Raw genomic sequence first — 68095 nt, forward strand, 5'->3', positions numbered from 1 at the left:
CGTCAATGGTGTGAACCTCCACATTAAGGCCGTGTTTAGTTTCCCATTTTTGGAATTTTGAAAGGGGAAGGAAATGGCACTTAAATACAATCACAGAGCCTATTTTCAGGAGAAAAGCAGCTGGTATTTTCTTTCTTAACAAAGTGTTGTTACAATAACCCAACAATCCCACTCCTGCACTAACCGTGTCCGTGTCCCCCATTTCGCAACTGATACCGGTGCTCAGACAGAAAGCTGGCTTGCAACTAACTTAACCGTCTCCTCCTCCCCTTCCTACAAATAGGCAGCTCTGCTCGGGAGACCACACCCACAAGGCCACAACCACTAACCAACGAGTCCACTTGGGGGCCGCCGAGCCGCCGATCGAGCGAGCCATGGCGCCAAAGACCGCCGCCGGCCGCTCGCGCGTCCTCGCCGCGCTCCACCTGCTGCTCCTCGCGCCGGGCCTCGCCGCGGCGTTCAACTACGCCGACGCGCTCGCCAAGTCCATCATCTTCTTCGAGGGCCAGCGCTCCGGCAAGCTGCCGCCGGGCAACCGCATGGCGTGGCGCGGCGACTCCGGCCTCAAGGACGGCGCCCAGCACAATGTACGTTCTGCGATAAAGCTCGTCTCCTTCTTTCTTGCTTGCGTCTCCGATCAATGTCGGTCGGCGTTCGATTTGTGTGTGTGTGTGTGTGTGTGTGACGATTTTATCCCCTCCTCCTCGGCTCCTCCTAAAACAAAAATGAAAAAAAAAGGTTGATCTGGTGGGCGGGTACTACGACGCCGGCGACAACGTCAAGTTCGGCCTGCCCATGGCGTTCACCACCACCATGCTGGCATGGAGCGTGGCGGACATGGGCAAGTTCATGGGCGGCGAACTTCCGCACGCCCGCTCCGCCGTGCGCTGGGGCGCCGACTACCTCCTCAAGGCCGCCACGTCCACCCCCGGCACGCTCTACGTCCAGGTGGGCGACCCCAACCAGGACCACCGGTGCTGGGAGCGGCCCGAGGACATGGACACCCCGCGCAGCGTCTACGCCGTCACCGCGGACCGCCCGGGCTCCGACGTCGCCGCCGAGACGGCCGCCGCGCTCGCCGCCTCCGCCGTGGCCTTCCGCCGCGCGGACCCGGCCTACTCCTCCCGCCTCCTCGGCGCCGCCGAGCGCGCGTTCGAGCTCGCCGACCGGCACCGCGGGTCCTACAGCGACGGCGCGCTGAGCCCCGCGGTGTGCCCCTTCTACTGCTCCTACTCGGGCTACCAGGACGAGCTCCTCTGGGCGGCGGCGTGGCTCCACCGCGCCTCCGGCAACGCGTCGTTCCTGTCCTACGTGCGCGCCAACGGGATGCAGCTCGGCGCCGGCGACGACGACTTCTCCTTCAGCTGGGACGACAAGCGCGCCGGAACCAAGGTGCTGCTCGCCAGGGGGTTCCTCCGGCGGCGCCTCCCGGGGATGCAGCTCTACAAGGCCCACTCCGACAGCTACATCTGCTCGCTGGTGCCGGGGACCGGCAGCTTCCAGGCGTCGCAGTTCACCCCCGGCGGGCTCATCTACCGGGGGGAGGGCGGCAGCAACATGCAGTACGTGACGACGGCGACGTTCCTGCTGGTGGCGTACGCGCGGTACCTGCGGTCCGCCGGCGCCGCCGCGGCGTGCGGCGGACTGGAGGTGGCGCCGGCGGAGCTCGCGGCGGTGGCGCGGCGGCAGGTGGACTACATCCTGGGGAAGAACCCGGCGGGGACGTCGTACATGGTGGGGTTCGGCGGGCGGTTCCCGCGGCGGCTGCACCACCGCGGCGCGTCGATGCCGTCGGTGCGCGCGCACCCGGCGCGGATCGGCTGCGACGAGGGGTTCCGGTACCTGCACGGGGGCGCGCCGGACGCCAACGTGCTGGTGGGCGCCGTCGTGGGCGGGCCCGACGCGCGCGACGGCTTCGTCGACGACCGCGACGGCTATGGCCAGACCGAGCCGGCCACCTACATCAACGCGCCGCTCGTCGGAGCGCTCGCCTACTTCGCCGGCACCGCCAAGTACTGACGCCGTGCCGTGTGCTGTTCGCCAGGCGTCGTGTTGTGTCCGTGTCCTTGTCTCAGTGAGTCGTGACAGCGTGGGAGCGCCATGGTCGAGCTCCCCCGTCAGTAGTTGTACGGGTCTCTAGTGTGGTGTACGTGTATTTCGCAGATTGTGCTCGGTTCGTGCTTGTGGAATGGATTTCGCCGTTTGGGGGTGAACTTGCGCCCGTACCACCTATTTATTGTGCAGCGTCTCGTATACGGTCGAACTGGCCTTGGGACACTATCAGCACGACGATACGGGTGTCTTCTCCTTGCATGTTTGGGTTAGTTAGAGCATCTCCAGCTGGGTCTTTAAATTTAGGTCCTTAAACTTGCATTTGCAGACCGACCTGTATAAAATAGAGGTCCAAATTGAGACCCAACTCCAGCCCCTGCCACGCCCGGCCACCTCCGCACGCTCGCCGTCGCCGTCGCCTGCCGGTGGCCACGCGAGCTCCTCGTCCGCCCGTAGCTCGCGGGACCTCGCGCGCCAGCCGCCGGAATTCCTTGGCATGGTGACCCGTGAACAAGCGGCGCCGATGCCAGCTTCGCCCCGCCCGCTTGCGGCTGCGGCCGCCGCTGCGCTCCGCCCCCGCACAGTGGGTGGCCGAGCGCCGGAGCTCCGCGGCAAGCAGGCGAACCTCTGTTGGCAGTTTGGCACTAATCAGGCTGATTAGCCTTCTCACGAACTACCAATTGTGAATTGCATTTTTTACTTTTTTTTTATGAACTGATGATGAGCTACAATCATCCGATTGTAATAGCAGAATAGCACTTGCTGCCACCTTGTAAAGAAATGGAATGATCAAACTTGGGCAAAGATTACTTGACAACTGCCACCTTAATACAATCTATTTGAATTGATGGAAGGAAAGTAGAAATTTTGCATTTGAATTAATTATGTGAGCTGAGCTGAGGCACAACTTATTGAACTTTGAGGATCAGTATCTTGCATTTGATTGATCGTATGCTGAACTGAAACCTCACCTGTCAGCTGATTGGCAGCACTATGCCACAAAATATTTCGCACATTGCAAGTACTAGTCCTAGTCCTGCACTACCATGATGAACCTAGGCTGCTGTTCGAAAGTAACAACAGTTTAGTTAGTCTTTGGATGGCCATTTTTCAAGAAATTTCTCTGAATCAGCATGCATGTGAACATTACCTGAAAACTGTCTTTATTAAATAAATGCAGTATCTTCAGGTTCAGTGTTTCCCTGAAACTGGAACTAGAGTGTTTCCCTGAAAAACATTTATCTACTTCTACTTCCCTGAAAAACCTGCAGAGCACAAGACAATTCAGTTGTTTCAGTTGGTGACACACCAAGCTTCTACCTGAATGCAGAAACTGGAGACCCTCACTTCCTTGACTTCAGTTAGCAGAGCAGTTGCAGACAAGTGACAAATCTGTAGTACACGCCTGCACACCCACACAAATGTACTCTGCAATCTATTCTGAAAGTAAGCAAAGAAGCAGCCTGACAGGCATTTACAATTGGCAATGGGCTATATGCTATGGGTTCTGACTCTGACTTCATATTTGTTAAGAAAATATTTATCTCTCAAGTGCATTCAGATTATGACAAATCATTACTTAAAAGAATTTACTTGCACAACTCCCTGGCCCCTCCAACATACCACAAGGTTCTAACAAGATGCTCAGTTCATACCTGATTCTATATTTCTCAAGATTCAAAATACAAAAGAGGGAAATGCTCTGCCTACATAATGCAGTGAACCTGATACTCAAATCAACCATTGCAGGTGGCTGATACATAGTTCAGGCAAACTGAACCAATAGGCACAAGCCACATCAACTAAAATCAATTGTCAAGAACCAGCATGTACAGTTCGACAGGCATTACAGTTATCACCATCAAGTCTGAACCTGTCAAGAACCTGGTATTTTCAGAACTGATAATTTGAATTTTACCATCAGGTCCAAAGGCAATTGACTATTGACATCAAAAGATACTTGCAGAAAAGATACCACTTTGAACTATTGAATTTCACCATCAGAAAAGATACTTGCAGAAAATTCAGATACAACTCCATTTTTGACTATTGACATATGACAGAAATGAAAAACTGGGAACAGAGCCTCCTATTGCTTCAGCCTAGTAGCATATGGCACTAGCACCTGCACCTTGACTCAAGCACTAGTAGCATCACCTACACTAGCAGTGTCACCTACACTAGCACTCGCTGCCTTAGCGAACTGAGCTCTCTTGGCCATCAGGTAAGCTTTTTGATGCTCGTCCATGTTGCTCATGTCACAGAACTAGAAACTCCTTGATGTGCTGATGGAATTGAATCTTGATGTCAGTCTGAACACTCCATTCATTGGCTTGGTACTGCTACCAGTGGTTATCCATGTGACCGTTTTGTGATTTTTCTTGAATAAACACCCCCCCCCCCCTCTCCAATGCCTGTCCATTTGATAATCAGGAACAGCCAGAAGTTATACCGAGATGGATGTGGACTAAAGGAACTTCTCTAGACCATAAATCAAGTTCTGCAAATAATCCAAGTGAAATGTCTTGTTAGAAAACCAAAGATAGTGAAGTGCAACTATCTCATGACTCTTAAATCATTGATAACACAGGAAGTGTGTTGCAAAGTTACCTTCAACCGTACCACCTTTCTTATTGCCCGGATTAATCCTGGCATTAGGCATTGAACATTTGTGACATCATGCCGTAATGTGTAAATCTGAAAATGTTGAGTGATGTGGTCAGTTCAGTGTATTTCAGTCGAACCATAGCACTATGCACTAGAGCTTATAGTACCTTTCCTGGGCCTGAGAAATTGATTGATGTGCTGGAAACAAGACCTGGAAGAACCATACTGCAATGCACTATGACAGGTTATAACAACCTGCAGGACCAAACATCCAGGTTTCCTGTTTGAGGAAGCTTTAACCTGCACATACTAATTCCACCCTTAGAATCAAGGACACCTAGCAGGAGCAATGCACATATGACAGGGCCAAAGCACAACCTTTGAACCTGCACATACTAATTCCATTTTTTGACTAATTCACTAGTCAGGTTTCAGTTCAGATACAACTCCATTCAAATAGATAGCAACTCATTCAGATACAATTCCATTTTTGACTATTGACATATGACAGTTTCAATTTTTGACAAATGAAAAACTAAGAACAGAGCCTCCTATTGCTTCAGCCTAGGCACTTTTTCCTCCAATTTTGCCTTGCTTCTTATACCTGCAAGGCACACTGAATCACTGTTAAATGTCAGCAAACTGAACACTAGTACATGTTCATGAACCCACCTGGTGGAACTGGATTATTGTCCCTGCATCACAGTACCAATAGGACCAAAATTTAAGTGCTAACTTCCAACAATTAATATGGACTGGATTATCTTTGCAATGGCAATCAATATGCAGAGCAGAACAAAATAGTAGTTCTTCTGTCAAAAATAGTTAGTGAATCAATTTTATTTACTAATTAAAACAGTAGTACTGCCTTTCTTTGACAGATCCCTGTAATTTCAGGGATTGGCTTCCCTGAAATTACAGTTTCATACCAATTACCTAAACTCTGCTTTTGTCATCTCGATATGCACTCAAAGGAACTGATCCAAGAAATGGCACAAGTTTACAAGAACTGATCCAAGAATTGACGAGAAAAGAACACATAAGACCAGGAACACAACTAAGATCGACCAGCAAGAAGGTGACGTCGGGCTGGGGGGCGCGCAGCAAGAGAGCACCGTCGCGCGGAGGAAGCGCCGTCGCGTGGACCGGAGGGAGGGCAGGTGGCACGAGAGGAAGAGGGAGTGCGCGGGAGGAAGACGAAGACTGTGGCGAAGGAGTAGGAGCGTACCTGTACGCCCGTGGAAGAAGGGGCCGGAGGGGCGGAGCGGGGGCGGCCCCCGGGCGGTGGAGTTCGACGAGCCGGGCTGCCGGCATGGGAGCGGGCGGCGAGACGGGCGCCCGCGCGTCGCGTGGGTTTCCGGCCGCCGTGCGCGGGCTACCCCCGGCCCCGTGTCCTGGCGCATGCCCGGTGTCGTGCCCCTGCTGGGAGGCGGGGTGGAGGCATGCGGGCCGAGGGCGGCGGGGTGGCGGCCGGCGCGCCGGCGGCGCGGGGCAGGGAGGCGTCAGGGTGAGAGGCAGGCATGACGGGCCGATGGGAGGGCAGATCGGGCCCTCCTAGGCCTGCTACTGTAGATTAAGAGCTCATGTAAAATGAGAGTCTATTTGGAAACCCTAGTTGAAATTCCTACTAAACTTCTAAAAAATAGAGTAGAGGTCCAAATAAGAACTGGAGTTGCTCTTACCCAACTTTGTTTATCCTCACCTAGCATTTTTCAATTCTTGATCCTCCGTGGTAGCGAATTTTAAACTTCAGAGTTAAAAAGATTTTCTCAAACTTTTTTTCATAATCTCTGCTCACTAGGATATGACTACTTTCAAAGCAAAATAATCACCACCATCCAATCTTCCAACCATTAGATATTATAAGAATTTCCAACACCTTTGCACAACTTGAATGGAAAACTTGATAGAAGAAATTTCAAAGGTTAAAATTGGGCTTTGGCTCCAATTTAAAACATTTCATCCATAAATCCTTGTCAACATAACTTTTTTTTTGCGAGGACCTTGTCGTACAATCACACAAAGCAGAACTCGGCCCTACATCCACTCCCAACTGCAGATCTATGTATTCGTGTGAAAATATTAATTAGTTGCAGATAAAACAAGATACTGGCTAAATTCAGCCACAATTCTTGTGAAATAAGTCCAGCATCGCTCCAACAGTATACCAACAGAATACAGATGCTTGTTCTATCAGTTTATCCCGACAGGTTTATCAAGACAGGAAAACATGCATTCTAAGCCAAGAAAACTCCAACCGGGAGTCCATAGATACTCAGTTCACCGCTACAGGTGCCCGAAGGCAGAAAGTGATACAAAGCTAAAGCAAAGCTTACGAGTCACATCCATTGCATCACAGAAATAAGTTAACCAAAAAAACAGATGATGGTACAAGCCCCATGCCATTGCAGGCCTTATACTGGAACAAGAACGCAGGCTCCTATCTCACGGGTTAACAAATCCATCACACACTGCGATGAAGTCGAGCACCCAAGGGAAAAGCTAGTAAGGGCGATATCGCCGGCTGTGGCTCCCTTCACCGCCTCTTCCACCATCCCTACGGTCACCACCCCTCCGAGGTGGGGGTGGAGGCGGCATTCCACCAGGCTGTTGCCTGTCCGACCGACAAAAGAAAATACTGTCAGGAACTGTAGAAGTGCATCCACACGTATAAACAGCTCTGGCATGGTTGTGGAGGAATGGTCTTACAGGACATAGCCAAGACGGCCGTCGGGAAGCACCATTGGTACCATCCTCATTCCCGCCGGTGCTGGCCCTCTACCATATATCATTGGCTGTAAATAAGATCTTGTTAATAAAACAAAATCAAACATTGCAGTCTTGCAGATGTGAAATATATGTAATCTGAATGGTTAGGTTGGCACCTGGTTGTATGCAGGACCACCACCACCATATGCACCATATGGATCTCCCATGTAGCCGCCACCATAAGGAGGAAGAGGATAACTAGGCCCTCCTCCAGGCCTGTGTGAATGATCAGGTTTCTTATCTGCCAAAGGTTTGGCCATGGATACTTCCAGTACTTGACCTGCATTTTAAGTGAGCAAAGGGTATTATGTTACAGTAAGGCATTCCAGCAACCAAGAACTTTAAGTCTCTAACTAATAGACATCCCTAAGGATATTTAAACTGCTACTCTTACTATAAACAGGTACGCCGAATGCACCGAAAGATAACATGAAATCAGTACAACAGAAACAGATATGACTTTCATTCAAGTATTCAACTTCAAACAACTTTGCGAGTGTCTCACAGGTGAACACTAAATTTCATAATGGATGATAACAGGGACACAGGTTTACCATCAATTTCATATTTTTCACTTCCTCTAACCGCCTTGAGTGCACTTGATCTTTCAGCAAAATGAACAAATCCAAAATCCCTCTTATGCCCAGCCTTGGCAGGTGGCAGAACGATTTTTGTGACCTCTCCATGCTTATCAAACAGTTCCTTAATCTTCTCTTTCGAAACATTCTCAGGTAGGTTCTTCACATATATAGTCTTCACCTGCATATAAAAAAAATGCAATTTTAGTAAATATTCAAGGTCCCTGCCAAACGAAAGGAATTTGGATGTAAATTTCTGCGCATGAAACTTGACAGGCCAAGATTGACTTGAACAAACAGGAAATGTTTCCATAAAACCATACAGCAATCTACACTTAATCCTGCGCAAATCAATTGGTAGACTGGCTAGCAATTAAGTGTGCCTATATATTAGCAGCAATTTTTAGTCATTTCCTACTGTTCCACATTGAAGCACAGTCCTAATGCATTTATGTCTAAGTTTGAGCTGCTTGAACACTTCACGAAAGGAATATTGTTAAATAACCAATCTAGTTGTGCATGGTAACCGAATGTCACATGAAACATCATGTTTTTTTTGACTAAAAACATCTGTTGTTCAATATATGCTCAAAATATGGCGTACCATACTAAGATTAATGAAGTGTCAGGCAGTATAGTCATCTGTTTCCCCACTAAATGGAACACACTGCGTACTTTCAAAAATCAACTACCTAGTGCACTAAGGCAGTGCCAACAGAACAAGAGCTACCTAGGAAGTTTAGGAAGACATTAGAACTAGAGACCACACTCATGTGGCGCCTAGTTCTTTGTTTCACTAAAATCTAACAACATTGAAAAAAAAATCTAAATCCTTAATCTAATAATCAGGTGAGAAAGGACTAATCAGCAAATACAATAAAATACTTCATGCTTCTCTGTAGCCATTTTCGTGTGTGTTTCTAACAGATTACATAATCAAGAGGAATACTTCATTTACAAGTAAATTTACCAATTCATCTGGGACAAGAGAAGAGGCTGGTCTGCACAAGTCTATGTGCTCTAAAATCGGAAGGCATAAACAATGGTACGATAAAACGATAATACATGTAAAAGCTGTTCTTTTTGGAAGAGGGGTTCATGTATTGTGCCTACCTGAGCAGCCGCAGATGAAGCATCTGTTGAACCCTTAGGTTCTGCCCAGCTGACAGTCAATTGGCTTCCATCAACCTTGAAGTTTGGTGATGAAAGTTTCTGCTTGGCATATTCAGCGCAGGCGTGGTTATAATACTCAACAAAGAGGAAGCCACGGTTACGGTTCGGGTCATGCTGATCCTGCGAGACAACCTCTCTATTAGAGAACCTGAGACTTGTAGTGCAGGATCGAAAACAACCACGAAATCACAAAGCGCACCTTAAACATCTCAATGTTGACAACACCTGGCCCCTTCCCTTTGATAATGTTCCTCAGCTCGTCCTCACTCAGCCCCTTGGGCACATTCCCAACAAATAGCCTGTGCTTTGCCTGCGACAATGAGCACCGCAAAGTCCTCCCCTGCACCAAAAGCCATCCAATATAAGCGCATCATACACGACTGAATGAGAAACCACATGTTATTGTTACGCAGCAAATTCGACATCTTAGTGAGCCACACTACCTTGTACTCCCTTTCTTGCACATCCTCGATCGCACGCAGCGCAGCGTCCTTGTCTGTGAAGGTGACAAAGGCGAACCCCTTGTTCTCCTTTGTCTCCCTATCCTTGGTCAACCTCACCTGTCATTTCACAAAGTCACCCAGAGATGCACATCACGGCTGCATGTGCGTTACAAGCTGATAAGCAATGCGGGATTTCCGTGAGCATCCACCGACCTCATAGATTTCCCCCAACGGCTCGCACAGCTCGCGGAGGTCCTCCTCGGTGATGTCGCGGGGCAGGCCGCCGATGAAGACCTCGGAGCCGTGGGGCGGCAGCGCGAGCAGCTCGTCCCACTTCCTCTTCTCCTCCTCGTCCTCGGGGCCGTCGCCGGCGCCCTCCTTGTCCATGTCGTCGCCGCCGGTGCCCCCTCCAGCAGCCGGTTCCGCCGCCATCCTGGCGTCCCCGTCGTCGCCCTCGGGCTGGCGCTCCTCATTGTAGTCCTCCTCCTCGGGCTCCTCCGAGTCGTCCCGGCTTCCGCGGCGGCGGTACCCGTCGTCGTCGTCCATGCCGTCGTCGTCGCCCTCCAGGTCCACCTGCTCCTCCGGCTCCTCCGACGGCTGCCGGTCCGACATCCCGAAACCCTAACCCTAGACCCAAAAAAAATCCCCCGAAAAATCACATAAATCACCCCATAAAGGCATAAACCCCCCAGAAAATCGCATAAACTCGCATCGGGCAGACGGAATCGCACAGGCGCGCAACGGATCTAGCGGCTGGGGGATCGAAAACACGGGGTTACCTTTGGACCGGAAAAAACCTAAGCGCGGCATGATGCGAGCGAGAGAAACAGGAGCAAGCAAGCAGTAGTATGTATGTATGTATATAGATTAGCAGTGGAGCGACTCGATCCGATGGATCGACAAGCGATTCCCGCAGCAGAAGGAATTGGAGGAGAAGATCGGGGAGGAGGGGGGAGGCGGAGCTTACTGGAGAGTGGAGGAGTTGTGTGGGCTGGGGAATTTGGCTGCGGGCTTTTGGGGGTTGCGTTGCGGGTGCCGCCTCCACCACCGGTGAGCAGTCAGCCCCCGGCCGGGCTCGCGGGGGAGCATTTTATAGTGGCGGGTGGAGTGAGGTTTATTTATACCTGATGCCGGTGGTTGCGCCGGCGCCGCTCGATGCGGATCCGACGGTGGTGAAGGGATGAGAAGCGGGTAGAGTGAGGTTTATGCTTTTATTATCAGGCTACTAGCACAAGTTTTGGATATCACGTGTTTCGTGATGACGATGATTATGATGGTGTGTAAGTGTGTGTTTTCTGTTCGGCTGACTGTGACGGGTGGCTGGTGCTGATTTGCTATAAAAGAAAAATACTGCTGGTTAGCTGGTGGCTCACGACTAGTGCTGATTTGGTGTGAGAGAAAAACACTGTTGGCTGGTTGATTGGCAAGCCAGCAGAACAAAACTTGTCAGTGTTTAGCCGCCAAGCCAACTCAGGAATACTCTAGGCACTAGGATTGTAGGTAAGGGATCGACTAGTTCTAGAAATTGATGGTGCAAGAAACACAAAGATTTAGATAGGTTCGGGCCGCGATGTGTGTAATATCCTACGTCCTGTGGTTGTTTGTATTGCCTTAGAGGTTGTATGTTTCAAGGAGGTTCCTACCTGCCCTTATATAGTTTTGGGAACAGGGTTACATGGAAAGTCCTAGCCGTGTACTGTTGGAATCCTACTTCAACACGATCTGACAAGCTCTCGAGCTCTTCGTAGTCGAGTCCTGCAGGTGTCAAGTACTTCTGAAGGCGTCTCCGAGTGCTTCGAATGCTCCGAACATCCCTTCGAGTGCTTCTGAGCCTTCCATCGAACGCTTTGAGTAGTCTTCCGAGTACTTTTGGTTGCTCCGAGGCTGTGAGGTGCTGAAGCCATGAGATCTTTTTTTATATGGTGCGCGAAGTACTCGCGCTCCATACGGAGTAGCCTCCGAGCTTTAGGTTGAATCGTAGAATTAGGCTGATGGTCACTTCAGTTTTATCTCCCAAAAGATTTTAAAAAATAAGCTATTGATGGCACATATCCCGTAACCCTCGAGCCTTAAATCCTCAATACTTGTGAGAACCTCCGAGCCAAAATTTGAAATTAAGGATCTAAAATTGTGGCATCTATTCTATTCTGTTGGTATAAATAAGTAAGTCGGATCCGATATCTACAAGACCTCTTTTTTCCAAAAATATCCCAAAAAATGGTTCAAATAGATACCTCAAAATGGAATGGTTCTTTTTGTCTTTCCCGGGTGTTTTTTTCTTGAACATGAGTGTCCTCCATATGAACATGTGGGACCTACCAATTTGTGAGTCACTATTAGTTTCCTTATGCAACTGTACACCACAAGTAGAGTTAGAAAAAAATGACCTATGCATTAACACTTGACTGGAATTGCACCAATAACTTGAAATGCACATGTAAGGCGTCCTATGATTTAGCATTGACAACTACTCCCTCCATTCTAAATTATAAATAGCTTTTACTTTTTTTTGGTACATCCATTTTGCTATAAATCTAGATATAATAACATGTCTAGATACTGTTGGGGAGCGCCCCCTCGTGAAGGTGTGAACAACCGAAGGTATAATCAGGACTAACCCCATTTCTAACATGTTGGGCATTCCTCATTTTGTTTTGCAAGCGCACAAAACCGGAGGAAGCCAGTAACCCTCGAAGCACAAGGCAACCGAAGGTCCAGGAACCTTCTCAAACTCAAGGCCGCGAAGGTTTGGAAGACACTACCGCCACTTGCCAGCCCAAGGGAAGCGTGCTAGATCTTCGGAGAGCCGGCACACAACGTCAAGATCAGAATTTCGAGCGAGAAGTGCTGAGATGGAGCTCGAAGGTCACCATCGAAGGTTAACAAAAGTCATAAAACATGTGATCCGAGTAGGAGTGAGCAAATCGGACTGTCTCACTAATAGAAATTACCAAAAACCCTGTTGTAATCACTTAACCTCCGGGAAATGCGGAGGGGCATTCTTGGAATGTTGTAAAAAGATTGGGAGTATAAATAGCCCCCTACCTAGACATTGTACGGGGGTTGGACATCTGAGAATTATAGTGCAATTACGATTGTGCATTCAATTCCACTATGTCCTTTGCCGTTTTTACCTTCATTCCTGTTCCTCTGTTTGGTGATCGAGCCTAAGATCTCAACATATACATAGCAATAGATGAACCAAAAAGGTCAAAGCGACTTATAATTTGGAACGGAGGGAGTAGAAAATTATCGCCAAAGGTTACAAAGCTCTCATAGATTGCAAACATGCAATTTTGAGTCATTACTACAGTTTGTTGGTTGTGCTATCAGAAAAATCCTATATTAAGATCCATCACTTCAATATACCAGTAGAAATCTGTGAGGCTTATGTGGTTACCATAATAGAAATGCAGTTTATCCACCTACCAGCATATCTCCATCTTTTTCACTGCTAGTTTTGGGCTTTGGGACATTCACTCCTACAACAAATAGAAAAATGTAGTGAGCACACTACAATATTAGATGACCAAATAAAGAGACCTGGTGGCCCTTGCTATGGTCAGCTTTTAGATATGAACAGAAAAGGCCAACAAGCCCAAGATCCAATTTATAACAAGGGAAAAAAGCATGGCACAGGCAATCCTGTGGACATAGCATCACCAAAAATGCAAAATCGGAAGTAGAAATATGTAAAACCTTACTGAGCATATTGTTACTTCCTTCGCTGTGCTTTTGGTATGCAATCATCTTCGGCATTTGCAGCCGTTGGTTGAGGGCAAGGAAGTTGAACAGGCCTTCAAGGCAGCCTGTGCTCTTCGTATCAAACCGCTTGCTCTCAGCCATTGTTCCAGCAAACCTATCATCAGTGTAGAAAAGGGCAAGATTCAAAACACCCTAAAAGTCAACCTCGATATATTCGGATACCCAGACCCATTTGCAATATGTATAAATAAAAGGCGCAGTACTGTAGAGGCTCCAGATATCCATTTTCTAAAAAATATAGGTGCATCAATTAAGTGATAATTTTTATTTAACCCAGCAAAAGAATTTATGTTATAATTATGGGAATCAAATAAAAAAGTTTGACATACAAGTTCCAAGAAGGGCACATGTCCCATTTGTCGATTACATTTGATAACTTAACTGTTAATTTGGGAAGAGATGGTACATTTGCAATGAAGAAATCATTGTGTTTTAAATAAAATATAGGAGTATTATGTAGGAAAAACCAACCATGAACTGCAAATGATACTTTCCATACCAAGAACATTAAAATTTCAGCTAGAAAATTCTGACATTCACAAACGAAGGCAACCATAAATTGGGGGTAAAAGATAATAGGACTAATCTTGCAAGCGTTTGTCATATAAGTTTCTACCACGAGCGGTCCATGGTGGGCGCCGGGCCGAAGTGGCAGGCGGCGCAGGCTGGGAGCTCACGCCAGCCCGCACCGAAGTGGGAGGACGCCGGGCTAGAGTGGCCACTGGAAGCTCACGGTCAGCAGCTGAGCCATGTATTGGGCCTTAGTAGCGTTCGCAGGAGAGGAGCCCGAGGTCCGCCCCTGTGTTCAAGACCCCGTCTCAACCAAAATTCCAAATAGCCGGCTATAACCAAAGCCATAGCCTGCTATAGCTTTCGAGAGAGCAGAAAGGTAGGATATCTATATTTTAGCTGCAAAAGGCTAAATCCGCTAATAGTCGGCTAAATTTCGCTATAGCAGCAAAATTAAAGTTTATTTAGCCGGCTAAACCATATAATTAGTATTTATTTATTGTTAGTTTAGTATTGAACTTCATCATTTACAAAACTTAGTATTTCACTAACGAGAGAATGAAGGCTAAAACGTACTTCAGTACATGAAATTTTCTTGATTTAATGTTTATATGTAAAATAACTCATAGGTTTATGCATGGTGTTTAAGTAGAAATGCATACTTGTGACTTTTGAGAAACTTCTAAAAGATTAGAAGATTAGAAGCATGAACTATGTTTACCATGCTTCATGGTTAAATTAGATATTTGTATGATTAGATAAGCATGATAAAAATTTTAGAGTTAGATATTTTGTAAAGAAGTGTGTAGAAGATGAACATATGTCAAAACCATATAAGCCTTGGAGTCCAATAACTAGGGTGCTCTCCTCCCCTCTTGCCATACCATAGCATAATAGGTCTCGAGTAGGAGATGACAAGATTGTCATATAGTGTAGTAGTGTCATGATAGGGTAGCAAATTAAAAGGTTCAAAAGTCTTATTATGGGTGAATAAAGAGTTGAGTTCTCATAGAGTATTACTGTCTAGGTGAAGGTCTTTTTGGTGTAATATGGGTAGAGTCGGCCACGGAAGAAGTGGTATCACATTACTTTGGTACCGCTTTCTCGAAAATCGGTGTAAAAGTTAGGAGCACTAATTTCTCAACATATGTTATTTATAGAACCACTAAATGGTTTAGCTAGGCTATAGCCCACTATATTCATTCTTAGTCTCTACAAACACAATCGCTAAATGTTTTAGCCCGCTATTTCAAACATTGGTCTCAACTCGCCACAAAACCCCGCAACCCGCGCAAAACCCTATCCCTAGGGCGGGGTCACCCTCGCGCTTCCGCCGCCGCCGACATCCACCCTATATACCCCACGCCTCCAATGAAGGCCACCAAAGTTAAATCGCAGTTGAGCTTAGCCTCCAGTGTTGTTGGGCTACCTCACTACTAGCCGACGACCTATCGCCCAGCAGCCTTGGGCATGAGCTGTCCGTCGACCTATCTCTCCGCCGCCTTCGGCATAAGCGGGCGCAGGAGATTCTCGCAGCTCAAGCCATGCCACTTCTGCCCCCTGATCAAGCCTCAGATCCTCCTCGGGCCTCTACCGCAGCTGCAAAAATGAAAACAGGACGCGCAGTGTGATATTAGAGAACTTGAGGCCACCCAGATCAGGGGAAGACACAGAAGCTAGATCGAAGACGCACTCACCATGAGACATTTGGAGACAGCGGGGCAGTGATGATGGGTGCCCTATGGAAGGAAGGGAGTGGCCTCATCCGCCAGTTAGGTGAGTCCCAGTAACTGCCAGAGGAGCTCGATGATGAGGTGATCCGGGCCCCGGACGAGGCGGAGCCGGCGCTTCTTCTGCGAGAGGAGCCCCTGCGATTAAGAAAAACGCGATCAGATCAAACTTGTCGAACTCATGGAATCACATCAAACGGATCGAAAACGCATAATCTCGAGAGCAAAATCAATCCAACATCTCGAACGCAAAATGCAACCACTATCTCGTACTCATCGAATCAGATACAGAACGCACACGCATCAAAACAGGTGCATCATCTCAAAACGCAAAACAAACGATACAGATCCAACATCTCGAAGGCAAAATGCATCCAATCCACTGAAGATCTCGAACTCATCGAATCGGATACGGAACGCAAACGCATCGAGAAACTCGAGATCGGACTCGATGATCCTTACTTGGAGGAGGAGGAGGAAGAGGAGGAGCGACAGGCAGGAGTCGGTGGCATGAGGGGGAGGTCGCCGGACGCCATCCCGTTTAGCGACGGCGGCAGAGCCCTTGCTCTTCTCCTTCCTTCTCGTGGAGAGGGATTTGGAGGCGAGTCCTCGGCGCTCGGCGCTTCGTGGCTAGGGTTAATGCTGCGTCGGCCGCATATTTATAGTCTGATACGGGACGATATAGGCCATCGGATCCTGTGCGATTGGATTCTGTTTGAGCGTGTGGTCGCCGCCGGGCCCCGCCGAGGCCGGGCCTATCCCGCCAGATCCCCAGATCCCGCAAGCCCCCATCGTTTCGCAAGAGCCCATTGTACCTCCCTAAATCCTCGCCCCGCCTCTGCCCCAGATCCTCAAGCTGCCTCTGCCGCAGGCGCCTATCGTGCCAAATATCCACAGGTGCCCAGCGCACCGGGTCACAAGTTGAGGGGGTCGTCCCAGGGAGGTAGGAAGCCCATACTGGAGGGTCCGAGGCTCCCTGTTCTGACACAACTCAGGTATCCCCGATGCCCTTTCACCATAATTTATGCTCCTCACTATAACGTTTATTGCAATTCATTTGATTCAGAAAACTACTTTCCTCCTAGTAACCATAAATTTTACTGCAGCTTCTACCACTTAGAGGATGTTGATCTTACAAGATGGGAGGACCCAGTTACCTTCATGCAAAGGGTGAAAGCTGTTGATATTGTCAGCAACCAGTTGATTGGCACCTATGATTGCAGACCTTTGATGCTGACAATGGAAGGGAGAAAGCTCTGGAAGTCGTTGGTAAAGCTGGTGTCTCTTAATAGACGGAGTGGGTATTGCATAGCGCAATCACTTGTCTAAGAAAACCTGCTTGTGTCAAGTCAGTACGGTACATTCCGTATCAAAGAAGTGGAGTTTGAGGATATCACATGAAAAGCAATCATGGACTTCATGGGATTCAGACAAGTGAAGGAGCTATTCGAGAGCTTGATGAAGAAAGTGTATGGATCGCATGTCATCGCTGATCTTTCTGTGGATATCCCCCACTTCCTATATGCGTTTGAAGGACGGTGCATCGCTCCATGAATTGCCTGCTTACTATCACGCAGATTTGTTACCACCAGCAGGAAGAGCTCTACTTTCTATCAGGCTTGCTTCTGGCCTTAGGAGCGATTTTGTTGCCATTGAAGGAAGAAGTTGTAGAGCAAAAGTGCAGGGCATATATGCAAGTTTGGGTCCAATTGGCATGGGACTAGAGAGTATGCACCCTTTCTTTGCGGAATGGCGTGAGCATAGTGAGGAGCGGGAGCGGGAGCGGGAGCGGGAGCAGGAGAGGCAGAGGCAGAGGCAGCAACAGCGCTCTCAGCAGCAGGCGCAGCAGAGGCAGCAACAACTCTCTCAGCAGCAGGCACAACTCTCTCAGCAGTAGGTGCTGCAGAGGCAGGCGCAGCTCTCTCCGCAGCAGGCGCAGCTCTCTGGGCAGCAGATGCAGCAGAGGCAGGCGCAGCTCTCTCGGCAGCAGGTGTAGCAGAGGCAGCAGCAGCTCTCTCAGTAGCAGGCGCAGCTCTCTCAGCAACAGGCGTAGCTCTCCTAGCAGCAGCAGCCCCCCTTGGAGCAGCCTGAGCTGACTGCTGAAGATCAGGAGCAGATTGATAACAACCGAGCTGGTTTTTGGCTGGTTACCATAAACCGCCATGGAATTATCCATCCATACAGCCAGAAACTATCAGCTTTGGTCCCAGGTGTCAACTACACTCCTCTTGATGTAGTTGGGTTGCTCCACTACAAGTCTGCTTTGTATCTTCCTATTGCTCAAGGTTTGTGTTACAGAAATGGTCTTTAGGCTAATCTGGACATGGGCAGCTCCTTCCCGAAGGAGCCTGTGTCCTAGTGAAATGGCAAAATTTCATTCACATTAGCACATTCCCGGAGGGCTAATCCTAACTTTGATTAACCATGATCTAGCTTATGCCTTGAGGTTGCTGCCAAACCCTTAGGAATGAATTTGCATTGACGCTGTAGTTTTGGATCTTTACAACCAACCCTAGTGAGATGTGTATGAGAATGCTTGTAAGGTGTCATAATGATCCATGCTAAATATTTTGAGGTGATATGGTTATGCCTGCTGCATGCTTTGACTATTACTTTGCTATGTCATTTTAGACAGTTTCTTGTGTATTGTCTTTTTCGGGTTGTTATTTTACCGTGACTAAGGACATGACATGTTAGAATTTGTTTAAGGCCGTGTTTGGTTCCATAAATCAAAATTCCAAAAAAATTTTCCGGCACATGCATGGAGACTTAAATCTAGACGAAATAAAAAACGCATTGCGACTGCTGCCTGTAAATCGCGAGACGAATCTAATGAACCTAATTAGGCCGTAATCAGACGCTAAATTACTACAGTAATGCTACAGTAAACAACCTCTAATGACGGATTAATTAGACTCATTAGATTCGTCTCGCGATTTACAGACGAGTTCTGTAATTATTTTTGTGATTAGTCTATGTTTAGTACTTCGAATGTAGAAAGATGTCTTTTCAAAAACTTTACAGAGCGCAACCAAACACGGCCTAACTCTAGATTTTTACTGTGACTAGTAAAGCTAGAATTAACTATGGACTTTTACTGTCATACTGTGACTAGTATGCCTGACAATTTGGCCAAGTCTATATCTGTACTGGGACTAGGATGCCTCAGATGGCTAAGTTATGTAGCCCATTTGCAAGAGCAAAGCTTCACAACATGTTAGAAATTCTTCTTTTTTTCTTGGGTCAAAGTTGCAAAAGATGAATGTCAGCATAAATATCTATTGCTCTTGCCAAATAAATCTAATGGATTTTTCACTTCAAAGTAAGTTTCTCGAGTATTGTAAATGGATTACACAATAAGGATCAGAATTATCTTCTGACTTTGCATTTCTTGCATCTGTACTGATGAAATATCTTTGTTTTCAACATTTGTGCTTGACTGATTGGTCCCTACTGATCTCAGACAGTTGGATCTCAGAGAGAGAGAGAGAGAGAGAGAGAGACAGAGAGGCCCAGATCACGTGGCATTCGTTCCTCAAAACGGGGGGCCGGGAAACTTGTCTCCTCCTATGGGCCGAGGAACAAAGAAGTCATGTCGGCCCTTATATAATTTTTCTACATCCTGCGATCTTCTGGCCCAGTCCAACATCTGATTACCCTAAGCCCATTCCAATAATTGTTCTTTCCAATTAATATTTTGCGAGCATATGGGCCAAAACGAAATCTCAAGCAGTTCCCTTAATTTCCCCAGTTTTAATAGTGCCATGCAGCAACTCTGAACTTTCTGAAGCATCGCGAGGACCATGGGCCCTGCCAGGCAACGCACACTCTGACAGAACAACGAAAAAAAGGAATCGAGCATTCCAGCGATTACTGAAGAGTTTGGGTGGTACCCGTGTCATTTGCCAGAAGTATCTTCTTCATCTGCAAGGGCGTGATTGTTATTGTCATTGGATAGCAGACGCATGAAGGCAGAACTTGCAAACACACACACACACCCATTTGTATCGTACGTATCAGACCAATGACAAGCAGCTAATGCTGTAATTACAATCAGGTACGGATCATCCATGTTTGGATCTATCCCCTCCCTAGTTTTGTGAACAACTTTGGTCGGCCGTGACGATCTCACTAGCTCGTGCTTCGTTATTAACGCAATAATAGAGAAGTAAATTAGGAACTCTCAAGTTGGCCTATACATAAGGATAAACATCAACCACCCAACCTAACGGACTTCTAGAAATGTGAAGTAAATTAGGAACTCTCAAGTTGGCCTATACATAAGGATAAACATCAACCACCCAACCTAACGGACTTCTAGAAATGTGACCCGATGGATAGCACTGCCTTGTGCCCTAGAAGTCTAACCAAGAAGCTTCAGGGTAACAACAAGAACCAATCAATCAGCCTTTTGCAATCGAATGCATGCATCTGCTTTTTCTCTAGCCTGACTCTCCTTTCTCCTTGCAACTTTCGATCTATGCAGTGGATGCTTATATTGCACGTGCATTTTTATTATTATTTTGGTGCACCAGCAGGATGATGCGACTGAATTAAACTATTTTTATCATGATGCTTGAATCTTGATCACATGATTAAAAAGATCGGTTATATGGATAGACAGCCATATAAGTTAACATGGGAACATGGAAAGTCAGGTTGAGCAAAGACACCAGTTGAGTTAGGAAATGAAAGAATACTATTCAAAATTTGAATTTACATATGTATTTTTAGTCGTATTTGGTACATGCTATTTGAGTAAGTATAGACAGTTAGATCTTGATAAAAAATTAATATATGTTCTCTTTTCCATTAGATCAACTATTAATTTTCTTATTTTTTCTAATTCTAAATTTAGCTATCCACTAATCATATTCGACATATCTTGGGTCATGTTCTATTTTATTATTATTCTGAATTCCTAAATTAGTTATTTGTTAATCATATTTGATATGAACTGTTGAGTCTTTTAGATAGTTAGATCTTTTCTAGATTAACGTGGAAATTGTCAGTGTTTTCACCATCAACTACCAAGGGATACCCCGATGTAGTAGAGTTGTAGGCAGGGTGTCGCCAAGATCAGAATCTCAAAGGTTCAAACAACACAAGATTTGGATAGGTTCAAGTCGCCAAATAGTGTAATACTCTACGTCTTGTTTGGTGGTTTGTAGTGCATGAGGTTGATGTTATGCCCTAGTACCCTAGCTAGCCTCCTTTATATACTCTAGAGGGACACGATCTATGAATCTAAATTTGACAAAACGACCTACAATTTGGAACGGATCGAGTGAGTATCTATGACTATGAGTCACTGAAACTAACAAACAAATCAAGTTGTTGGCGCTTTTATGTGAGATACGGGCACGCAAACGTACGCAGCAACTTGCCCTAAATCAAGTTATTTCAACTGCATCTTTCTCTTTTTAAAGGAAAAAAAAAAGACTATTCAGCACCAAACACAAGAAGTAAATTAGGAACTCTCAAGTTGCCCTGTTGCAGGAGGATAAATATGAAGCACCCAACCTAACGGCCATTTAGAAATGTGACCCAATGGACTAGAACTCTCTTGTGCCCTAGAAGTCCAACCAAGAAGCTTCTTGGTAACAACAAGAGCCAGTCAATCTCTGCCTTTGACAACCAATAATGCCATTCAATTGCTCCCAATGCACGGCGACAGTAGTTGTTACCAACACGTATTAAAACAACACGTACACAAAATCTCTCAGTTCAGAGGCAAAATACAATGATGCTCTCTGCAATTATTAATTAATAAGGACAAACAGATCGAACCAATAATAATGTGCTAGTATATAGTAGTAACCACAAATCTATTCAGAGTTGGTCGACGAGACGGGTGGTGTCGCGTTGTTCGAACATGCAGACCCTGGCCTCCGTGTACACCTTCCCCGGGCGGCAGAAGTATCCCTGCTCCGGCGCGCAGTGGGAGTCGTCGGAGCAGACGCAGAGGCCCTCGATGGCGCAGCCGGCGCCGACGACGTTGGGGCTGCCCTTGATGCCGAGCACCTGGTCGCTCCACTCGCTGGAGAAGATGCCGGACGGGTCGTACCTGTCCCTGACCTTGAGGAACTCGGCCGCCTTGGGGTACTTGGCGATGGCGCCGTCGAAGGCGAAGTTGCGGTTCTTGCCCCAGTGCGGCATGGCGCCGTACTTGAGCAGCGCCATCTGCTCGAGCTCGTCGTACACGTCGGCGTGCGCCCGCGGCGCGCCGTCGGCGTAGCTCCGGTAGTAGGTGACGTCGAAGTCCAGCGAGTCCTCCGCCTTGCCGAGGTACGCCGAGGAGGCCTTGACGTAGCGCATGAGCACGCCGAGCTTGGCGTCCAGACCGCAGAAGGCACGCGGGTTGAGGTCGCGCAGCCGCTGCATGTCGGCGACGAACGCCGGCACCTTGGCCATGGCGACGCTGAAGCCGGCCTGGTAGAAGAAGGGGCCCCGAATGCGGGAGTCCCAGGTGCAGGCGGAGAGCAGCGCGTCGTCGCGGCCGTCGATGCAGGTGCCGGACGCCTGGATCCGGTGCTGGAACCCCACCACCGGGTACCCCGTGAAGAAGACGCCGTCGTTGGTGAAGCCGTAGGCCTGGAGCTCGAACGCCGCTGCCGGCAGCCGCGCCGCCAGGCACCGGGCGATGTCGGTGCCGTTCTCCTCGAGGCGCTCCTCGGCGGCCCGGGCGGTGAGGAGCCCCAGCGTCGGCTGCGCCCGGAAGCCGAGGTAGTTGTTGAGGCCGTTGCCCGGCGTGGAGACGTCGACGCGGTTGTCCTCGCGGTAGATGGCCTTGCCCTGCCGCGGCAGCCACGCGACGTCGCCGAACTCGTGCAGGCTGCCCCACGCGGGCAGCGTCGCCGCCATGTCCTTGTCGTCGCGCGTCACGAACGTCACCGACCGCTTGAACTGCGGCTGCAGCTCAAGAGTAACCTGCCGTACGTTGCATCAACACGTTGAGATCCAATCCATCTTGGATTTTTATTTGTATTTTGATGTCAATGTATTAGGTGTTCTACTCCATAAATTAGCACGGTAATTATCAATCAAACTTGTCTTTTACTCATGCATGGTACGGCGACATGCATATATGCTGCAGTTAACCTTGACAGTAAATGTGTTCGTGCAGACCACCATAGGCCAAAGCTAGGTAGCTAGTACCTGAGAGATGACGCCGAGGACGCCGAGGGAGACCTTGACGGCGTCGAGGTCGGGGTCGCTGGCGCCGAGCTCCCGGACGACGGCGAACCCCTGGCTGGCCGGCGCGGGCGTGACGATCCGGATCCCGACGACGTACTCGTGCACGGCGCTGCCCTTGCCCCAGAGCGAGCTCCCGTGCGCGCCGGTGGCCAGCATGCCGCCGACGGTGAGCCCGTACCAGTAGGGCGAGTGCGGCAGCGCCAGGCCGGCGTCGGCGGCAACCTTGACCAGGTCCCTCAGCAGCATGCCGCTCTCCACCGTGAGGAGCCGCCTGGCCCTGTCGACGGCCACCGTCCGGTTCAGCCGCTCGGTGCTGATGATGGTGCCGTCGCTCGCCCCCGGGCAGGCCAGCTTGGGGAAGCTGTGGGAGTGGCTGGTGGCCACCTTGACCTTGCGCCGGGCGGCGGCCGCCGCCGCCACGGCCGCCACCAGCTCCTGCTCGGTGCTCGGGAACGTGGCGTTGGCGGCCCGGCAGATGGTGCGGTCCGGGAAGGAGCCGTACGTGTTGGTGACCGTGCAGTCCGACGTGCCGCGCGCGCAGGACACGGGGTCCGGCGGGGGGCTGCCGCCGGCGAGCTGCTGGGTCGTTAGCAGCAGAACGGGGAGGAGCACGAAGAAGAGGGGACCCCGGATCGCTCGTGGCCCTCGCATGGCTGCCATGAGCGCTAGCTAGCTGCTGCTCGTGCAAGCTAAGATAAGATGAGCTGCCAGCAAGCAGCGGCTTGAGGCCTTAATATAACGGGCCGGGAGGGACGGCGAGTGGCCGCCAAGCGCGTTGGTGACGAGACAACGACGCACGTGCGTGCGTGGAACACGTCGGCGTGGTGCAAGTCTGCAACTGCCTCATTTGTTCTAGGCACGTTTGATCGTGTCGTTGAGGCACAACATGTGAGAACTGAGATACATACGCCGCGTACCAACTACCAACCTCTGCAGACTCTGACTTTTTTTTTTTTTGCGCTCGCCACTATGGCACTTGTCATGTATTCTACTCGTAGTCGTAGCGAACACATGGGATCCGCGTCACCACTATGCTCCTAATCTGGACTTCCGCTGATGGTTCCTTCATTTCTACGAACTAGCTCAACTTGTATCGATGTGGAGCACTGGGTCGATGGCCAGTGGCTCGATTGATCGGTGTTTCTGAGATTTTACTGAAACCTGAACTTTACAACATTTGAGAGCTCTTTAGATAACGGTCTGGCTTTAGGCTGCAGTTCTGCAAACCACACCAGAAATTTTTGGCACTCTTACCCTGTTGACCACAGGAGTAGGAGATTCAGTTGTCTGAAGTGTAGTTTCAAAATTTCCATTGTGCAGATTTCAAAAGTGAGGATGAGATGCAGCAACTATCAGGCAGCATTTTTGCCAGAGTAAATTTCTAAAATCAGCATGTAACTAGCATATATCAACTATCTGAGTTTTCCTAATGTTGAATTGCTTGTGCAGAGGAACGCTTGCCCCCTCATTTCCTGCATTTTCTTACCAAGCAGTAGAGTTCATTTTGGGTAACTTACAGTTGTGCTGCAATGTGGTTAATTGCTGAGAGAAATAGTTCACGTTACACACTCTGTTTGTTCACACACTAAAGAAAAATTAGTTCAAGTTATGCACTCTATCATGCCATACCATACTTGCTTATCGTGTATTATAGAGTACTGTAAATCTGTAATACACAAGTGTTTACCAATTCAAGCAGGATAGAATAGGCATCCATAAGCATGACGCATGTGTAAGCCTTCACTAATATCATATTAATTTGTGTTCCTTCTATATTGTTCAATGGTTGTCAGGATCAGTTGGCCGCACAATTCTCTGTGCAGTACTTGTTCTGTAAGTTAGGAAATGAGGAGTTCATTGATCATCGGAAGCACTTCTTCTGTTCGTTCTGATTTAGATTACGTTCTTAGAAGGGTGCGGACTCATTAAACCAGTCATGGTTGCCCAGTATATCCATTTAGACTTCATGGTTATCGGGCGTGTCCATTTTAAATTTCTCAGTTAAGTACAGACAGTTAGTTCATTACTGCTGAAATATGGATGAAAAACTAAGCAGTAGGGGCTTATTTACTGATGCGTAAAGGTTTCTATGTAGATTGTCAGACTGTAAATAGTGTCCTAAGTAGTAAATATTTATAGGCCACCAGTTTATGTGTTCTGCTAATGTGCTGTAGTTTCTGTTTACCTGAAGCACAATTATTTATAGGCCACCAGTTAAGATACAGTCAATTGTCTGCACAATAATCTTTTTGTTTTTTCATTTTGGTCATCGATGTTTACCTGAAGCAAGCTACATTGTGATATCTTCATTAGCACCATTTGGAATGCATTGGTGAAGCATTATGATTCAGCTTGTATGCTTGACCTATCAGGCTTATTTGAACTCTGAAGTCTGAACTACTGCAATCCCACATATTAGTGTGCAGCAGCAATGTCGATGGCACAACATTGCTATCCACCGAGAAAACCTGACGCTGCCGGATTGGATCGGAGCATCATCAGCCGGATGGAAGACGATGCAGCCTCCTTGAGCCGGCTTCGGCCACCTGCTTGACTGCTTGATGAAGTTCTCCATCGATTGGCTGCCGCGACCTCCACGTGACCATCGACGCCAGTGTCTCTGCTGCATCCGCGTCTCGACGGCGAGTAAGCATCAGAATGCGATTCCGCAGCAGCGTGCCAGAAGCCCCGCTATCCGTGTGGCAGCGCGCAGCGTTAGTTCTCCGATGGCTCCGCTGTTGCTAAGGATATTTTGCGCTGGATTGCTACAGGTGGGCGTGGTGGCAAAAGCTCTTACCCGACGCTGTTGGCTGAGGGGGATCTAAGGAGAATTGACAGATTCATTTTCAACCAGTACAACCAGACACAATTACACGGAGGTTTGCGGCTGATGTGTAACAACCTGGTCTAGGAAACGGCTAAAATCCATTTTACACGTTGAATGGATCACACCTGCTAATGAACTCTCTTGAGCTTTCGTCCTCGCTTCACGTAAAAAATTATAACCGGAGTTAACAGTTTCCTCAATGAAAGAAGAGATAGAGATGGAGAGAACAACCGCAAAACTTTCATTGATCTCTCTTGGAGTTTAAATACATGCGAGTGTACACTGAGCACGGGCATGCCGGCGTTCCCGGTCATGCGGGCGACGCGCGCGTGCAGTTAGCGGCGGGCGAGTCTACGCTGCATGCGCTCATGCGGTGCCGCGTCTTGCGCGGGGCGCGCAGCGTGGCCGCGTCGTGCGCGGAGCGCGCGGCGTCGCGCGCCGTGCGGAGGCAGTTGCATCGCCTCCGCTATCATCCCCCCTCAATCGCAGCGTTCGGCACCGGAACGCAGAGATTGGATCGGAACTCTTCGAACAGCGCCGTCGGGAGGCCTTTCGTGAAGATGTCGGCGAGTTGGCGCGTACTGGGAACGTGTAGAACACGCACGTCGCCAACGCTGACCTTCTCTCGCACGAAGTGGATGTCGAGCTCAATGTGCTTCGTCCTCTTGTGATGAACTGGGTTGCGCGACATGTATGTGGTAGAAACATTGTCGCAGAACACAAGCATGGCCTTGGCGACGCCGTGGTGAAGCTCACCGAGCAAGGAACGAAGCCATGTGCACTCGGCGACTGCATTAGCGACGCCGCGGTATTCAGCCTCTGCGCTTGATCGGGATACCGTCGTCTGCCGTTTCGCCGACCAGGACACCAGCGAGTCTCCAAGGAACACGCAGAAGCCGGACGTAGAACGCCGCGTGTCGGGGCAGCCGGCCCAGTCCGCGTCTGAGTACGCGGTGAGCGTCGTCGACGGCGAGGCGCGAAGATGAACACCGAGCGACGGAGTGCCCTTGATGTAGCGCAGGATCCTCTTCAGCATGCCGGCGTGTACCTCAGTAGGAGCGTGCATGTGAAGACACACTTGTTGCACGGCGAGCGCGATGTCGGGCCGTGTGAGTGTGAGATATTGTAGGGCGCCGGCCATGCTGCGGTAGAAGCTGGGATCGGTGACCGGCGTGCCGTCCTGTGTCGATGCCTTCGCCTTGGTGTCGCAGGGCGTAGCCACTGGTTTGCAGTTGGCCATGCCAGCTCGCTCGAGGAGATCGTGGACGTAGCTGGACTGCGAGAGGAAGAAGCCGTCGGAGGAGCGATGGACGTCGATGCCCAGGAAGTAGGAAAGGGCGCCCATGTCCTTGACGGCGAACTCGGATTTGAGGCGGGCGATGATTTGCTGGAGAAGAGCCGTGGACGATGCTGAGAGGATCATGTCGTCGACATACAGTAGGAGATACGCCATCCCTGCAGGAGAGGAGAAGATGAACAGCGACGAGTCCGAGCGGGCCTGCTGGAAGCCGATCGTCTGGACAAACTGCGCGAAGCGAGTGAACCACGCGCGAGGAGCTTGCCGGAGGCCGTAGAGGGATCGTCGAAGTTCACACACAGCGGTTGGCGTGCGGAATCGGCGAATCCCGTAGGCTGTTGACAGTACACGCGTTCCTTGAGGTCGCCATGGAGGAACGCATTGGAGACGTCAAGTTGGTGCGCTGGCCATTGCTTGGAAGCAACGACGGCAAGCACTGAGCGGATGGTGGCGGGCTTGACGACCGGCGTGAACGTTTCCCCGAAGTCGATGCCGGGCCGTTGGTTGAACCCGCGAACGACCCACCTCGCCTTGTAGCGTTCCAGCGTGCCGTCGGAGCGCAGCTTGTGCTTGAACACCCATTTGCCGGTGATGACGCGTGCTCCCGGAGGTCGGTCGACGAGGGACCAGGTGCCATTGCGTAGCAGGGCATCGAACTCGGCTTGCATTGCACCGTGCCAGTTGGGGTCCTTTAGAGCGACGCGAACTGACGACGGCACGGGTGAGACGGTTTGGGTTGTGGAGTAGAGGGCATATTTGGGGTTGGGTTTGTATATGCCGGCTTTGGCGTGTGTGAGCATGCGATGGCCAGTGGGTGTAGCAGACGTGCGCGGCACAGGGTCAGGGGAGGGGGATGTTGTGGACATGGGTGGACTCGTGGGCGAGGCAGGGGATGCCGCGCGCGAAGTTTGCGGCGGTGGCGGCGAGCTAAACGGCTGAGGGAGAACAGGGACGGTGTCGTCGACTGGAGGCGTATGCATGGGCGTATGCGTGGGCTGCGGTTGGCGCTGCCGGAAGGGGAACTGACTCTCGTCGAAGACAACGTGCCGTGAGGTGAGCACGCGGCGCGTCGTGAGATCGAAGCACCGGTAGCCGCGGTGATCTGGCGGGTAGCCGATGAAAACGCACGGCGTGGATCTGGGCTGGAGCTTGTGGGACGCGGTCGCGGTAGTGTTGGGGAAGCACAACGCGCCGAACACCCTAAGCTCGTCGTAGCTGGGAGGAACGCCGAAGAGGAGCTCGAACGGCGTGGTGGAGCCGGTGGCACGACACGGCCGGCGGTTGATGAGGTGCGTGGCCGTGGAGAGCGCCTCGGCCCAGAACGTGTAGTCGGCGCCGCTGTGAACGAGGAGGGTACGAACACAGTCGTTCAGAGTGCGGAGGATCCGCTCGGCCTTCCCGTTCTGCTGAGATGTGTACGGGCAGGAGAGCCTGAACTGCACGCCATGGTCGGCAAGCAGCGTTCGTAGCGCGACGGTGTCGAACTCCCGGCCATTATCAGTCTGCAAAGCAAGCATCCGCAAGCCAAACTGGGTACCCACAGAAGCATGAAAATTTCGCAGGATTGGCAGAGTTTCTGATTTGTGGCGCATGGGAAAGACCCAAACGTAGTGGGTGAAATCGTCAAGTAGAGCTAGATAGTACTTATAGCCCGAGAAGCTAAACACAGGAGAGGTCCAAACATCCGCATGAACAATTTGGAAAGGAAAATATGTGATAGATTCACTGGGAGCAAATGGTAACCTAACATGTTTGCCCATCTGACAAGAAGAGCAAATGTGGGATGTGTCTTTATTGCACTGGAAATCAAAAGACTGAAGCAAAGTAGATAGGGTTTGCCGGCCGGGATGTCCGAGCCGCTGATGCCAGAGATCACGAGTGCAGGATGAACTGAGCGCGATCTGTGGCGGCAGTCGGAGCGGGTAGAGGTTGCCGGAGCTGTCACATCGGAGGGTCACCGTTCGGGTGGGAAGATCCTTGACAGAAAAACCGTTAGGATCAAATTCAATTGAAACATTGTTATCACGTGTGAGTTGACGAACGGAGATCAAGTTCTTTACTAGATGAGGAGAGACAAGAACATTGTTGAGAAGTAAGGGGGTACTGGAGGTAGGAATGGAGGTGCAGGCCGAGTGGGTGACCGGCAGCCTAGCACCGTTTCCAACCGTGATGTAAGAGGAGGAGGAAACGGGGGAGGAGGAAGAGAGGATACCGGGATTGTTGGACATGTGTGTGGTGGCGCCGGTGTCGAGGAACCAATCACCGGAGCTTGGAGGCTGCTGCGGAGGACCCCCGACCGATGCGAGTGCCGAGAGCAGGGCCTGCTGATCCCAGGCTGAGGAAGGCGGCGCAGTCGGGGCGGGCAGCTGGAGCTGGTGTTGCGCCGTCATTGCCTGTTGAGGCTGGAACGGCGGGCGCGGCCCGAGGACGCCAGCACCGGGTGCGCGGAATGGCATGGGCCATGCCTGGACCAGACCAGTCCAGGGGTTGTAGCCAGCGGCCCAAGGCAAGGGCTGTGGAGATCCGCTCTGGGGTTGGCCACCGGACGCGCCTGCGTTGCGCGTGCCCTGGACACCGCCGGAGTTGGAGCCGGAGTTGTTGGCGCCGCGACGCTTGTTCCGCTGGGATCGGTTGCGAGAGTTGCCGCCGTTCCCGGAGTTGGTGGAGTTGTTGGAGGATGTCCCGTGGCCGGCGGCGTACGCCTGGCCCGACGCGACCTTGTCGTCATGCTTATCGCAGAGCTCCTCCAGGAGGAGGAAGGAGCGGGCGGAGGCGAAGGTGTGCGGCGGCGACTTGGACGTGACGATGGGCTTGAGATGGCGATAGCGCGGATTCAGCCCACGCAGAAGATTGAGCACTTGGCTCGGCTCGGAGACGGGGTGACCAAGGTCGCGGAGGATGTCGGCTAGGTGCTTGAGTTGGCCGCAGTAGTCGTCGATGCTCAGGTCGCCCTGCTGCAGGGAGCGGAGTTCGGCTTCGACGAGGACGGCGCGGTGCATCTCATTGTCGCGGAACAAGCCCTCGATGGAGTTCCAGACGGTGAACGCAGACGCGCGCGGCTGGTAGATGAGGTTGAACACCTCGGTGTGCACCGTGGTCTGGAGCCAATTTACCACGCTGTGGTCGTTGAGGATCCATTCGGCATCGCGCTCGTCGAGGGGCGGCGGCGAGAAGACGTGGGGTGCGAGGCCGAACTTCCCGAGAACGGAGTCGAAGCAGCAGCGCCATTGGCTGTAATTGGACTCCTTGAGGCTGAGGGTGATGGGGATGTGGGAGCGGATGTTGATCTGCTGGACGACGGCCGCCGGAGCCGGTGGGATGGCGACATCGCCGGCGTCGTCCGAGGAGGAAGAGGAGTGGCGAGGGGAGGCCATGGCTGCGGGAGATGAGGTGGACGCGAACGGAAATTCCAGGGAGGATCGTTCGTAAGCTGATACCATGAAAGAAGAGATAGAGATGGAGAGAACAACCGCAAAACTTTCATTGATCTCTCTTGAAGTTTAAATACATGCGAGTGTACACTGAGCACGGGCATGCCGGCGTTCCCGGTCATGCGGGCGACGCGCGCGTGCAGTTAGCGGCGGGCGAGTCTACGCTGCATGCGCTCATGCGGTGCCGCGCAGCGTGGCCGCGTCGTGCGCGGAGCGCGCGGCGTCGCGCGCCGTGCGGAGGCAGTTGCATCGCCTCCGCTATCACTCAAGCCACCTATTTAAGCTCGTCTAGCTCACCTTGCCCAAGCAATATGGGACTATTCCCTTGGCTGCTGCTATGCTCCCAACACTAGCACGTGCGCTGGGCCTATTTCAGCCCAGCAGCCCACGAGTTGGGCTGTTACATGATGGTAAATACAAAGTCCAATCCGCATACAGGGCGCAGTTCACTGGATCAAACCCAATTGGAAAAAATCTGGAAGGCGAAGGTAGAAAATAAATGTAAGCTCGTCTCTTCTACTGCAAGACAGATTACCTACTGCGGATCGCATCATCTGTCGAGGTGGTCAGGCCAATCCAGTTTATTTGTCAGCTGTGTTCCTTCTCAATGAGAGTTGCTGTATGCACAGCAATACAACTTCCAAATGGTACAACAATCCATGGTACGACACACAACTTTCACCACATGGTGGCAGTTTTTCACAACTAAGGCATACAACACATCTCCAGGTGGTGATACACAGCATGGGATTTGTGGAAGGAGCGCTGTCGTAGAGTCTTCGACAGTAAAGTGATGTCCCCATATCAATTGGTAGCAGCCATTAAGACTGATATTTCCAATTACAGGGTGGCGCACAAAACCAATGGTGCACACTCAATTCTCTAGGGGGGCTAGTGCCCTCCTACCGCCCCCAAGATCAATGGATTCCACCCTAAGCTCCCCTCCATTTTTGGGAAGAAAGAATGATGGAGTGAGGAAGAAGAAGAGAAAGGAGATGAGCCCTCTTCATATGTTGGCTGGATTCGCCTCTAATTGTATTTTTTTGTGATCACAAATTTCATTATTGTTGAATAAATTTGTTTGATACGTAATGAGTAATTGTTTATATTCATTGTATTCTTGTTGTATCACCACAGTGCATGCTCATTCTCTTACGTACAAGATATGAATGCTCTGCTCCGTGGCTACATTCAGCGAGTGATCAGAAGGTTGGCACTTGGCAGGGGCGGTGGCTCCTGGCCTCCAGCTTCCATGCATCATGGGAAAAGCTGGACCTAGAAGTCTTTTCCAAACTCTATCTCGTCATGAGAATGCAGCCTCTATCTTTCAAATGTGTTTTCAACTCTACAATAATATCCCCTCTTAATGAAAAACGTGCTCAGGCACGGTCGCGAAGAAAAAAAAACTCTACAATAGTACATGCATCATCGTTTTAGAAGTCGTAGATAGTATAGTCAATCTAGTCTAGTATTTATAAGCTCTGGTCATCATTTCCACTCTGAGAAGTATCGGAGGTATTGCACTTGTAATAACTAATAAGATATCGTGACAAGGCCAAAATGGTAATTAGATCGAGTTGTTGGACTGTAGGCAGGCATTGAGCACAAGGCTAAGGTGTCTAGGATGCCATATATCCACACCTCGGGATGGGCAAATTTAACCGAGAACTGAACTGAAATAACCAAGAACTGGAACCGAAAGAACCGAAAATGAGAAATTCGGTTCCTATTTCTCAGGAACTAAATTTACTTGGTTAATTTGGTTCGGTTCTCAGTTATTCAAGAGAACCAAAACTGGTAACCATTCAGCCCATTAAAGAACCAATGGGACACTGACTCCCCTCTCTGCTCCAAGCGCCACCTCCCCTGCCCTTCCCCTCCTCAACACCTGCCGCCATCTCCCCGCTAGCTCCCCAGCTGCTCTCCTCCTCTACATTCGCCGCCACCTCCCCCATCGGTCGAGGCGAGGCGACCACGCTGGCGCGCCGCCCCAAACCCCCGTCGGTACCCACCCCTGCCCGACGTCCAGCCTCTGGCGCCCGTGTTCGGCCCCCGCCCAGCCTGGCCGCCACCGCCCGACGCTAGGCGGGCGCAGATGGCCTGGACCTTGGCGTCGACGGCGGCGCGGAGCTGGCGTAGGTGGTTGGGGCAGTCTTGCCCGTCCATCGCGCCCGGGAAGTTGAGGCACGCGTACTCACCGCGGAGCTTGAAGGCGGCTCGGTCGTACGCTAATTCATGAATTTCTTGTGATCGCCTTGTCCTGCATGCGCGGCGATCTGGTGGGGGGGAGTCGTAGGTGCCAAGGTAGATAGGCACCCAATTCTTTGGCAGCCGAATTTCAGCCACCCACTTCTCCCACTGTCGCTGCCGCACGCCGCGGTACAACTTCTGCTGCAGCATGGCCGCCGCCGCCGCCGCATCATCAGGCGGCATCTTCGAATGGGAATGGCTGTTTTTGTGCCTCCTGAAGTTTTGGTTCCCTCAGTTAGAACCGTAACCAAATCTAACTATAACCGAAACCGAATTTGCTCAGTTTTTAACTATAATGAAAAGAACTGATCAATTTTTATTTTCTAGGAACCGAATTTTCATGGGAACCGAAGAACCGAATCGATGGATTTGATACTAACCGAATGCCCAGCTATCCACACCGCAAGCATGAAGCTAGAAGTACTGGGCATGTGCTGAGTGCGTGTGCAGACAGTGCTTGCCACGGTTGAAGGTGGTGGTGGGCCTGGGAGCACGTTCGTCCGAGAGGGATGGCCGAAGAGAACCATGCGGCCCCTGCCGACCAGCACCTACTCGTCACTCGCAGCCGCAGATCCACCATCATTAGGTTTTCTGGAGGTCGATAGCTGATTTACAAATTGATTTTATTTGACACTGTAATTAATAATCAAAGTTATTACATTTACAGTCTAATCCAAACCAAGGCCTGGTTATTTGAGGTCGATAGCTGGTTAGACTTTGGAGACCCCATCACGTCGTGTCCTAGTAAAAAAAGCGCTCGAGACTGACTGCTCCTCGGGAGGGACGCGCAGGGTCTTGTCAAAATGATTGATCAACTATGGCAGTCGCGCACGCACTCAGATCGACCCTCTAGGCCTAGGGCCGCCTAGCACGACTGTAAAGTGTTGGTCCGTACCAGTTACATTTCGGACCTCTTTGGTTGTGTGTATCACAAAAATTTTGACTAATAATTAGGGTGCTAAATAATGTTAATTTACAAAACTAACTCCACAATCTTGATCTACGAGACGAACCTAATGAGACATTTGACGCACGATTAAATAATGGTTACTGTAGCATCACTGTAGCCAATCATCGATTAATTACTGTCATTAGATTCGTCGTGAAAAATTACACCCATCCGTGAAATTTTTTTGCAAATAAACTTCGTTTACTACTCCATACATGTGAGATTCTTTTATCTTGAATCATGTGCTATGACACGATAGGGGAAAACAAACAGGGCCGAGCTATTTCCTACTGCTCTGCTCCGCTCCGCTCCCGTTGCACAGCGGGACCCACCACACAGCCCCGCCCGCTGTGCTAGATGGCAAGGCCGGACCCACCACACAGCCCCGGCCGGAAAAGCGAGCTAGGCGTAGGCGATGCGCCCCGGGCGGCGCGCGCGCGTCGGCGTCGGCCTCGGCACGGCCATGTGCGCGCTGCCGCCGCGCGCGCTCGCGGCGTGGCGGCCCGGCCACGCCCGCCTGCCTGCCGCTTGCTTGCTCGCTCGCGCCTCCCCTCCCGCTCTTGCCTGCCGCCGGCGCCGCCACGTGACCGCGACCCCGTCGTTGGTGCCATGTCGCCGGGCAACTGCAACTCACATCCATGCCATGGCACTCTCCCACATGCGCCGGTCCCCAACGGAAGGCATGCAAGTACAGTACTAGTACGTCCCAAGTACGCACCGCCCGTCTGCTACCTGCTACCGTCTTCCTCCAGTAAATGGATGCACTACTACGTATCAATTGGTTTGGTTGGGGCGTCCGATACATGTCCTAGTACAAAAGTAACCAGCGTTCACGCTCACTTCATGTGCATGTGCAGTGAAGGCAACAGCCACCACCAGGGGCGGATTTAGGGTGGGGGCAAGGGGGCTCAAGCCCCCCTACCCCTACCCCATGAGCTCCATGGAAATTAGGGAGAGGAGTGAGAAGAAGAGGAAAGAAAGGAGAGAAAAAAAGGAAAAGGAGGGGCGGGAGGAAGAAGAGTAGGAAGCAGCTCCTTGCCGGTTGCCGATGATTCCAGCCTCCGCCACTGGTCACAATGCTGTTGCGCTCCTCGGTTTCGCTTTTGCCGTGTTCCATTTGCCCCAAGGGCCAAGGCATCTCTCGGATTGGTAAACAAGCAAAACTATTCCAGTTACTACTGGAGAGAAGGCGGCCAGGTGTTGGGTGTCGCTGCTGGCCGGATTCGGATTGGTTGGAGGCGAGCCGTACCGGTACGGCGCAGCGCAGGCCCAAACTCGCATGCCTGCTCGAGACTGAGACACTGGCCTAGAAGACGGCGAAAGGCAAAAGGCGGGCGCCCTGCCTTTTCCCGCCTTCCCAAACCGCCACCTACGCGGGGCATGCTAGTCCGCGCGCGCCCCAGCAGCTTTCGTGGCGCTCGATCTCCGACAGGAGGTTTTTTTTCCTTTTCAGATAAATTTTTATTCCACCTAATTTTCTAATTTTGGAAATTTATGATTTGTAAATATAATTTTTAAATATAACTTTTGCACATCTTCCCTAAAGATAAATTTTCATCATAACTTTTACAATGTACATAACTTTTACATATAACTCTTTGTTAACAACTTGAAATAATAAATTTTTATCATAACTTTTATGGTACATACAAAACTTAATCAAATAACTTATAGAGGATAATTTTTTAGCACAAATTGTATGATGATACTATGTGGAAGATTTCTCACACAACATCTTACGCACAAAGTGTATCGTGCAACTTCTAAGCGCAAGTCTCGATATAATTTTTTATTATAATTTTTATATAAAAGTTGTCATGAAAACTTCAGACAAAAAATGTAAAAGGATAAAACTGGAAAGGACAGCCATGATAACACTTAAAAAAAAGGAAAGGGGAAAACAAAAAGATGAAAAGAGAAAAAAAAATATTTGGATGGTCATGTCACTCACTTGGGTGGGTGCAACAGCTGTGCAGCGTCATAAAAGGAAGGAGAAGCCCCCCTGTTGGATCGATTGCTGAGAACTCAATTAGCGCGTGATTGGGCGATTGGGCCCCGTTTGGTTTTGTAACGCGCTAGTGAATAGTGACACTTTGACCGCTTATTACGGTGTCAAACAAAGTCAGTTTACAAAACCAACTACAGAACCCCCGCGCTAGTGACCCTGAAGAATCTAATGAGGCATTTGACCACGCGATTAGAGGATGGTACTATAGCATCACTGTAGCAAATCATCGATTAATTACCGTCGTTAGATTCGTCGCGAAAGTTACACTCATCTCAAAAAAAATTTTGCAAATAGAATTCATCCGATCATTTATGCAGAAAACATTCTCTTCTAGCACTAGGATTCCAGAGAGCATCCAAACAAGGGCCGGATTCTCGCACCTACGCTTTCCAGTTCCAGTCCAGCCTGCCTGCCCGCCCGCGTGCTTCTGCCACGCGGGACCCACCACACCACAGTCCCGCTCGAAAAAAGCTGCCATGAATTACACCGAGAGAGATGCCGCGGGAGGGGCACGTGGTCGTGTCTGCTGCCAAGGCAGATGACGTTACAGTACAACTCAGCGCAGCCAGCGGCGGAGGTCGGTGGTGGACGACGGCGACGCCGGCTCTCCGCCGAGGCTCTCCGCGCACGACGACGACACCGTCGACCGCTGCTCCGACGAGAACCGCCCCGCCGCGCTCTTCAAGCTCGGGCTCCGCAGCGACTGCGCCTCCGCCGCCGCCGGGAACGACAGCCGCTTCTTCGCGCCGCTCCCGCCGCCGCCGGAGAGCCGGTCGCGCTCGGGCGTCGCGGGCCGCTGCCGCGGCGCGCTCTGGGACCGCACCCGCGCCTTGGCCGACTCCGTCGCCGCCATGTAGTTGGGCACCGCCGCCGCCCCCGCGTGGTGGTGGTGCCGCTGCGAGTGCAGCAGGCTCGGCGTGTCGCTCCCGCCGCGGTCCACGCGCGGGCTCGCCGACCGCACCTGGATCGGGGGCCGCGCCTTCCCCGGCGACGGCGTCACCGGAGAGTGCCCGTGCCCGTGGTGCGCGCGGTGGTGCATCGGCGAGGACGACGACGGCGCCTGCCGCCGCGGCGTCGAGTACGACAGGGGCCGCGCCGTGTCCATCTCCAGCGTCTTCACGGGCTCCCGGTGGTGGTCCATGGACGCGCGCCCGGGCGCCGCCGCCGCGCCGCGGATGCTGCTGCTCCGGTTCGTGTCGAAGGACGCGCGCGACGCCATCCACCGCTCCGCCCACCGCGGCTGCTGCCCGCCGCCGTCCACGTCCATCTCATCCGCCGCCTCCGCCGGGTTCCTCCAAAGCTGTGCAGGTAGCAGCAGCAGTGAGCAACTAAACCAGTCATCGAACACTTCCCAACCAAATACAGTAGAAGTGTAGAACGAACCCAAAAAGAAAAAGAAGATCTTGTCTTTCAAAAATCAAATAAAAAAACCACCAATCCTAATAATTAGATGATTACTTGATGCGAGAAGGCGTAGGAGAGCGCCCTCTCACGCTTGAGCGCCGCGTCCTTCCTGGTCTGCAGCATGGCCTGGATCTCCTCTATCGTCCGCGGCCGGTCGTCCCAGTCGTCGGCGGCGAAGCTGCTGCCGTCGCGAGACCGCTCCTGCAACCAGACCACCAAATCATCAAATCAGTCAGTAGATGCGCACAAGAAAGACTCCTTTTTTCTCCCCTTCAGATCAGATATATAGCAAGAACAGCAATGGCACATAAAGAGTACTCACGACGGAGCGGCGGTCGGCGTAGTCGTGCGTGTACTTGGAGTCCCAGAACGTGGAGGTGTCGACGCTGTACGACGACTTGCTGCTCCCGCACGGCGGCGCCGCCGCGGCGCCGGCAGCGGAGAGCGACACGGACAGGGACGACATGGAGTCCTGGGAGAGGCGCATCCGCTGGTCCCGGACGCGCGCCTGGACGCGCACCAGCGCCTGCATGCAGCGGAGCGTCATGTTGGCCTGCTTCCGGACGTTGTGGCCGCGCACCAGCGCCTGCAGCTTGACGAGGCCCCTGAGCGCCCGCAGCGCGCGGCGCGCCAGGTAGCCCCGGAACGCGGTCTGGATGAGGACGGCGGCGCGGCGCTCACGGGCGGCGAGGCCGCCGGGGGGGCGGGTGAGGCGGACCACCTCGGCCGCCGCCTGCGCCGTGGCGACGGCGGCCTCGGCCGTGGCGGCGGTCGCCACCGCCAGCGCGATGGCGTGGCGCTGCTCCTCCGTGACGGTGACGGCCGGGTGCGGGTGGTCCGGCGCGGCGGGGGCCGGGGACGACGGGGGCGAGGACCTCCGGAAGAGCCATCTCCGGCGCTCGCGCTTCCCCTGGTGGAACAGCATACGTGAGGCGCCGCCGCCGCAGCAGCAGAGGTACGGTGAAACGAAACAGGAACGGGAGGGGAGCGAGAGGGGCACTCAGTACCTTGTCGTGGTCGGCGTCGGCGGGGGCGGGGGCGTCGTCGCGGAGACGCGAGGCCTTCCTGGCGGGCGAGGGCGAGGCGGCGTCGTCCTTGGAGGGCGAGCGGAAGGCGCGCTTGACGGCGGTGAGCCAGGACGTGGCGCCGGCCTTCTTGCCCATGTCCGGCGCGGTAGGGGGTCGTTGGTTGTATTATTGCTGGTGGCGCGGGGGGCGGGTGGCGAGCTCCATGGCTTTGGCTGGGTGGTGGTCACGCGCTCCCCCGGCACCGCACGGCACCTGCTTTTATGCGTGTTGGGGTTTATGGGCATCGACGGAGCTGGAGCTGGAGCTGGAGCGGGAGGACTGAGGGAGGGAGTGGGAAGAGGAGTGTGGCGTGGGGCCCGCTGCTGTGGCTTTCCGATGCGTTGCGGGGGAGGCCGGGTCAGTGGGTGAACGTTGGTGCTGTGCTGCCTGCCTGCCTCCATGGTTTGTTTGGTGGGGAGGCAGCCGGCAGGCAGGCAGTCGGGCAGAGGCCCCCTACCCCCGGATGGGGCAGATGGGAGACGGCGGCCAATGATCCCGGCGCTGGGTTCCCGTGCGATGCGATCCCCACGGCCGCCGATCCGTTGCCGACGTCTGAGCTCGCACTTGGTGATTGCATTGATGGGTGGTGACATTACCGATCCCTTGGCGCCCCTGGGTCCTCTCTTTGGGTGGACGGACGGGTGGTAGGGCAGGCAGGTGCTGACGAGACAGACGCATCGTGGGCGAGCTGATGATGAATGGATTGGCCGGCGGATCGAAACTACTCCGTAGATATCAGACGAGGTCGGCCACCATCACCAAGGCGGTAGGATTGGAAGTGGGTTGTTGGTGCTCGACCGTGTGTCGTGTCGGCGGCGCGAGCTAGGAGATAGGCCTGCCTGGCTAGATAGCGGACCAATCAACCATTGCGGCCTCGTGGGGCAGCCGCGCGCCCGGAGCCACATCCGGCCGGCGAGGACACCACGGATTGGAGCACCGAGCACTCGCCGCGGCACGTGACGTGCACAGTGCACTAGTCTGCCCGGCACGGATTGGAGCACTACTCGTATGTGCTGGTGGGTTGGGGCGTCGCGGAGGCCGAGGCGAGAGGGGACCGGCCGGCGCAGGCGGACTGGCGCCGTGGGTGGATGTGGCTCTAGCGTGTAGCGTCGGCGACCAGCAGCACGACCGCCTGTGACTGCCGCCTGCCCGCCTCGTCGTGTTGCCATGGATGACTACGCCAGGCCGCAGGCAGGATCGGACGACGGAGCAGCAGCGCGCCCATACCAAGCCGTCCCTCGACCGCCACGGTGCGTGGCCGCCGGATCGGAGCCCCTGTCGCCCTCCTCGATCATCTGAGGCCTCTCTCTCTCTCTCTCTCTCTCTCTCTCTCTCATATCAGCAAGCATGCATGCAGCCGGCAGGCACTGTTTGCTGGCGTTGGGATTCCGAAAGGAACGGACGAAACACACCGGGGGGCGGGGCACGCCGGCATTTTGTTTTTTTTTTCCTCCTCGCCCTCCCATACCCTTGCAGCTTAGCTTAATCTGGTCAAATCCCCGGTCAAGCCTACCCCTGCTGCTTTTGTACGCTGCTGGAGTCGTTACTTTCTGCACCTACCACCATGCGGCCATGCACCAGCTCGCCTATCTATAGCAAACAAATACTCTAACTTCTATACAACCTGCGGAGGGAGAGCTGAGGGCGCCGGAAGCCTCTTGGATCGACACATGGTGGAGAGAAGACGCCTGAGTCCTAACGCGAGCCGTGGGCTGCTGGTTCCGTTGTTTCCTCGCGCCGCTCGCGCTGTGAGTGGGGCCGCGACGGTCTGCCGCACCGCCTCTCCTGCAGCACCTCGCCTGCGTGTGGGTTCCGTCGGGGTCCGCTCGCTCCGTCTCCACGGGAGGCCGGCCGTTCCCACCTCGCCTTCTTTCCGGCGCTCTCTGCGTCTTCTACCCGCTCGTCGGCCCGGCCGCATCTGCCAGGACGCCGACGGCGCGCTCGCCGTGGAAAGGAGCAGAGGGCGCCGAGGTCATGGAGGCCGAGCCCGAGGGCGTTGCCGTCGACAAACTCACTGGAGGCAACTGCGGCGACGAGGCCAAGAGGGTCGTGCAGCAGCTGGTGCCGTACACTGGCGACTGGAGGGGCTTCGACGCGAGCCGGCCATGAGCGCCTGGGAGGCTGTGCTTGGTGGGGTGAAGCGCCCCGACCCCAAAGATCGAAGCTAAACCATGTATTAATAACCGAAGTACTCTAACTTCTATACACCCTGGGGAGGGAGAGCTGAGGGCGCCCGGAGCCTCTTGGATCGACACGTGGTGGAGAGAAGACGCCTGAGTCCTAACGCGAGCCGTGGGCTGCTGGTTCCGTTGTTTCCCCGCGCCGCTCTCGCTGCGAGTGGGGCCGCGACGGTCTGCCGCACCGCCTCTCCCGCAGCACCTCGCCTGCGTGTGGGTTCCGTCGGGGTCCACTCGCTCCGTCTCCACGGGAGGCCGGCCGTTCCCACCTCGCCTTCTTTCCGGCGCTCTCCGCGTCTTCTACCCGCTCGTCGGCCCGGCCGCATCTGCCAGGACGCCGACGGCGCGCTCGCCGTGGAAGGGAGCAGAGGGCGCCGAGGTCATGGAGGCCGAGGCCGAGGGCGTTGCCGTCGACAAACTCACTGGAGGCAACTGCGGCGACGAGGCCAAGAGGGTCGTGCAGCAGCTGGTGCCGTACACTGGCGACTGGAGGGGCTTCGACGTGAACCGGCCATGAGCGCCTGGGAGGCTGCGCTTGGTGGGGTGAAGCGCCCCGACCCCAAAGATCGAGGCAAAACCATGTATTAATAACCGAAGCAAGTCTCCGGTACAATACATGTTACATCAAGTGGAGTCCAGAGTCATACAGAGCTTTATTCAACCCGTACACGAGGAGTAAAGTGACAACACAGAGCTACCGCAAACAACCACAGGATAACGAGTAGCATAACGACATGCAAGACTAGCTCTTCGTCCATCACGGCTCCACTCGATCAGCTTGGGTGCGAACACGATCTACTCGCAATCTTCAGGCACAAAGTTAGGATCCTCTGAAAAAAAAATCAACAAGGGTTGAGTACGAAAGTACTCAGCAAGTCCCACCTCACCCTTACGGGGAGGGAGTTACAGATTAATACGCAAAGGTCCATTAATTAACCAGAATAAATAACAAATATAGTATTAAAGATAACCCAAATAGTCATCCATCTCAGGGGCTAGGTGGCTCAACTAGTTGAGATGTCCACACCGTAACCTGTCCAAACCGAGGACACGGACCATTCGAATGGATTGTACACTCTGCAGAGGTTGTACGCTTTACCCACACGCACTTCACCGTCCAGAGACGGCTCCGTCATAGCCGACACCCGGCCGTGGCTCAACCCCAACTAGTCGCCCACAAACCCCCGGGGTCTGGACCAATCCAGGTCTCACCCCAAAATATATCCACCTCGGACGACTACCAGGTTAGCCAGTGGGATTAGACTAAGGTTTGCCCATACAAACTCATTTGGTCGTACTGAAAGTAGGTTAGGTGAGATGGCACCACAACACACGGTCCTTAAGGTTCATCAGGGTAGTCAACAACCATAACCAACCAAACCCGATATGTCACCACGACAGAGCTCGGTCGCAAGTCTACCACCACAGTAGCGCATGCTCCAACACATTCCACACTGCCCTGGTCTCATTCCCATTCCAGTTTCATCAATTAACAAGGTCTGATAATATGCCAGTTTGACAGTAAATCGATATGCAACATGGCTTCAGTCAGTGGTTTCTCTCAATCCCTCAGTGTATCGTCTCATACAATCCCTAAGTCTAGCAAATTTTATATTTAGCCTTACTTGGGATCAATCATAGTCAACGTAAGGGATCGATGAGACTTGCCTTCACTTTCGTACGCGTCGGCGGCGGCGTTTTCCTGATCTCCTGGCTCCTCTGGTTTCTCCTCTGGAATCGGTTCTACTTTGTCATACGCGGCGAAAACAGCACAACCGACAAACAACATAAGCAAGCATAAACATAAAATAAAATGAGCTCGAATTGGAAACAATTTAAGATATGGGGACATGAATAATATTTTTGGAAGATTTTCTAATGGCATGGCCAAAACTATGTTAGAAACGGCGTGATAAAGTTTCAGGTCGATCGGAGATTGTCTGGCGCATAAAATGATAAGTTAACAGGGTGTTTAGAGTCTAAACGAGGATCCAGGGATTTGTTTGTAATTAGTGAAAGGACCTGATTAGAGTTATGGGAAGTGTTTTGGGTTATTCTGGAAAAGGTAGGTGTTTATTTAGAATTAAGTTTATATGGTGGAAGGGTTTATTTTGAAATATAATAAAAGAGGGGGTTTCTTTTGCAAAATGGTTAGAAAGGGGGAGGGACTCTTTAGGAAATAGAGAGAAGGGGAGGGGCTTAAGGGCAAAATAGCCCTTCATCCTCTTCCTCTCGACGCAGAACAGGGGAGGGATGCTGGGCACCGGAGGCGGCCCAGGGCACGGCGGCGGCCGGGATCGGGGGGAAAAGAGAGAGGAGAGTGAGGGGGTTCGATTCCCTGGCGGCGATGCTGCAAGGCGACGGGAGGGGCTAGCGGCGGCGGAAGGGTTTGCGGTGGTGGGGAGCATGATGGGAGGCCTATTTATAGGCGGAGTAAGGCGGTGGGGAGGGTTGAGCGCGTTGAAGCCGGCCGGCGAGCTCCGCGGGGTGCCATTAATGGTGTTCGGCCGATTGCGAGCGTCGGCGGCGCGATTCGCGGCGGCGACGAGACGGCTCGGGTAGAGGGCACGTGGAGGGGCCGGCTGCGGAGCCTGGCGTCACGCTGTGCGGCCTGTGCGGCTCAGCCGGCGGCGCGGCGATGGCACTGTGCGCAAGCAGTGCGAGTACTGCGGCGCGAGCAGCGAGACGACCCGGTAATGGGACTAGTCCGGCAGCAGCGAGCGGCTCGGCGAGCGGTGCGGCCACGTGGAGCGCATGCGCGCGTGGGCGGGCGGCATGGCACGGACGCGCGCGCAGCGAGCCGGTGTCGCGGCGTGCGGTGCGCGGCGCGGCGGGCGTCGCGTTATGCGGAGCGCGTGCGCGGGGGCGCGCGCATGGGCGCGTGGAGGCGGCCGGGAGTGCGCGTGCGCGAGCTAGGCAGGGAGTAGGGCCAGCGGCGGGCCGAGCGTGCGCGCGGGCGCGCGGCAGGGGAGAGGGAGGAAGGAAAGAGGGAGAGGGAAAAAAGAAAAGGAAAAAGGAAAAGAAGAAAAAATAAAAAGAGGAAGAGAGAGTGAGAGAGCTGGCGGGGAATCCGGCGGCGATCGCGACGGTCGGACGTGCGTGGGCGACCGGCAGCCGCGCGACGCGGGATGGGACGGCGGCGAGGAAAAAAAGGGAGGGTTCGGTCGGCGGAAAAGATGGAACAACGATTGAAATCGGACATCAGGACGGCGGAAATTTTCTGGTTAGGGTTAAATGAGCTCAACAATGAAAAAGTTTTGAAAAAAAATATTTTAGCGCGTGATTTTATTTGGTAAATTTTTGGAATGTTACATGGGGGGCCGTGCGAGCTTCCTTCGGCCACGGCGCCATGCGCGCCGCCCCCGTTGGCTCCCGCCGCTGCGGGCTCCTGCGCCACACGCATCTGCGGGTGTCACTGCTGGGCCCGCCTGCACACGCCGCGCACGGCGGGCTGCTGGTGATGCTGCTCCGCTGCTTGCTTCTGCCGCCGCCGCTGGTTTGGGGGATGAAAGGAGAAGCCTTTGGGATACGATGATGGGTAGTGGAGTCTTTTCCCATGAATGTGAATTTTTTCCACCCTATTTTATTTTTTCGGTGGACCACTTACTAACAGCGTCCAAATCAAGGTAAACAGAGCTTCCCGTTCATCAAAAGCAGGAGCAAAATTGCACAGTTAAAAAATGATGGTGGAATCACCATTTCACTTAGTGTGTGTTTAGTTAGTGAAAAGTTTGGATTTTGGTACTGTAGCACATTTCGTTGTTACTTGATAAATAATGTCCAATCATAGACTAGTTAGGTTTAAAAAATTCATCTCGTGGTAATCAGTTAGAATGTGTAATTAGTTTTTTAACTGCATTTAATGCTCCATGCATATGTCCAAAAATTTGATGTGACGGATACTGTAGAAATTTTTTTAGAAACTAAACAGGATCTTAAGAATAGGGGCAAAAACACCAAAATTCCTTTTTTATGTTTACTGCATATGGATATCGAAGTTCATATTAGCAGTCGTGGATCCGAGCAAAGAGTTTTCTATAAATTTCTTTATACGGTGTTTGCCACGGATATATGTTAGTGAATACAGTTCTCTTAACACTCCTATAGATCTGGTGTTTTTCACAGATATATGTTAGTGAATACAGTTCTCTTAACACTCCTATAGATCTATAGGTCTGTCAATAGAAGGCTATCTCTTATTATCAAAAGAAGAAGAAGGCTATCTCTAATATATTTGTTGTGCTGTGGCTGGTGGCTGGTGCTGATTTATTGTAAGAGAAAAATATTGTTGACTAGTTGGTGGCTGGTGCAACTTGGTGTGAAAGAAAAACACTGTTGGCTGATTGCAGCGAACAGAGTGATAATTGATTCAACGACTTAATTACTCATATGTTATTATCACCTACTCCCTACGTTTTAAAATGTAGATCGTTTTGACTTTTTTTAGAAACATAATGTTTGCTATGCATTTAGATATAATATATGTCTAGATACATAATAAAATATATAAATCTAAAAAATCAAAACGAGGTACCTTTTAAAACAAAGAGAGTACTATATTACTTATTTAAAATCAGTTTAGACGGGCGCGGCGTAGCGCGCCTCCTTCCTAGTATCTTTATCTGCGAAAAGCTGTCCAGTGCAGGTGCGCCTTGTGTTGTCGCCGTCGCCGCCGCCCGATTGGGCGCGCGGCCAGGCCTGCACCGACCAGGGTTCAATTTTTCGACCGGACCGGCCTAACCGCCGGGCTCCGGTACCGATTTACCGGTCCGGTTAGGCCGGTTACCGGTCGGAATCGGACAAATGCGAATTTGAATTCAAATTTCCTCGTGGAAGCGGGTTGTAACCGGTATACCGGCCGGTTAGACCGGTTTACCGGCCGGTTTTGCTGGTATATCGGTTACTTGTGCGTTCTGGTTCTTAGCGGCATACCGGCCGGTTATTCCGGTTTACCGGCCGGTTTTGCCGGTATACCGGTTGTTTCGTGCAGTTTTCCGACGCTTAAAAAATGGATCCCCGGTGTGAAATAAAAAGAAATTTCGGCATTAGCTATGCACATTTTAATGTAAATGACCCTACCAAAGCAATAATTTATAATCATGCATACAAATATAATAGTAATAAGCGTGCATACAAATACGGAGTCATACACCTATACACATGAAATGAAAGTTTAACGTAGGAATGGGAAGACCCCCATTTGGGATGCGGTTTGGTATTCGGCGGTGGACATCAAAGCGATACCTCGCACTCTAAGCAGCTCAGCCTTGTAGTGTTGCCAAGTTTGGCCCGTCCACGCCGATATTGTCTGCCATTCCTGAACTAACATAGTATAAAAATGGGGGTCTTCCCATTCGTACACTCATCTCGTCAGTGGCTGCATGCTGATGTCAGGAATGAGGTAGTGAAAAGAGTGCCTGGAATCGTTGTAGGAGGAAGAAGAGTGCTGTGGACTGTCATAGTCCGTCGGTCCACCTGTTCTCCTCTACGAGTGCGGTATTCCATGGTCGGTGTCCTGAGTAGCATGTGTGAACTGAGTCTCCCCTGCAATCAACCAAATTTCATAATTAGTAGTCAATACTCATAGTCAGAAATATGTGTCTATTTATATGTGCAATGTATACCTGTGAAACGAACACCACGAGCACCACTACCAGCAGCAGCAGCATGAGCACCACTACCACCACCACCAGCATCAGGATCAGCACCGTCACCATCATCACCATCATCATCTGCCGAGCTGCTATCCTCGGACTCCTGATATGGAGGACTACGCTCACTTTCGCCATCATCAGTCTCGGTCTCGCTGGTCACTGGTTTTGCTGTTCCTTTGCAATTTCAACGCTTCGGGTCACCCTTCTTAGGCCCCTTCTACAACTTTCTCTTCCCTAGGTGAGTGTCACCTATATTTTGACGTGCCCAATCGCTGATGGAATCATTCCCCGTAGCCTCACGTAGATCTGACACGTTTATTTGATCTCTGACAATATGGGACGGGAGAGGGATGTCGCCGTCATCATCATCCTCGTCTAGAATTGGAGCCCGGTTAGATCTACCATATTCCATCCATTCCCGCACCGGATTTTTCTCATCATAGAAAGAAAGATGGGCTAGCTGGTCAATGAAATCACCTTCTTCACGCATCAGTGGGCCGGAGACCTCCTCAAGTCGGAGACGAAGGTTGTAGTTGACATAGACAAACTTATTAAGTTTCTTGTGCGACAACCGATTGCGAACCTTTGTATGCAGCAAGGCAAAAGTACTCCAGTTCCGCTCGCATCCACTGGACGAACAACATTGTGAAACAAGCCTCATGGCAAGGTACTGCAGTTTTGGAGTACTTGATCCGAACATCATCCACCAGGGCGCTGCATGTGCAACCGAGTATGTGAGCAATATTTTCGAATAGAGAAAACAACAATTTCATATGGAATAACTCTTACATGGGGATGTCTTTGGGTCCATCGCCATCTGCATTGCCATATCACTGCTATACTCGCCAATTTTCTGCCGAAACACGTCAAACTCCTGCAATGCCTGGACGACGGTCTGGAGATCCGTCATGCGCTGAAATGTATCCTTAAGTCCACAAAACATTAGTTGAGTTGGATCCATCGTATATTCATACCTCGGATTTAGGACAGCAGCTGCAAAATATAAATCACTTCAAATAAGCATTATTTCAATAGAGTTTACAAATAGACGACTGATGTGTGCTTACCTGGACCCACATACGTGCCTATGAACACGTCACCCAACCTCTCGTCCACCACCTCAATATACTCTTTCAGTGTGGAAACATTTGTTCCAAAGAAAGACTGCAGCTCCTGTTTCATAGTCTGGTAGGCCATCACGACTTTGCACATGTTCGGCTTCTTGTCCTGATCAGCGAAGTGGAGGAACTTGTATATCGGTTGAACCGTGTCGATGATATATTTCAATGCATCCCACCACTCCATACTTGCAAAACTTGCATGAGTAAATCTACCATCTTCGGTATTCGCCCATTTGCTGTGTTGGAACTCAGTAGATGCCATCCACTGCATGAAACGATCACGTTTCCGATAGATGCTCTCTAGGAACATGTAGTTGGTTCCAAATCGAGTGGCATTCCACTTGACCAACTCACCACCGATTGTGTTCCTCATCATTGTATTCAACTGACCATGATTGTGTAACCAATTTGAAATTCGCTTGCACTGCTTGATGATAACACCATGTTCAGGCCTTCGAGCTATATCCTTCAACATCAAATTGACGGTGTGTGCTAGACAAGGTGTCCAAGCTATGTGGTCATACACGTCACTTAGTAGTTCCTTGCATGCTTTTTTGTAGTTCGAGCCGTTGTCGGTGACTACGTGCACGACATTCTCCGGCCCAATCTCTTCCACCACCTTTCGAATCTCCTGCAATGGAAGACGGATTTGTTTAGTAACATGACAAAACATACACAATTTGAATGGAACATGTTTAGGGACTACCTTGAACAAATATGCAGCATCTTGAGTTCTTCCAGTCGCATCAATTGACTTATGGATCCACATGACCCCATTGCAATATATCAAAAAGTTGATGACACTCATCCTCGTCGGACCAGTCCATGAATCACACATCAACGTGATGCCAAATAAGGGCCAGTCTTTCTGAAACTTTACGTACCTCATCTTCAAGTCTTTCTCATTCTGATCAAGGTACTTGCCATCAATATCCCGTCCAGTGGGTGATGCGATACCTTCACCTGCAACCATATGAAAATGTAAGCTCATAGGTATCATTGCAATGAAAGAAAACTTACCTCACCAGCTTCCTTTGCGTTCTTACCCTTCTGCGTCCAGGAGCCTGTATCAATCCTTGGTTGCGTCATTCCTCTTCTCCCACCAGCTGCCAAGTTATAGTCCTCCACCACAGGACTCTCCCTATGCGAAGTGGACCTTCGAAACATCCTCTGCATAACATTCCCCCTCGTCGAACCACTACCTTCTCCACGCTCATATGCACCTCCTCTCTGTTCCACCCTCGTCGGAACTCTGCTTCCGCTCTCGATAGATCCATGGCACGCTTCACCTGAGCCTCCTCATCTTCTTCATCACCGGGATAGTTTCCCTCTGCTGTAGCCTTCTCCCGTCTCAACCTCTCTCGGGCTCGGTCAGCAGTTGCCTTCTTTGCCCTATCCAACTCACGCTGAAAGAAGTCTCGCACATCAAGTGGCACATTCCTGCAATGGATCACCTCTGCCCCGCGCCCAGCCAAATGTTGTTTCAATCTAGTCGCACCACCTCCTCCTTTCTGCGTACGACAATAGTTACATCGCCATCCGGGATAAAGATTTTCACCGTGTTCCCATACAACATCTCTGCTTGCCATTGTCTATCTGCATACATGCACAACAAAAATACATCATCTAATATTCTTACTCCTACCTAAGTCATAGTGTCAAAAATCATCTAATACACCTAAATCAAATCTAGCTAAAACCTACTACATAGTGCAAAAATCATGTAATACAAATAAATCTTCCCTAAATTCTAAGTATACCTAAGTCATACACCTAAATCCTAAAACAAAACATCTAAATACACCTAAATCCTAGGAAAAAAACCTTACCTGACCGCGGCTTACCGCCGCTAGTTGGCGGTTTTCCGCCTCTGCAGTCCGGTAAACCGGCCTCCCCGGTCGGCTAACCGGACGGGATCGGTAGATCCGCTACCGGTCCGGCTTACCGGTGAGGGAGACCGGTTAGCCGAGCTCCGAGCGCGGCTAGCCGGTGACGGGTGGCGGGCGGCGGTTTCTGCCGGCGAACAGGAGCCAGTGAGGGGGAACGGATGAGGGAGGCACTACTGAGGGTTCTGCTTCTCAGACACGAGGTTAAATGCACGCTGCCGCTCGATGGGCCTTAATGGGCCGCGGTTTTTTTTCTTTTTCTTTTTTTATTTAACTTATAAATTCCGCAAACCATACTAAATGAACGAATTTTTGAGAAAATTTGACACCATTAGATTCGTCGTACCTTGAAGTTTTTTTAGAATTTTTTTTTGGGAATTTTTCATTTTTTTGAATTTAAATTTAAATTTTAAATTTAGATCGGTTTCATACCGGACCATACCGGAACCGGTCCAGACCAATTTGACCAGTAACCAGTCAAACCGGACCGGTTACCGACGATTTGGCGAACCTCGGCACCGACCGCCACTGCGCCCTGCGCTGCACACAGGCCGGTTCGTTGCACGACGTGACGGTGCCACTGCACACTATACATCCATCGATCCACATCGCTGTCCGCGTCGCCTGCCGCTGCGACTCGAGCGATTCACGGGCACTCCGTGACCGGCTGACCGTCCGTCGCCACGCCCTGCGCCGCAGTGCCCCCCTGCCTCGTCCTCGCCGCGCGCCAAGCACCACCACCACACCACTGTGCTCCCTCTCCCTGCCCGCCTGGTCCTCGCATCGCTTACCATTATATATATGTATAATTTTTTTTCTCTGTACAGACATGCACTCATGCAGAGGTGGTTAGAGTAGTAGTAGTAGTACGATATTCCCTTTCAGTTGAGCCGCGTAGATGCTCTTGTAGTTGTAGGACAAGATCGAGATCGTCGAGGCCCAGCATGTGTTTCCACTTTGTATAAGTTCCTCACGATGGCACACGAGTCCATTAGTTACATTTGCTTGCTATATATCGTCACAGCTTTTCCCTGCCATGCGACTTCATTAGAGCAACTCTAGTAGGACTGCTAAATTTGAGTGAGCAAATGTTCATTTAGAAGTTCACTTCTAAATTTTACTCACTCAAATATGGACCTCCACTCCAGCAGACTGAGTAAATTGGGCTTCCAACAGTTGGCAGCCCAAATAAGGGCCCACCAAATTAGGGGGTGGGAGGAGAAATTTGGAAGACCTACCAAAATGGCAGCTCATTTGCTCCTCTTGCTGGAAATTGATTTTTAATGTCCACTGACTAAATCTTTATATGACAGTCCATTTGCTCTCCCTACTGGAGTTGCTGTTAGCTGCCGTGTGGCATCACCAAACCACCCACCCAAAAGAACGGTTCTGCTTTTCCAAGCAACTAGCTGCTCGTTGTCACGTGACCATTGACAACGAGAACTCATAAGATGACTTGATCAATCTTGAAGCTCAGTCTTTTGGAAGAGGGTGTTCATAGAGACAGAGTTGCATACGTACTATTCATAGGAATGAATGTGCTTGCATATTTGTGATCGTGTGTATTGTGTTGGAAAAGAATGCTCGTCGTCACGAGTGCTAAGCCCTCTCAACAGGAACTTTTTACACGCAAACAAAGAAAAATAACTCAGCGTGATCAGGGCCGCCCAAGTACACAAAGGCCCCAAGCTTGTACGTCGGCCCGTTTGGTTCCCTGCAATAATACTTGGGGGGCCATATATAAAAATAGTGCCAATGAGCAGGGGACAGCTGCAAATATATACATACTGATGATACCTGAATAATGTCCATGTCCGCCCGGTTATTGATCGATTAGCCAACATTGTATATATAGGGATTCCGTGGTGCGAGATTGCTTAGGAACCATAATATTAAAATGATCAAGTGTTGTTTTTCCAAGAAAAATGAAATTGAAAAATGATCATAGTAGTATGTTCTATTGAGAAAAGTGTGGAATTCGTTACTAAAAGGAATCACAGGTATAAATGCCATCTTTACATCATTTCCGAAGTGCTAATAAACACGATACAAACTTCATTGATGTACCAAATAGTTTATTTATCCTTCAAAAAGAAGTTGGAAAAAATAAAATGTACAGTCTTCTCACAAAAGCTGGGCCAATATATAATTACATTTTCCGAAAAATAAACTTGTACACAAAAAAAATGTAAATCATGCCCATAAAAGACCCGCAGCAATGGCGCGGAAGGACATGTAGTTTATTAGAAGAAAAAAAAAGTGTGTCGGATCCAAAGCTGGAGACGCCAACGACGATGATCCGCAACAACATCCGTTGCTCAGACCTGGACGCTGGTCTTGTAGTCGGAGCCGGACTTGAAGCCGGTGGGGATGGCGTCGTCGACGACGCGGTAGCCGCCGGACTTGGCGGCGAAGCGGATGGAGAAGGGGCCCTTGAGCGGCTCCTTGCCCTCGAGCGTCCAGGTGCCGGTCGGACCCTCCTTGAGCGCCGTGAAGTCGTCGGCTCCCTTCTCCTTGACCTCCACCTCGGAGATGGCTTCGCTGGGGATGAGGACCAGCTTGGTGGCGCTGCAGCCCGGGCCGGTCTTGAAGGAGACCGCGGCGCAGGAGCCCACGGCCAGCAGCGACGCAAGCGCCGCCGCGGCGAGCAGGATTGAGGACGACCTGGAGGCCATTGTTTGTGGCGAGCTAGCCCGCTTGCTTGCTTGTGTCGAGAATACGAGATCGATCGATCGAGGGATGGATGTGTGTGTGTGTGTGTGGCGATCGATGGTGCAGCTGGGCATGTTTTTATGGGCGGCGGAGGCATGGACGTACGGCGCCCCGCGGAGCTCGTTGGCCGGATTGTTCGACGACGACCAACTTAACACGTGTACAGTTTGCTACAAATAGATCCGAGCTTGGTGGTCCCTTTTGTCCGGATTGGTTTGGTCTCACGCAGAACTAACGCACGGCATGCATTCCTCTAAAAAAGGAAAAGAGAAGAAAAGCACCTGCGTGCATGCAGTCCTGCTCTCTAGCTAGTTATTTCATTTTTTTAAAACGGAAAACAGTAAACTACCTTAATACTGAGTTCGTTGGGTGTGCAATTATTATTTTTAATTAAACAGTACAACTCAGACACTAGTCTCGGTAGAAATGTTGAGGTAATTTTCTGTGTGGCATTAGAAAGTTAAACAATTTTTAACGTGCCATTCACTAGTACAGAAATCATTTATGACGACACCTCTGTTTTTTTTTCTGGCAGTTGCCATTGGCCGCCGTCAGCACAAAATATGTGGTATAGGTCGATATACGCGACCGCCAATATAAAAAATTTTACTTACAAAATAAAAAATATTGCATATAAATTAAAGTCGGATGAAGACCAATTTTATATGAAAGTTATAAAGCTCGATGAGAGACAAAATATATAGCTGACAATGTTTTTGTTCAAAACCATTTACTGTGCCAATATTCATCACCATTCAAATTAAAATCAAATTTTAAACCTTATATCCAAGCTATAGACAACCTAATATGGAAACAAACCTTATATTCATATCAGTAAAATAGTCAAAATCATCCCTGAACTATGGTGCTCGGCTCAATAGAGTTCCTAAACTATGAAAGCGTCCAAATTAATTCCTAAACTATCCTAACCGGCTCAACTTCATCCTTGAATCCGATGTGGCACGTCACAAGGCTCATCTACCCACCGTCCAGTTAGCTTGGGATGTGAAATATCTTTTTTACCCTTCATCCACAGAGCAGATTTGACACATGCAACTTTCAGCCCGCATCGCTATGAGCAGCTGGGAGGGTAGTCAAGGGTGATATGGTTACGGTGGCCTCATTGGCAAGGAGAGGGTGGCGAGGGGCGGCGACCTGAGCTGGCAAGGAGGGGCCGCGCTCACTGGCAGGGGGGTGGCGAGAACTCGCCACCTCGGAGGGGCGACGACCTGGCAGGGGATGGAGCGGTCTGGCTCGATGCGGGTTGTAAGCTGTCTATGTTAAACCTGATCTATGGATGGAGGGTAAAAAGAGTATTTCACAACCCAAACTGACTAGATGATGATTGGAGGAGCCTACGTGGCATGTCACATCGAATTCGAGGACGAATGTGGACCGGTTAGGATAGTACTAAATTGGATGTCTTTATAGTTCAAGGACCAAATTAAGCCGAACAACATAGTTCAAGGATGATTTTGGCTATTTTGCCATTCATATACGAGCTGTAGAGTTCGAAAGATCAAAAACTTTGTAGTTGATAAACTTTTGTTCAAGATCGTATATTAGACCAAATATTCATTACAATTAAACAATTTTTTTTTGAAGTTTTAAACAACCTTGGATAAAGTTGAACTTTATACCAAAATTGTAGCGCTCGATGGGATCTAAAATTTTGTAGTTAACAATGTTTTAGTTTAATATCATTTAGAATATCAAAGATATACTATAATTTTTGAAAAAGTGATATCAAAACAATAGCATACCTTGGAAAGACAAGATGTGATGCACAGGTAAGGTGGTAAGGAAGGACTACCCTGAAGCGCAAGATAATCTCATGTTCGAACCACGTACACTATATGTGCTAAAATGATGAACGTTAGGGTAGATGGCGACATTATTTTTTGTCGTGGGGTTTCTAGGGGTACCCACAGCCGGGTGGCGGAGCGCACCCGCCTATTCCCCTGTGAGGGAGTACTCGGGGAAGTACTAGGCGATGGGGCTGAATCTATGCTGAGACAAGGACTCAAGAACACACGATTTAGAGTGGTTCGGGCCGCCGGAGCGTAATACCCTACGTCCACTGGGAAATGTTTTGTTGTTGGTGGTGTGTATGAACCTATCCTCTGCTGGCCTTGGCACTCACCCAGCCTGAGGTCTTCTAGCGGCGCCCCCTCCTTTTATAGATCAAGGGGGAGCGGATACATTGGACGTTGGGCCCCGACAAGTGGGCCCAACGTGCTGTGCAGCATACTGCGCAGAGTACTTAAAAGACAACAGCGGTTACGAATCTTTTCCTCCGATATGCGTACTGCTGCTCTTCTGACCCAGGGGGGTCTTCCCTTGTCCCGTCAGCTAGGTGCCCGTTGGAGTAGCGTAGCTTGCGGCGTGGCCTGCTGAGGCTATTATGTAGGCGTCATAATGGGCGAAACCGAGCCGTCGTATCCATCTGCTATGGCAGACTGGCAGGCGTGGCGTGGGCGGCGCCAGCGGCTCCACTACCTTGGTAATACACGATCAATAGTGTCCCCTGGTCAATGAAACGCCTCGCCTTCTGCTACAACAATGCGGACGTCCATCTACCACAATGAATGCAGCGGTGGGTGAGGCTTAGTAAGCGGCCTTGTGCCTGTAGACACGTGTCGGCTCCGGACCGCCCCGAGGCAGGGCGTCGACTTCTTCCCTCAGAGAGGGGTCCGGTCACTATACAGGTGGTCCAGGACCCCATGAGGGGTCCGGGACTCCGCGGGGGTCCGGACTCCTCAGGAGGTCCGGAGCCCCAGCTACTTGCGTTTGAGTGCCTGCCTCTCCCGGGACACGTGGCGTCTCCGAACCTTCCCCAGTCGTGGAACAGTTCCGGATTGTTGTCGGGGGAACAGGACTTCGGACCGCAGGGGTCCAGCTGTTTGGATGTAGTCAAGGATAACTACAAAGGCCCTTGCCTAGACACAGCAAGAGGGGGTACCCCAGTCCTGGGGTACCGACAGTGGCCCCCGGGCCCACCTAGGGAGAGGTACGAACCCGCGGGTGGGCCACTATCGTGATGTGTTTCCACGCAAGCTTGATTGCGTTGGTGTGCTCATGCAGAGAGCGGGTGCTCCGGACCCCTGAGGCTGGTACACCTGTTGCCAGGTTCAGGTACTAGAGCGCTCTCCTCAGGGCGACGAGGGTGTAGGCTTAGGGTACGGAACCAAGCTAAGCGGCTACACAGCCCTCGGATCACTCAGGGAGCAAGCACCACTTTCCGGACCCGGCACTTGGAGCGACCGTGGCGAGCGGTCTCCGCCGGAGCGGGCCACCGGAGTGGACTTGGGGCGACCGTGGCGAGCGGTCTCCGCCGGAGCAGGCCACCGGAGTGGACTTGGGGCGACCGTGGCGAGCGGTCTCCGCCGGAGCGGGCCACCGGAGTGGACTTGGAGCGACCGTGGCGAGCGGTCTCCGCCGGAGCGGGCCACCGGAGTGGACTTGGGGCGACCGTGGCGAGCGGTCTCCGCCGGAGCGGGCCACCGGAGTGGACTTGGAGCGACCGTGGCGAGCGGTCTCCGCCGGAGCGGGCCACCGGAGTGGACTTGGAGCGACCGTGGCGAGCGGTCTCCGCCGGAGCGGGCCACCGGAGTGGACTTGGGTCGACCGTGGCGAGCGGTCTCCGCCGGAGCGGGCCACCGGAGTGGACTTGGGTCGTTGCTGACGATCCGATGAAGCATGTTATCGGACCTCATGGTAAGATGCAAAGAAACCAAGCCTTATACTAGAAGAGAGCCCGGGACTCCTAAAGACAGCAGACTCGGATACTAGAGCACTTGTATCAGGGTAGCGAAGTACGTAAACTTAGGGTACATTACCAGGCTAAGCTACGCGGATCTTCTCTACCCCAGGATACAAATATCACTTCTCCAGAGCAGGTCCTTAGGGGTCCGGACTGCCTTCCAGCTAGAAGGGGTGTCTTCACCTGACCACAAGCCAGCAACTTAACTTGGATTGTTAGCAACAAGGGAAACTCCGTTCAAGAGGAAAGAATAGTTAAACCAAGGCGAATAAATGTAATCAGGATGGAGCCTAGGTAAAACTGAGAAGAAAATCTCCTTTATTATTGTGGTTGTCACGGTATACATCAGAGGTCGGGATTACGAGGTCGGACCTCCACCGCTCCGGACCGCTTTTTGCCTGTTTGTGTGATAGGGCCAGAGGTCGGGTTTACAAGGTCGGACCTTGACTGCTCTGGACACACACGTAGGCGCCACGTTTTTACAAAGGAGGAACTCTCTCTTAGTCTTTTCTTAGGAGTAACCTACGGCTGCATGCTATACAGCGTGTTCTTCCTCGGAGGCGAAGGCGCCCTGGATGTGCCTGAACCGCATCATCCAGCATCACCTCGGGAGCTCGGGGGATCCCTCCTTGCCTAAGAGCTGTCACATGCTTATATGGCATGAGACAAATTCTTTGGCTTTGAGTGGGAGAGGCCCCCAGCCGTCGTCATCGTCTGCCGATGGAAACCAGACGCCCTTGCGCAGCAGATGGACCGGACGTGGAGCGCGGAGAGGTGCGGTCGTTCGCCGGCTTGTCCTTGGTGCTAGCGCCAGGGGTCCCCGCGCCTGGCGATGGGGCCTTGTCTGCAGCAGCACCGAGCTACGCTGAGGCGGATCTCCGGTGCTGGCGACGGCCGGACGACACGGCCAACTTCCTCCGGGATGGCCGTCGGCTCCGGGCTCCATGTTGAGAGAAAGCCTTGAGCCGACGTCATGCCGTCGGAGAGGAAGGATGGCCGTTGCTTGAGAGAAAACCTTGAGCCGACACTGGGATGGCACGGGGCAGCACGCGACAGGCGTCGCCCCCGCGCACCACCGTGCCGGCTCTGAGGCGTCGCAGTGGCGACGCACAGCAGGCGCAGCTGCCGTGCACCGTCGGACCGAGGGCGCTGGCGCCCCAGTGCTACAGCATGCGGCGTGGGTGCCACCATGCCCGTCTTCATCTTCTTGTCCGTCGTTGCCGAGGATGAACACGGCCCCAGAAGCCTGAAGATCCAGCCAGCGCCTATTCCTCCCCACGGACGGCGCCAAAATGTCGTGGGGTTTCTAGGGGTACCCACAGCCGGGTGGCGGAGCGCACCCGCCTATTCCCCTGTGAGGGAGTACTCAGGGAAGTACTAGGCGATGGGGCTGAATCTATGCTGAGACAAGGACTCAAGAACACACGATTTAGAGTGGTTCGGGCCGCCGGAGCGTAATACCCTACGTTCACTGGTAGATGTTTTGTTCTTGGTGGTGTGTATGAACCTATCCTCTGCTGGCCTTGGCACTCACCCAGCCTGAGGTCTTCTAGCGGCGCCCCCTCCTTTTATAGATCAAGGGGGAGCGGATACATTGGACGTTGGGCCCCGACAAGTGGGCCCAACGTGCTGTGCAGCATACTGCGCAGAGTACTTAAAAGACAACAGTGGTTACGAATCTTTTCCTCCGATATGCGTACTGCTGCTCTTCTGACCCAGGGGGGGTCTTCCCTTGTCCCGTCAGCTAGGTGCCCGTTGGAGTAGCGTAGCTTGCGGCGTGGCCTGCTGAGGCTATTATGTAGGCGTCATAATGGGCGAAACCGAGCCGTCGTATCCATCTGCTATGGCAGACTGGCAGGCGTGGCGTGGGCGGCGCCAGCGGCTCCATTACCTTGGTAATACGCGATCAATAGTGTCCCCTGGTCAATGAAACGCCTCGCCTTCTGCTACAACAATGTGGACGTCCATCTACCACAATGAATGCAGCGGTGGGTGAGGCTTAGTAAGCGGCCTTGTGCCTGTAGACACGTGTCGGCTCCGGACCGCCCCGAGGCAGGGCGTCGACTTCTTCCCTCAGAGAGGGGTCCGGTCACTATACAGGTGGTCCAGGACCCCATGAGGGGTCCGGGACTCCGCGGGGGTCCGGACTCCTCAGGAGGTCCGGAGCCCCAGCTACTTGCGTTTGAGTGCCTGCCTCTCCCGGGACACGTGGCGTCTCCGGACCTTCCCCAGTCGTGGAACAGTTCCGGATTGTTGTCGGGGGAACAGGACTTCGGACCGCAGGGGTCCAGCTGTTTGGATGTAGTCAAGGATAACTACAAAGGCCCTTGCCTAGACACAGCAAGAGGGGGTACCCCAGTCCTGGGGTACCGACATTTTAAATTTTATGTTTGTATTTTAAAATTTAAAAATAAATGGAGTTGATTTGTGAGCACACGGTTGCTAGCGGGTGCGAAAACCGTCAGCTACTTGTAGGACAGGGCGAAGACAGTATTGATGAGGATAAAGGTAATAGGTACTCCTGAACGCCATGTAAAGCTAAGCTCCTGAGCCCAGCGAAAGCGAGGCCTGGCTGGCGAGCACTAGACCCGACGGCCCAGGCACAGCCCAGCCATTGGGATGGGCCCAAGGCCCATCTAGAGTTACCTCAAAGGGAAAACCCCGCCATGACGAAGTCCAGGGAGAGAACATTTCGCCCCGTCCGACCATTGCGAGCAAAGTCCGCCTTGCCCGACCCCCGCGAGGAAGGTCCGCCTCACTTGACCCCTACGGGAGACTCCACCGCTCCGCCCAACCTCAACGAAGGAGGGACCCACGCCGCCACGTGACATCTGACCGACCGCGAGGAAGGGAGGGCATCCCCAGTCAAAAGGGGGACCCCATGCACTGTCACATCAAACGAATGGGAAAGCTTGCCGTCCTGTGCTTCGGTACGAACCGTCACCGACAACGAGTTGACGGGTCCATCCCGGGGGAGGGTGCCGCCCAACCACCTCTCCTGGACGTCAACACTGTCGAACGTGTTGCCTGTCATGACATAGGACATGTCTCATCGTCCATCCCCTGCAAGCAGCAACGTCACTAGCAGTACGCCATCTGTGTCCCTGTTCATGACGACCATAATAGTGCTAGGGATGGGGACAAACACTCTTCGTCGCCATCAGGCGAGCCCACCGAGACTAGAAGCTGGAGGAGGGTTGGAAAGCGCCCAACCCCTAGATTTTTTTCTATCCCTCATCTCTTCATGTATCCAACCGTATCCCCATTGGACTATAAAAGGGAGGAGACGGGGCCCTTACAGGGGGTGACACACACACACACACACACACACACACACACACACACACACACACACACACACACACACCGCGCAACAAAGACTTGGGAGTCTCATTCCCCTTCGCCCGTTTGTAATCCCTATTGCAGACCAGTGCAAGAACACGAGAGCACTCAAACTGGACGTACGGACATTTAGCCCGAACTAGTATAATTCTTGTCTTTCCTTGCATTACCATTCGAGCCTGTGATGCGCATATGCTCGTTGGTGATGAGAAACATCGACAAGTATTGTCCTTGGCTCAACTATGCCGGTCGTGAGCTTGCCAGTGGGTGTGTGTGGGTGGGGGGGGGGGGGGGGGCTGGCCAGACATTAAGTTGACAATTGAAACAAGATTTGGCAGCAATATATTTCCATAGGTAGCCATGTTATTTAGTTATGATGCATGCATAGGATTGGATGCAATCGGACAAATTGAAACTTATTACCCCTCAATGCAAATTTCAGCATATTTCATAGTCTTGAAAACAATGTACACTTAATTTAGTCCTGATGAAAAATCGTTCCCTCTCTCTTCGTTGTTTCTGTCCTCACGTCGGGAGGGGTAGTATAGGGGGATACTATTGTAACGACAGCCAGTTTTAAATTCTATGACAGGTCAAATGTGGTAAGTTGTCACGTACGTGTGGGTATTGAGTTTGTTTCTTGACAAATTAGTGGAACGTATTTACAAATTCCCCATATCATCAAAAGCAGGCAATCCTTTTTTTATTGGACGTGGCTAACTTACGGCCGGCTGTAAGTTAGACCAGTGGTACGGCCGCCCCCTCAGATATGTGTGTATGCACATGAAGGACAAGAAGAGAGAGAAAAAACACATGCATGAACATAATTTCAAAATAAAAAAGATCATAGTTTCAAAACCTAGCATCAAAATAAAAATCCGATTGCACAGATTTGTTTGTTTCAATAAAAGCTTCAAAACAAGATCTCACACCACTATGTTTTGATGATATAATTTTTTTAGAGAAAAAAAAATACTTTTTCGCATATTCTAATTTGCTTATGACCGTTTGCAAAAATTGCTTATAGGTTTGCATAATGTTGCTTTTGCATGCCCGAGTTCAATTAAGTGGATATTGATGTTCATATTAAGATAGACTGTTTAGTGTCCATAGTGGATAAGTGTAAACAATTTTATTAGGTAGCTGAATGTTGATTGCATGATCAATAATATGCAACTTTAGCAGCTCGGTTGAGCATTTTAACTAATTTATTTTGGCATTTTCTCATTGTACATAAAGCAATTTATGGGTTTTAAAAAGTATTGTCGAAATATATTCAAGTGGGGTCTTGTTTTGAAGGTCTTCTCGAAAGAGATATAATTGTGCAATCGGAATTTGAATTTGATGGATGGTTTAAGAACTACAACTTTTTTAGTTTTGAAATTGCTTGCATGTGCTACTGTTCCGTGGTAGTGGAGGGTGAGTTTAGTCTGCCGTACAATAGCCCGAGTGTACGACCGGCCGTAATAAAGTCATTACCTTTTTTATTTATACTTGGATAAATCGAATTGCAGATGATACAACGCATGCATACATCATACGGTCGATACACTATACTGGAGTTTTTGATAAACTAACATAGAGAAAAATTGGCCAGCTGGCACGCAGGCTCTTGCATGCCCTCTCTTGAAAAATTATTTAGAGCGAGGTTCATAAGATTTCCATTCGACGCCAGGGAGCTTGGGCATCGGATCACTTAGACCTGGACGCTGGTCTTGTAGTCGGAGCCGGACTTGAAGCCGGTGGGGATGGCGTCGTCGACGACGCGGTAGCCGCCGGACTTGGCGGCGAAGCGAATGGAGAAGGGGCCCTTGAGCGGCTCCTTGCCCTCGAGGGTCCAGGTGCCGGTCGGCCCCTCCTTGAGCGCCGTGAAGTCGTCGGCGCCCTTCTCCTTGACCTCCACCTCGGAGATGGCTTCGCTGGGGATGAGGACCAGCTTGGTAGCGCTGCAGCCCGGGCCGGTCTTGAAGGAGACCGCGGCGCAGGAGCCCACGGCCAGCAGCGACGCAAGCGCCGCCGCGACGAGCAGGATGGAGGACGACCTGGAGGCCATTGCTGATGGCGAGCTGTGTTGCTTGTTATTTCTTGATCGAAAGTGGGATGGATGTGTGGGTGTGGCGATCGATGGTGCAGCTCGGTATGCTTTTATGGGCGGCGGAGCCATGGAAGCCTGGCATGGACGAACGGCGCACCATGGAGCTCGCTGGCTGGCATGTTCAAAGACGACCAACGCATGTACAGTTGCTACAAATAGATCTGAGCTTGGTAGTCCCTAGTCCCGATTGTTTTGGTAAACAAGCGCACCCGAGCATGCGCTTCTCCACCCAAAAAGGAAAATCAGGTAAATTAAAGACCGGTGGGAGATAGAGGCACCAGAGACCCAGCTCCACTGGTGTTGCCATGTGTCTCCTCCTTTTTGCAGAAATGCCCTTTAAGTTGATGAAAATTATCTCATAGACCAATTCAGTTGAAATTCATTGTAAAAGAGTCCATAATTTTACTGTTATCTGCCTAATAAATTTACCGGATTAAAGAAATTCTATTCCTCCATTTTGCTTATGTCACCGAGCTTTTGGAATGGAGGAATAGAGCTCTCTGTTCCTTGGAAAGATTTTCCACTGCTTTGCAAAATGCAGAAAAGAAACATCTGGTTCGAACTTAGTTTTCATTGAAGCTTGATGCAAGTGAAATGAGGAGAGAGTAAATGGAGGATTAGAACTGGTGTGGTGAGTCGGCAGAAGCAATTGGATCAAACTGTTGATGCTGGTGCTACTAAATTGCTACTCTGCTTGGGTTGTGTCGTCTGCCTAGCTAAGCAGCCCATCGGCGGCAGGTGGGTGCCCCCAGCTCGCTGCCCTCGATTCGATGGAGGCTCGCGCACGCTAAGGTCGATGGCTCGCAAGCACCCACTCGCTTTTGGATGGTGGCCATCCTTTCAGATACTACTACATTTATTTGGATGTAAAGAAGAAAACAACAAGAATTCTCATATTGTTGCAAAAATGCCTTAGGCTTTTTTTTTGCATCGACCCCTAGTTCCCTTACTCTCGCTCCTCTTATCCTTTCTTCCCTTCTCCCTCTCTTCTCCCCGCTGCTGCCCGTCGCTACTCGGTCGCTCACACCTATCTGCTCACCATTGCTCGAGCATGGTCCTCAGCGATGCATGGTACGTTCAGTAGAATGATCTCTTCTACATAATTTCGTGTATCATCTTAGTACTAAAATCAAATGGTTGTATCTACCTCATGTCTTGTGCCTGTTTGTAGATGTTGCTAGCATCATGTGCTTGGGTTTAACTGTTTAGTCGTGCCTCTTTTAAAACATACCTTCATTATTATTATCTACATATTTATTTCTATAATTACACATGTGAGAGGACGCGCAACGCACGCTGAATGTTCTAGTAGAAGAAAAGAACCGGCATGCAGTCCTCAATTCCTCACCACCAGTCGACTTATTTCTTTTTTTTCTTTTTTTGGTGGAGTGCATGTACTCAGTTTGTTGTGCAAAGTGTTTGTCCATCGTCTCTCGGCTGAAAAAGGTTAGATTTTTTTGAACATAAGGTTATCAAAGGAGCATTATCCAATATTTGCAAACCTACCCCTAACTGAACACTCGAAAAGAAATCATTACATTATCTTACTATTACTAATTAGAGGCTCTTTTTAAGCCTTCACGTGAAGCCACCTAGTATCTTTGGTGGATACTCTTAAAAAATAGAAAAATCCTAGAAATTATCACAAAATCAGAAACATCCGTCCATCAATCTGACAACTCTAATCATAATAGTTATTTATTTGATTTGTTATCTTTTCTAATAAATTACCCACATGTGCTATTTTAAAAATAGACTAAAGTAACCCCTAGACATGTATCTAAATTATCCACCTCTGCCATTATTAAAAAATCTAAAATAACCCCCTAATCTTAGTGTAAATTACCCACACGTGCTATTATAAAAATAATAATGTAAATAGACCCCTCAATTTGTATACAAATTATCCAGTTATGCCATTATTAAAAGTTAAAGTAACCCTAAATCTGAATCTAAATTATATAATTATAATAAAATATCAAAGTGCACTAATATAAAATTCTAAATTGCTATTTTGACTATTATTAATATAAAAATAGCTGGCCTGGCAATAGTGCCCAATGCAAGACCACACATGGCCAATACACCAAAAATATTGACAATGGAGATGTTCCTTGGTTTTGCATGAACAATGGAGAATATGGTCTTTTAATTTTTTTCTTCAAAGAGATATTATAGGTTCTCCTTATATATCTTGAGTTGATTTATTTCTTATTCTAGTTCACCTAACAATTTCGCCATCTTTGTGGCAAGAGTATTTAAGAAACTATATCCTTTTTTTTTCATAAATACAGAGAAGAGCCGCACATCGTTGTATTGTATTAAGGAGTCTCAAGCTCAAGCTTGCTCATAGAAAAAACAAAGCCCGTTTTTTCATGTAAGAAACTAAGAATTCACTGGATTGATGAATGTAAGAAACTAAGAATACACTCCATTTTTCATCTTCTGTTTTGGTCCAAAATCGACTGAACCTGCTTTGGTAATTGGTCAATTTTTCATCTGACAACAATTGCTGCGTGGCATCACTGTATTGGTTGCAAAAATCGAGTGAGATAAAAAGATGAAAATCACTCGAGTGATGTGTAGTCGCTCCCAAAAACGTAGCAAAAAATACGTACTTTCAAAATGGAAAGTTATTACGTTAGCATTGTGTTTCCTCTTTTGGAAAATTATTAGTCAGTTCCAATAATGAAACGAGATTTGCAAATCCTTAAATACCCATGTCACCAAATGCAGAAAATCCTTTTTTATTTCTCACTTTTGATCGAATTACAGGATTTGCACAATCACCGGCCGGTCGGTACATGCCGCGCACACTATAGTAGTATAGCAGTGATCGATCAGCTAAATTTAGAAAAATCAGAAAATATTGCCCGCTGGCACGCGGGCTCTTGATCTCTCTTGAAAAATTATTTAGAGGTTCATAAGATTTCCATCCGTTCGACACCAGAGAGCTCGGGCGTGCCGATCGCTTAGACCTGGACGCTGGTCTTGTAGTCGGAGCCGGACTTGAAGCCAGTGGGGATGGCGTCGTCGACGACGCGGTACCCGCCGGACTTGGCGGCGAAGCGGATGGAGAAGGGGCCCTTGAGCGGCTCCTTGCCCTCGAGGGTCCAGGTGCCGGTCGGCCCCTCCTTGAGCGCCGTGAAGTCGTCGGCTCCCTTCTCCTTGACCTCCACCTCGGAGATGGCTTCGCTGGGGATGAGGACCAGCTTGGTGGCGCTGCAGCCCGGGCCGGTCTTGAAGGAGACCGCCGCGCAGGAGCCCACGGCCAGCAGCGACGCAAGCGCCGCCGCGGCGAGCAGGATGGAGGTCGACCTGGAGGCCATTGCTGATGGCGAGCTGTGTTGCTTGTTTCTTGATCGAAAGAGGGGACGATGGAAGCCTCTGTGTGTTGATCGATGTTGCAGCTTGGGCATGTATTTGTAGGCGGCGGAGGCAGGGAAGCCGGGCATGGACGTACGGCGCGCCATGGAGATCGCTGGCCGGCTTGTTCGACGACCAACGCATGTACAGTTGCTATAAATAGATCCGAGCTTGTCTCACTGTCAGGGAAAACCGCACATTGGTGGATGCACTTAAGATCTTAGCAATGTATCGAGATATTACGTGGATTATAGCCAGCGGAAAAACTTGAGTTTGCTATTTTTTTTCTTTGAAGATAGAGATACAGAGAGAGAGAGGACCTTTGTTTTGACATTTTTATATATTAGTACTTCCTTCATCACAAATTATTAGTCATTTTAGTTTTTTCTAAATTTATATTCTTATACATCTACATGCATAGTATATCTAGGTGCATAATAAAACTTATGAATTGAGAAAAAAACGACTAATAATTTTGTACCGAGGGAATATTAACCCGATTGAATTTTTACTGCCGTTCTCCTAAAGCACGTGCCACTAGTGCGCCCACAGGTGAATGTGTTTCTTCACCAAACTCAAATTCCTATTTTTCGCATGGGCCAAAGTTAAAAGGCATGCTATATATATATTAACGGTGCATTGATTCTCTTGCTTGGTAAATTAATCGTCAGTTTCTAGGAAACGAGATTTGCAAATCCTCCATTATTAGCCGGTCATCATCAAATAAAGACATTTAAATCCTTGGATGTATTTTGTCATTTTGACTGCTAATCTAACCACACGATTTGATAAGAATTTTCGGCAATTTGAACAATCACCGTTCGATACTACACGCATGCATACATGGCATGCATGCGCGGAAGACGCTGGCAGCTGTACATTGCCCGATCGAGAGCATAGAGCGAGGAATGATCGATCGATCGATCAGGTAGCTAGGTGATGATGATGAATTACTATATTCAGAACTGTCCCTTGCCCTCGAAGCTCTGGCCGAACGCCCACCCCTGCGGCACGACGCTGTCCAGCTCCACGGCCCGGCCGTCGCCGGCGACGACGCGGAACGAGAGCCCCTGCCCGACCTCCCGGCCGTCGCCGTTGGTCCAGATCTGGCCCCAGTTGCGCGACATGTCCGCCCACCGGCCGTCCCGGGACCCCCTGGCGGCGACGGCCTTGACGTCCCCGGCGCCGGCGACGTTGAAGACGAGCACGGCGACCCACCAGCGGTTGCCCCTCATCTCGAAGCGCACGCCGCCGCGCCGGGCGCAAGGCACGCGTCGGTACTGCACGGGGACGATGCCGACGTGGAAGTCGGTGACGAGGCGGAGGAACACGGGCTTGGACAGGTCGAAGTGCCGCAGCGGCGGGTTGCACCAGTTGCCGCTAGGCTTGGAGTAGTTGGCCGGGCACAGGTTGGTCGCCGTCACCGTTGCCGGCGCGCCGCCGGGGGCGCAGTAGGCGCTGCCCTGGCACCGCACCGCGTAGCAGCCGCCGCAGGACCAGCCCTGGTTGAAGAGCGCCACGCTCAGCGCCGTCGTGTCCAGCCCGTACCCCTGATCGAACAGGTTGCCGTACCCGCACGCGCCCTCTGCGTATATACCATGCGATGCGACCAAGGACCAAGGGTTAGCTACTAGAGATCGATCGACGCCAAAATAAAAAACCAAGAGCGAGCAAGAGAGACGCCGCCATGGCAGCTGCAGCTTTCTTACGCATGGTCTCGGCACCGGTCTCGTCGCCGTAGAACGTGGCGTGCGCGTCCGCCCAGTCGTCAGTGGCCGACAATGCCGGCAGCAGCAGCAGCAGCGCCGCCGCCGCCGCCATGGTGGCTGCCGCAAAGTGAGACGACGACGCACTTGGATACATGTCAACCACTACTAATGATCCAGCAAGATTTTGGACTGGGGTCGTCTAGCAATGGCCTATTGGTTCGGCTTGGCGAGCCTGCAGCTTTATATAGAGCACGAGCAGCCAGTATGCATGCTTCCTATACTAGTGTGCGAGCACTTGACGACCTCGTGTAAATCTTGCCATAAACTGATTACGGACGTACGGACGTGATCGCAGGGGGAGATTTGGCATTGAACTCTGTTGCTAAATCAAAATTAGAGCAATTTATTGCTGGAGATCACGTATATCTGCGGGATCGCTATCCATATATATGGGCCAAGAAATTATCTACTCCGATCCATTCTACATTGTAGATCATTTTAGGATTTCTACATACATAGTTTTTCTATATATTCGGAACGGAGAGAGTATTGCACGCATTGGCCATGTTTAGTTTCTAAAATTTTTTCTACAATATCCATCATATCGAATTTTCGGACATATGCATGGAGCATTAAATGCAGTTGAAAAAAATAACTCATTATACAGTTTAATTGTAAACGACGAGACGAACCATTTAAGTCTAATTAGTCTATAATTAGATATTAATTATCAAATAACAACAAAAGTGTTACAGTACCAAAAACCCAAAATTTTTTGCAAACTCAACAAGGCTTCTACATCACACATAGAGGCCCTTTGCCCATTTGTCATGGGTTGATGCATGCATTCCACCAAGTATTTTTTGCCATTGATTGTGGATCTCAGCGTGTCCACTACTCATTCCGTCCTCAAGGTATAGTAATCCGAATTCACTAGCAGTGTGCGTGTGAGCCGGGATTCACCATTGATACACACATCTCAATTTGTTCTCGTATAGTAAACTTATTCCACAATCTGCAAGATATTGATTAATTAACAGACCTAATTTGTTTCTAAATTAACATACCTTAAAACGTAGCCGGAAATGGAAACATATATTTTATTGCAAATCGAATATCAGGCGAGCCTAATTAAGTATTACTGTGTTGATACCATCAAATTATTTTTTGATATCTCCCAATAATTGTGGCTGCAGTGATGCATCGATTTGTAGGTAATATAAGAGCATCTCCAACAGCCTCTTTATCCCATCTTCTATCTGTAAAAAAAAGAGAAGGAGATGGAAAATGAGACAAAAACTCCTTTCCAACGGCTTCTCCATCCGCCCCCCTTCTCTATATCGTTTTGCATATGGGCGTCGCCATCCTCCAAAGATGGAGGACTGCTCCCGTTCGGCAAATGCCCGACAATCGCGAATCCTCTCCCCCCGCGCACGACTCCGGGCCTCCTCCACCGCGCCGCCGGGCTCCTCCCCGCCGGGCCGCCGCCGAGGCTCCTCCCCACCGCTGAGCTCCTCCCCGCCGGGCCGCCGCCGAGCTCCTCCCCGCCGGGCCGCCGCCGAAGCACCTCCCCACCGCCGAGCTCCTCCCTGCTAGGCCGCCGCCGAAGCACCTCCCCGCGCGGGCCGTGCGTGAAGCTGCTCCCCGCTGCTCCCGCTCGGACCCCTCAGCCGCCCCCTCCGTGCGGCACCAAAGCAAGGGAGGCGGCGGGCTGCGTGGAGGCGCAGGACGTTGGGTGGCTGGGAGGCAGGGCGCAGGGCGGCGGGGACGCGGCGGCGCCGGCGCCGGCGGGCTTCGTCCTCCATGGTCGTGGCTCCGGTATGGAGATGGTGACGGAGCGGGCCCACTTGTCAGTGGGTCAGCGGGAGGAGGGGATGGAATGGAGGAGTGGGGGATGGATAAGCTGTTGGAATTGACTTCAATTTGGAGGGTGAATCTTGGCTAAATGGTTATGTAAATGTGATTATAGAGGATGGAATTTACATAAACTGTTGGAGATGCTCTAAGTCCTTACGAGCTGTTGTCTTGTAAATCAGTGGTTTGTTTGAATTCGCCATGCATTTTCTTTCTTCATACATGACTTCTCGGCAATGCAATATACTAGGGTCCATCATCACTGTCGTGATCCTCTTCATTACCCCTAGACATTTCAAATCTTAGGCAACAAATCTTAGTTTTAACTCGCAAAGAACTTGCCATTCCTCCCCTCTCTC

General features: G+C 51.0%; 10 protein-coding genes and 1 long non-coding RNA gene across 14 annotated transcripts; 1 reads left to right on the forward strand and 10 right to left on the reverse strand.

Moving 5' to 3' along the window:
* The first annotated feature begins 322 nt into the window (after positions 1 to 322).
* LOC120711190 (endoglucanase 19-like) lies at positions 323 to 2236 on the forward strand. Its single transcript, XM_039996644.1, has 2 exons — positions 323 to 587; positions 739 to 2236. The coding sequence occupies exons 1-2, from the start codon at positions 375 to 377 to the stop codon at positions 2017 to 2019; spliced, it is 1494 nt and encodes a 497-aa protein (XP_039852578.1). The 5' UTR covers positions 323 to 374; the 3' UTR covers positions 2020 to 2236.
* Positions 2237 to 4009: 1773 nt separating this feature from the next.
* LOC120711192 lies at positions 4010 to 6184 on the reverse strand. Of its 2 annotated transcripts, XR_005690206.1 has the most exons (4): positions 5888 to 6184; positions 4827 to 5263; positions 4663 to 4749; positions 4010 to 4552 (listed from the first exon to the last, which is right to left on the reverse strand). It is a non-coding gene; the product is annotated as an uncharacterized LOC120711192 (long non-coding RNA). The 2 variants fall into 2 exon arrangements; XR_005690205.1 differs by having other exon boundaries at positions 4827 to 6177.
* Positions 6185 to 6822: 638 nt separating this feature from the next.
* Positions 6823 to 10716, reverse strand: LOC120711193 (heterogeneous nuclear ribonucleoprotein Q-like). 3 transcript variants are annotated; one of them, XM_039996649.1, is made up of 9 exons: positions 10590 to 10716; positions 9836 to 10249; positions 9623 to 9739; positions 9379 to 9519; positions 9120 to 9293; positions 7983 to 8187; positions 7545 to 7708; positions 7369 to 7454; positions 6823 to 7273 (listed from the first exon to the last, which is right to left on the reverse strand). In XM_039996649.1, the coding sequence occupies exons 2-9, from the start codon at positions 10232 to 10234 to the stop codon at positions 7162 to 7164; spliced, it is 1398 nt and encodes a 465-aa protein (XP_039852583.1). In that variant the 5' UTR covers positions 10235 to 10249; positions 10590 to 10716; the 3' UTR covers positions 6823 to 7161. The 3 variants fall into 3 exon arrangements, with proteins under 3 accessions (XP_039852583.1, XP_039852581.1, XP_039852582.1); XM_039996647.1 differs by having other exon boundaries at positions 9120 to 9299; XM_039996648.1 differs by having other exon boundaries at positions 9120 to 9299; positions 10402 to 10677.
* Positions 10717 to 21252: 10536 nt separating this feature from the next.
* Positions 21253 to 23536, reverse strand: LOC120711194 (probable L-gulonolactone oxidase 4). The gene is made up of 2 exons (XM_039996650.1): positions 22786 to 23536; positions 21253 to 22557 (listed from the first exon to the last, which is right to left on the reverse strand). Exons 1-2 carry the CDS (start codon positions 23482 to 23484, stop codon positions 21460 to 21462), a joined length of 1797 nt encoding a protein of 598 aa, XP_039852584.1. The 5' UTR covers positions 23485 to 23536; the 3' UTR covers positions 21253 to 21459.
* An 8748-nt stretch (positions 23537 to 32284) lies between these two features.
* LOC120639300 (ethylene-responsive transcription factor ERF061-like) lies at positions 32285 to 32812 on the reverse strand. The gene has a single exon (XM_039915270.1). It carries the CDS (start codon positions 32810 to 32812, stop codon positions 32285 to 32287), a length of 528 nt encoding a protein of 175 aa, XP_039771204.1.
* Positions 32813 to 35858: 3046 nt separating this feature from the next.
* Positions 35859 to 38389, reverse strand: LOC120711195 (protein IQ-DOMAIN 14-like). The gene is made up of 4 exons (XM_039996651.1): positions 37998 to 38389; positions 37313 to 37900; positions 37045 to 37191; positions 35859 to 36886 (listed from the first exon to the last, which is right to left on the reverse strand). Exons 1-4 carry the CDS (start codon positions 38151 to 38153, stop codon positions 36143 to 36145), a joined length of 1635 nt encoding a protein of 544 aa, XP_039852585.1. The 5' UTR covers positions 38154 to 38389; the 3' UTR covers positions 35859 to 36142.
* An 8268-nt stretch (positions 38390 to 46657) lies between these two features.
* Positions 46658 to 47279, reverse strand: LOC120639301. The gene is made up of 2 exons (XM_039915271.1): positions 46956 to 47279; positions 46658 to 46881 (listed from the first exon to the last, which is right to left on the reverse strand). Exons 1-2 carry the CDS (start codon positions 47269 to 47271, stop codon positions 46658 to 46660), a joined length of 540 nt encoding a protein of 179 aa, XP_039771205.1. The 5' UTR covers positions 47272 to 47279.
* Positions 47280 to 50953: 3674 nt separating this feature from the next.
* Positions 50954 to 51641, reverse strand: LOC120713854 (pollen allergen Phl p 2-like). Its single transcript, XM_039999831.1, has one exon. The coding sequence runs from the start codon at positions 51568 to 51570 to the stop codon at positions 51214 to 51216; it is 357 nt and encodes a 118-aa protein (XP_039855765.1). The 5' UTR covers positions 51571 to 51641; the 3' UTR covers positions 50954 to 51213.
* Positions 51642 to 60170: 8529 nt separating this feature from the next.
* LOC120713855 (pollen allergen Lol p 2-A-like) lies at positions 60171 to 60946 on the reverse strand. Its single transcript, XM_039999833.1, has one exon. The coding sequence runs from the start codon at positions 60874 to 60876 to the stop codon at positions 60409 to 60411; it is 468 nt and encodes a 155-aa protein (XP_039855767.1). The 5' UTR covers positions 60877 to 60946; the 3' UTR covers positions 60171 to 60408.
* Positions 60947 to 63540: 2594 nt separating this feature from the next.
* Positions 63541 to 64180, reverse strand: LOC120713856 (pollen allergen Phl p 2-like). The gene has a single exon (XM_039999834.1). It carries the CDS (start codon positions 64134 to 64136, stop codon positions 63780 to 63782), a length of 357 nt encoding a protein of 118 aa, XP_039855768.1. The 5' UTR covers positions 64137 to 64180; the 3' UTR covers positions 63541 to 63779.
* Positions 64181 to 65132: 952 nt separating this feature from the next.
* On the reverse strand, positions 65133 to 65994 carry LOC120713857 (expansin-A6-like). Its single transcript, XM_039999835.1, has 2 exons — positions 65883 to 65994; positions 65133 to 65758 (listed from the first exon to the last, which is right to left on the reverse strand). The coding sequence occupies exons 1-2, from the start codon at positions 65992 to 65994 to the stop codon at positions 65133 to 65135; spliced, it is 738 nt and encodes a 245-aa protein (XP_039855769.1).
* Positions 65995 to 68095: the final 2101 nt, after the last annotated feature.

This window comes from Panicum virgatum, chromosome 6K, assembly GCF_016808335.1.
Source record: "Panicum virgatum strain AP13 chromosome 6K, P.virgatum_v5, whole genome shotgun sequence".
Classification (NCBI taxonomy): domain Eukaryota; kingdom Viridiplantae; phylum Streptophyta; class Magnoliopsida; order Poales; family Poaceae; genus Panicum; species Panicum virgatum.

Coding starts and splice junctions, on each gene's coding strand:
- LOC120711190 (XM_039996644.1), top strand. CDS start 375: ATGGCGCCAAAGACCGCCGCCGGCCGCTCGCGCGTCCTCGCCGCGCTC. Junction 588..738: donor AGGACGGCGCCCAGCACAAT/GTACGTTCTGCG, acceptor TGAAAAAAAAAG/GTTGATCTGGTGGGCGGGTA.
- LOC120711193 (XM_039996647.1), bottom strand. CDS start 10,234: ATGTCGGACCGGCAGCCGTCGGAGGAGCCGGAGGAGCAGGTGGACCTG. Junction 7,709..7,982: donor TGAAAAATATGAAATTGATG/GTAAACCTGTGT, acceptor CTTAAAATGCAG/GTCAAGTACTGGAAGTATCC. Junction 7,455..7,544: donor GTGGTCCTGCATACAACCAG/GTGCCAACCTAA, acceptor TCTTATTTACAG/CCAATGATATATGGTAGAGG.
- LOC120711194 (XM_039996650.1), bottom strand. CDS start 23,484: ATGGCAGCCATGCGAGGGCCACGAGCGATCCGGGGTCCCCTCTTCTTC. Junction 22,558..22,785: donor TCCTCGGCGTCATCTCTCAG/GTACTAGCTACC, acceptor AACGTACGGCAG/GTTACTCTTGAGCTGCAGCC.
- LOC120639300 (XM_039915270.1), bottom strand. CDS start 32,812: ATGCCGCCTGATGATGCGGCGGCGGCGGCGGCCATGCTGCAGCAGAAG.
- LOC120711195 (XM_039996651.1), bottom strand. CDS start 38,153: ATGGGCAAGAAGGCCGGCGCCACGTCCTGGCTCACCGCCGTCAAGCGC. Junction 37,192..37,312: donor ACGCCGACCGCCGCTCCGTC/GTGAGTACTCTT, acceptor GTCTGGTTGCAG/GAGCGGTCTCGCGACGGCAG. Junction 36,887..37,044: donor CCTACGCCTTCTCGCATCAA/GTAATCATCTAA, acceptor CTACCTGCACAG/CTTTGGAGGAACCCGGCGGA.
- LOC120639301 (XM_039915271.1), bottom strand. CDS start 47,271: ATGGCATCTACTGAGTTCCAACACAGCAAATGGGCGAATACCGAAGAT. Junction 46,882..46,955: donor AGGCACGTATGTGGGTCCAG/GTAAGCACACAT, acceptor TATATTTTGCAG/CTGCTGTCCTAAATCCGAGG.
- LOC120713854 (XM_039999831.1), bottom strand. CDS start 51,570: ATGGCCTCCAGGTCGTCCTCAATCCTGCTCGCCGCGGCGGCGCTTGCG.
- LOC120713855 (XM_039999833.1), bottom strand. CDS start 60,876: ATGGCTCCGCCGCCCATAAAAGCATACCGAGCTGCACCATCGATCGCC.
- LOC120713856 (XM_039999834.1), bottom strand. CDS start 64,136: ATGGCCTCCAGGTCGACCTCCATCCTGCTCGCCGCGGCGGCGCTTGCG.
- LOC120713857 (XM_039999835.1), bottom strand. CDS start 65,994: ATGGCGGCGGCGGCGGCGCTGCTGCTGCTGCTGCCGGCATTGTCGGCC. Junction 65,759..65,882: donor GACCGGTGCCGAGACCATGC/GTAAGAAAGCTG, acceptor GTATATACGCAG/AGGGCGCGTGCGGGTACGGC.